Source organism: Haliotis cracherodii, unplaced genomic scaffold (genome assembly GCF_022045235.1).
Source record: "Haliotis cracherodii isolate W230 unplaced genomic scaffold, xgHalCrac1.p SCAF_15, whole genome shotgun sequence".
NCBI lineage: Eukaryota > Metazoa > Mollusca > Gastropoda > Lepetellida > Haliotidae > Haliotis > Haliotis cracherodii.
Genome location: NW_027266270.1, coordinates 36,291,761 through 36,355,813, shown reverse-complemented (window position 1 = coordinate 36,355,813; position 64,053 = coordinate 36,291,761). Strand labels below are relative to the sequence as shown.

General features: G+C 39.2%; 3 protein-coding genes across 8 annotated transcripts in view; 2 read left to right on the top strand and 1 right to left on the bottom strand.

The window, feature by feature from the left end:
- Nucleotides 1-8,524: 8,524 nt before the first annotated feature.
- Nucleotides 8,525-36,337, bottom strand: LOC139462571 (transcriptional activator protein Pur-alpha-like). 5 transcript variants are annotated; one of them, XM_071244401.1, is made up of 9 exons: nt 36,260-36,337; nt 25,533-25,639; nt 19,631-19,733; nt 19,019-19,033; nt 15,641-15,759; nt 14,967-15,096; nt 14,033-14,139; nt 12,658-12,699; nt 8,525-12,030 (listed from the first exon to the last, which is right to left on the bottom strand). In XM_071244401.1, the coding sequence occupies exons 1-9, from the start codon at nt 36,309-36,311 to the stop codon at nt 11,917-11,919; spliced, it is 789 nt and encodes a 262-aa protein (XP_071100502.1). In that variant the 5' UTR covers nt 36,312-36,337; the 3' UTR covers nt 8,525-11,916. The 5 variants fall into 5 exon arrangements, with proteins under 5 accessions (XP_071100502.1, XP_071100504.1, XP_071100506.1 ...); XM_071244403.1 differs by having other exon boundaries at nt 14,976-15,096; XM_071244405.1 differs by lacking the exon at nt 12,658-12,699.
- An 8,850-nt stretch (nt 36,338-45,187) lies between these two features.
- On the top strand, nt 45,188-47,881 carry LOC139461677 (uncharacterized). The gene is made up of 5 exons (XM_071243134.1): nt 45,188-45,198; nt 45,561-45,930; nt 46,510-46,841; nt 47,013-47,265; nt 47,570-47,881. Exons 1-5 carry the CDS (start codon nt 45,188-45,190, stop codon nt 47,879-47,881), a joined length of 1,278 nt encoding a protein of 425 aa, XP_071099235.1.
- A 12,155-nt stretch (nt 47,882-60,036) lies between these two features.
- Nucleotides 60,037-64,053, top strand: part of LOC139462108 (SPRY domain-containing protein 3-like) — a 13,074-nt gene continuing 9,057 nt past the window's right edge. Inside the window, exons 1-4 of one of the 2 annotated variants that reach the window (XM_071243611.1) lie at nt 60,037-60,100; nt 62,738-62,925; nt 63,252-63,367; nt 63,729-63,816. In XM_071243611.1, coding sequence (XP_071099712.1) covers nt 62,789-62,925; nt 63,252-63,367; nt 63,729-63,816 — 341 coding nt within the window. In that variant the 5' untranslated portion in view covers nt 60,037-60,100; nt 62,738-62,788. Of the gene's footprint in view, nt 60,129-62,737; nt 62,926-63,251; nt 63,368-63,728; nt 63,817-64,053 lie in introns of both variants that reach the window. The other variant, XM_071243613.1, reaches the window with a different exon arrangement.

Sequence of the window (64,053 nt, the reverse complement as noted above, 5' to 3'; positions counted from 1 at the left end):
TGTGCAGGGTTGCCACCCTTGTGGATGCCAGAAACCTATGATTGTGAGTTTGAATCCTGGTTCTAGATTTGGTTTCCAGGTTTGTCAGCACCATACCCGTGCTTGTGCGTTTCAACAAAGTGGTAAACGTCTAAAACCCGCATCGCTGTTTTCCTCCCACATTAAGCTGACATGCTGTTGTATGACTGAAACTCATCACTCACTCACTCTAACAAATGGCTCAATAGAGACTACCCTATCATATTGCTCCATAGAGACCATTCTATCCTATCATGTGGCTCCATAGAGACCATCCTATCATGTGGCTCCATAGAGACCATTCTATCCTCTCATGCATCTCCATGGAGACCATCCTATCATGTGACTCCATAGACACCATTCTATCATGTGGCTCCATAGAGACCATTCTATCCTCTCATGCATCTCCATAGAGACCATCCTATCATGTGGCTCCATAGAGACCATTCTATCATGTGGCTCCATAGAGACCATTCTATCCTCTCATGCATCTCCATAGAGACCATCCTATCATGAGGCTCCATAGAGACCATTCTATCCTCTCATGCATCTCCATAGAGACCATCCTGTCATGTGGCTCCATGGAGACCATCCTATCATGTGACTCCATAGAGACCTGACTCCATTGAGATATCTGAATTGATGTGAGGTTAAAAACGTGTTGACACCCCCTTGTATTTTCCTTGTAAACTTGCAATACCTGCATTATCACTTCCGGTATCTTGGACGTCACATTCAGCTCTGATGTCACTCAACATCTGAGTGTAAACAAATAGCATAGTTACCGGTAGTATTACTGTTAGTTAGTAGTATGTGGTGTAGTTAGTATCAGTATTAATATTAGCATTTAGTTTGTATCAGTACTAAAATTAGCATTTAGTTTGTATCAGTACTAAAATTAGCATTTAGTTAGTATCAGTATTAAGATTAGCATTTAGTTTGTATCAGTACTAAAATTAGCATTTAGTTTGTATCAGTACTAAAATTAGCATTTAGTTAGTATCAGTATTAAGATTAGCATTTAGTTAGTATCAGTATTAATATTAACATTTTGTAAGTAGTATGTGGTGCAGTTAGTATCAGTATTAATATTAGCATTTAGTTAGTAGTATGTAGTGTAGTTTGTATCAGTATTGATATTAGCATTTTGTTAAGGGTATGTGGTGCAGTTAGTATCAGTATTAATATTAACATTTTGTTAGTAGTATGTAGTGTAGTTTGTATCAGTATTAATATTAGCATTTTTTTTGTATCGGTATTGATATTAGCACTTGGCTAGTAGTATGTGTTATACTTTGTATCAGTTTTAATATTATCATTATATGTATATAAATATATATACATTTTGGAAGGGGGATACACGGGAAAGTCTTTCCATAATTACATGCAGCAATGATTTATTTACTGATGCATATTTGTATGGAAATGGTATGTAAGAAATCACACTCTTGGGATGGTTAGAACTGTCCATACATACAGCTGTAATTAAGTGTATGATGTACGTAGTATGCACATTTGGATTTGTATGTCAGGAGGGATGTTCTCATTGAGTGTTGTGTATAAAAACACACAACTTAGTTACTACTCAGTCATGTGGGCTTCATTCAGCGAAGCACACACCTCTTCTATATGATAATGGTTTATGACATCATTTCAACTTGAAATAGCACTCATACTCCAAAGATTTAGACACACCTTCTCATGTATCGACGTCACTTCCATAGATAATATGCATGTAATTCTGACATACTGGGAGTAAAAATATATTTGCATAATATTGACATAATGTTCTGACAACTGATAAGAGACTGTCAAGACCAGTATAACCAAAGATCACTCTCAGATTTTAGCTGTGATTTCATTGAGTTAACCTTTGATCTTCACACCCTTGTTGACCAAGAAGCAAGCATTAAGTTACCTGTCAAGGTCTGTTAGTGAGCTGGAGCTGCCGTCAGGTAGTACTGAAATGCTCAGACCAGGCATAGAGTGAGTGAGTATGGTTTTACGCCGCTTTTAGCAATATTCCAGCAATATTCCAGCAATATCACGGCGAGGGACACCAGAAATGGGCTTCACACATTGAACCCATGTCGGGAATCGAACCCGGGTTTTCCGTATGACAAGCGAACGCTTTAACCACTAGGCTACCCGACCGCCCCTGACCAGGCATAGACTTTCTGGTCCACGACTTTATGCAATGCTGGAATACAGTACTGCCTATGTCCCAGTGGACATGCAGCAACTGTCTGGTTTTTGGCTAGGAACTCAGGGAGAGTGTGCAAGGACACTGTTCTCAAATCATTAGAGTTTGGGAGGAGAAATCCATGGCATGTAGCTTGGATACTCCTGCCACCTTAGCCATAGCAAAGGGAAAAGCTTAATGCATCGGTTAGTGAGGTGCTTCTAACAATGAAGACAGCACAATAGATAGGTTCCATTTACGGAAGATATTTGGAGCTGCAATGTCTTCTATTGGAAAGACATAAGGCGATTTAGGACTGGGCAAGTACCTACCAAGAGCCCATCATGGTGGAATACTGACTCCAAGGCTGATCTATAGCCTTCAAAGGTATCATGCCAGAATTCCTTCTTCTGTCAGAGGTGTAGAAGATAATCAGTGACTATAGGAATCTCCACTTTATCTAATTCTTTAGCTTTACTCCACTGGCAAAACTCCCATCACCTTCAGGGCTCAGTTTAGCTATTTAAAACATGCACCAGTGCACTCTATTATTGAAAGATACAACCTAATATTTATGTCTTCATGCACCAACTGTATTTAAATTTTAAGTTAAATGTCAACACAACATCGATCTTTAATCACCGCTTAAGCATTATTTGCCATACTACATCAATGATCTTTGTGTGATCTTCAACAATCTCAGATTCTATTTATTTAGACTAGTTTATGAATCTGTTTCAACTTTGATAATTTATTAGATCAGAGTGCAACCTGTTTTTTTTCTGGCGAAACTAGCTTTTCATGTCAACATGCACCTGGTGTTGTCTGTTGACTGGTAATATGTGAGCGAGTTTGGTTTTACACCACTTTTAGCAATATTCCAGTAATATCACAGAGGGGACACCAGAAATGTTTGTTTGTTGTTTAACGCCGCACTCAGCAATATTCCAGCTATATGACAGCAGTCTGTAAATAATCGAGTCTGGACCAGACAATCCAGTGATTGATAACATGAGCATCGATCTACGAAATTGAGATACGATGACATGCATCAACCAAGTCAGCGAGCCTGACAACCCGATCCCGTTAGTCGCCTCTTACGACAAGCATAGTCACCTTTTACGGCAAGCATGGGTTGCTGAAGACCTATTCTACCCCGGATCTTCACGGGCCAGCACACACACACATTGTACTCAGTGTGACGAGCTTTAACCACAAGGCTACCCCACAGCCCTCACTGATGAATGAAGTAGCTGTGAATTCCAAGCCTTGAGGACCAGCACAATTCATGTGAAGGGCCTTGTCCTCCAGTGATGACACTCCCTGGATGGTTAGATCATCCCTATGTGCTGTGGTCGAGGTGTACAGGTGATGTACTGGGGCAGGAAACATGAAAGGAATACCTGGCATTACTTTGTGGTAGGAGAGCCTCCAATTCAGATCTAGGAGTCAGGATGCTGCAAGTTGTATAATCTCATCCAGATCGAGAACTCTTGAGGTGTTCATCCTGTTCTGCACAGAATAGCCTTCCTCTGTAGGAATGGTCCTGCATTGATGTAAGGATTCCAAGGCAGACCATCCCCTTTCAGTGAGTTTTGTTGGGCAGATATAATGCCTGTGTTATGTCTGTCACCTTGATGAACCTGTCCTGTGAAGGAGCCATGATGCTTCTGTGTAGATTAAATCTTCCTCCTACTTAAACAATGTCCTGGACTCGTTTAAATTCCAACTCGGTTGGATGTACCAACATTTCCAGGTGCAAGAGTAACTACCATAAAGATGGTATCCTGTTGGAGTTGCTGTTTGTCCTGGCTTGCTGACAGAAAATCATTTATGTAGCCTTATAATCTGACTAGACATTGAAACATCTGATGATGGGGTTGTTATCCTCGTGAATAGCCATGGTGTTATGGAGATGACGGAGATGGAAAAGGATCTTGTATCCTTATTTCACAGCCAGCAGTCCACGTTACCAACTTCCAATTGTCATCGTATGTAGAGAGACGTCCTCCTACTGGTCCCAGAGTTGGCGGTGCGAACATAATTGGACTGCGCTTTCATGACCCGACTTTCCTGTACTGTAGCTCCTTGGAGTTAGACTTCTTAGATCTAATGCTCAGACTTTTGAAATGAGAAGATCCTCCAATAATCCAACCGCTCAGTGAGTTGGTGAGTTGGTTTTAACACCGCTTTCAACAGTATTCCAGTTATATCATGGCATGTCGGTTTAATGTTGGAGGCGGGCGGTCGGGTAGCCTAGTGGTTAAAGCGTTCGCTCGTCACACCGAAGACACATGGGTACAATGTGTGAAGCCCATTTCTGGTGTTCCCGGCCGTGATATTACTGGATAATGCTAAAAGTGGCGTAAAACCATACTCACTCACTAATGTTGGAGGAAAGTCTCAGACGTTTACCACTTCGGTGAAACCTACGAGCATGGATATGGTGCTGGCAAACCTTGAAATATAATCGCGGCGAACCATGATTCGAACCCACAATCATAGGTTTCTGGTGTGCCCAGGGGACGCAACTCTGCACAGTGAATCGCGGCGCCTTTGACAACTGGGCCACCCGTGCCTCCCCCTCAGTAAAGTTAACGCACAGATCACATCTTGCATTGCACGTGATAAATGGCCACTTGAAAAACACAGTATGTGGATCCACGAACTTAAACACAAACTCTACTTGCGTGAATGATCTTGCAGGATGAGTCTTAACAAAACAACCTTGCGCTATGATCGTATGGGAGTTACGATCACCTTAGTGCTAAGGTAGCTTGGTACAACAGTACCCAGAAATTTAACTGTGAAAAAGCTTTAGACGTGATATCGGTGTAAAGATAAACTAAATTGGGACTTGGAAAAACGTTTTCCTTGTTGACCCAAGCTCACACAGAAAAGAAGTGACATATTCCAGCCCAGCGCTTGCGCAGTAGATCAGATTTGATACTGTTTCCCACACAACTACTCATTAGATAACTGGTAGTGATTTTTAATGAGTGCAAACAGCCACAGGCTATGATGTAATGGAGATATGGAATTATATGCTGCCTGGTTGTGTATTCGTTTAAAAGAAACAGCCTGTGAGCATGGACGTTCAAACTCTTAATTGTGAAATATATATACATCCTCTTCAGCTCATTGGTGTAATTAGGACACATGATTATTTAAACAGTTAATAAACTCTATATATTACTACTTTTGTTTGTTGTTTAATGCCGCACTCAACAATATTCCAGCTACCGTATTTTCTTGAGTACAGTATGCACTTTCTTCCAAAAAAAACAGCTGTATATGACGGTGGTCTGTAAATAATCGAGTTTGGACCAGACAATCCAGTGATTGACATCGTGAGCATCGATCTACGTAATTGGGATACAATGACATGCATCTACCAAGTCAGCGAGCCTGACCACCCAATTCCGTTAGTCGCCTCTTACGACAAGCATAGTCGCCTTTTAAGGCAAGCATGGGTTGCACCTAGGATCTATAATACTACTTATGCAACATTGAGATATTAGTTAGGAGATAAACATACTGTGTTGTCAATGTAGAGCTGGTTACCTGTAGATTTAACCATGCTAAATTTAATATTACAAATTCAATTAAGCGCGGTTAAATCTACAGGTAACCTAGCTCTACATTGAAAACACAGTATGTTTATCGCCATTCTAAAATGACTAAATAAAACGCAAAATCTTTGGTGTTAACAAATATACTGAGTGAAGCAGCATGGGTTGAGTCCAGTGTTTTGAGTGCGTTATCGATCTGATTTACGGAATCACCGAACAAAATATGGCGCTGTATATACTCAAGCAGTTTGTTTACACCGTCAAACTTCACTCGGGCAAATGACAGGCATCGAAAGCATATAAGCACGGTAACTTGGTAAGCTAACATGAGGTGGGCATCCCAAAAGAAAACCAAGCAAGCTTTGCAAGGTTTTCACTCTACATCGCACGTCACCATTATGACGTCATATCGCTCATTGTGACACAAAAGAAATGACGTATATAGAAAAGCACCAAAATTCCAAGCTCTCTCTTGACTCCAAAACGTAAAAACATTCCCTTTGTAGATTTCTATCGTGTTGTCCTGCACATAATGTTTTGCCACACATCCTTTGAATATTGTAGTAACCGCATCTCTGCATTTTGTAACCTGTAATTGTAGATATAATTATTTAAATCTGCCTATCGACAATGACGGAAAATAGTACTATTCTAGCTTCCGCAGTGATGTAGCCGTCAAACCAGCTGTTTCAATCAGAGAGGGTTTATTGTGATTCAATAGCCTCTGATTGGCCAATCAGAATCCAGAAAATTCCAAATTCATGGTAGAATTGCCATTAAAATATTAAAAATTTGAACTGAATGTCCCCACTGCCATAACCCTGAAGCTGTTATAAGAAGTTGTCATTTTAAAAAACAACAACATTTATATCAAGGAACAAACATTATTTTGAAGAGAACACATTTATTAAGTTACAACAAAAATGTATGCAACCAAATACCAGGAAAGTTCACTGTAAATTACACAGCTACCCTTGAGATTATGGGAAAACATGGCCATTCATAGGCCTGGATATTCACCATAATAATTTCTGATGATCACAAGAGTGGTTCGACAGCCAACATGATTGCCAGCTCACAAGATCGAACTTCCACCTTGTAAATGATCCTGTTGTGCAATGGTAAGTTGGTGTGTTGTTCCACCAGACACATGCCCTGTCATTGTTGAAGTCTTGATAATATCTTGACTTATTTGTAGAGGATATTTCATCAAGGGTCGACTCAGTCAGAAGACATCCTTTTCTGGTGTACTGTGAATTACATTGTAGTAACTTTCGGAACCTTTGGCAAGGAGTCTATTCTGAACTGTCTGTAGGAAACCCATTTCTCCAGACAAGTGCATCCATGTCTTCTCTTGTGGTCTTCTTCTTGTCTGGCCAGATTAGTAGTATCTTTGTAATGACACACAATGAATATTGTATTGTGTGCCACAGCCGTTTGGTGCTAACCCATGCTCCATTCCTGTAACCTGAGCATTAATCATGTTCATACTGAAATTAACAACTCTTGTTGCCATTAGTAAAGCACTTTGAATGAAGGCAAACTGTTTTAGTGGGGGTCCAAAAAAAGGTTATGATGAAAGTATTTGCTCATCTCACAGAAAACTGCACATTTTGTGTCCCTGCTATGGAGGGAATATTGCCAACTGTGATGAAAATTCAGCCATTAACTATGAGTTGTGTTCTCCCAAGAATTACAATATCACTCCATATCATTACACTTCCATTCCTCCAACACTGATGATGGTGGTAACAGACACATCGCTAAAACGTTCTGATGAAACCTAAACTAATCTGGGAACAATATATTGTCCCAGTCTTGTATCTGAACCTCAGATGCTGTCTACACTATTTTGTCTCAAAACAGGAATTGTCCAAGCTGTTATTGTGACAGTTTGGTATCGATTTTGAGATGCACCAGCCGAACATGGTCGTCTTGTTCACATGACATCTCCTGTGGAGAACTCGCCCGTGGCAAGTCACGAGTGTTGCCCTGCTGTAGAAGGAGGTTGTCACACCCGGTAGATTTTCAGCAAGCCATGGCATTGCGTACGCGTTACTTATGGTTACGCAAACATGTTTGTTTAGCTATCAGGTGCTCATAAAATCATTATGTGCTGTTCACATGTGTGAATATCATGCTCCCAACAAACATACAAGTTGTGTGCTGTGTAAATTGTGAATCACAACCTTTAAATGGATATAGGAATGGGTTCCGTTTGTCCGTCATTCACATGTTTTTTTTTCGTTTCCAGAGCAGCACTAAAAAAACGACATATCTCTTAAGTAAATTTGGCACACAGATAGGTCTAGTGTTAAACTGGTGCCTTTTGATAATTTGGGATTTTTCTTAAATTTATTTTTCGAGTTTTCATAGCTACATTGAACATGGCGGTAGAGCTCTTTCCCTTACACACAACAGGACATGTCATATTGGATGGGGACATGAGTATGTAAACACGCTTGTTAAATTACAGAGTAAATGAATTTTTATTGAACACTTTTCCAAATAATAAGGTAACAGCTGGTATCATGTGCAGGGCAGGTGCCTTGTGGACGAAATGCTTCTGGTATCACCTTAAGAGTATAACAATGCACATATTCCAGACACATTGAGGTGGGCTATAGAGTCCTGAGGATCTTGTTTAATTTGCTATTTTCAGTCTGCCATTTTCAGTCTTGTAATTCTTGTGACCTGAACTACCGTGTCCATTGGAATGGAGATTATCAGTCCACATATCACAAACAACTGATCATGTCAACAGTATAGATTTAATGGTTGCACAACAATTTGAGAACATCTTTTCCATGTTAAGTAAAAGTACTGTACATTTTAAACTGCAATTACAACCTTGAATACCTCTAAGAACCTACCTAAAAAAATAACTTCTTTGGGCTTCTTTGGACTCTCCCCTCAACAGAGAACATGGTGGTACAAGCTAATGTATGAAATAGCCGGCTATAGTATAACAAAGTTTTGCTTGTGTATTACAGCCTAGCTCAGGGGAAAGGCAATAGGTGATAACAGGCTAGCTCAACATGTTTGCCTCTTATAATGGACCAATGGCTAAAACACTGGTACATGCCTTTCTTTGGCGAACCAGTGAATTCCTTTTGGTGAAGAGTCATAATGTCAACTAACCAGTTCTCATCAGATCACAGTGCTTTTTTTGTTGCATAACCAGTTGTACCGAGTGGCAAATTTAGGTGAATGAAACAACTCTTTTGATCAACTGGTATGAAAAATTGACAGCCTTGTTCAGAAGAAAAACCAGTGCCCTTCAGCGCATCATTTACAGTGCTTTCAGCAAGTCATTTGTACATCAAACTACGAAAGGAAGCACACTGAAAACCAAGAAGATGTGGTATTGTGCAGGTTAGCCAACTGATGATGAATACTGGATAGTGTTGACATTCTGAGCGATATGAGGAAAATGGTGTATACTAGCTGTATCAGGGAGGAGATGGTAAACAAGTCCAGGCCAGCCGGCAGGCAGGCGATAAGTTTTAACACCTGGTAGCTACAAATCACAGCTTAGTAAGAGCATTAACAGTAGGTAAGGTATAACAATCTAAAGGTCACAGTGTTGGTAGTAACAACAAGAAGCCCAAAATATGTTTTTTGTTTTGAGGCATGCAACATAACGAGAACAATGATAAGAGTTTGAATGAATAATAATATCTATAGAAGTGCAATAATTAATACATCAACATAAATAAACTCTTCAATTCGAAGACTTGAAAGGCTCTAAGCAATAACAGAGAAACAATTTATTTCCCTGGTTTCATAAATACTGTGTATTATCAATACATTAATTTACAACTAGTGATAAACAAAACGTTAAAATAATAGTAGTAGTTAAAACATGAGGATATTGGGGACATTGTTTGATCCTGGCAGAATGAGCCTACAGGAAGCTACCATGATTGTGTGAGTGACGCAGAGGAGGGATGAGCAAGATAATCAGCAATGCTGGGAGAGGACTAGGCAACAACAGGGTGCCCTGCTCAAGCAGAAACAATCAACATCACTATGTGCCTGGCACCATGTTGTATCTAATAACGGTTTCAGGTTATATTTCAGCTGTCAACCGATTCAGCCAGTTGTCTTGCCCATCTAACCACTTGCCACTAGGTTGTCGGCCCTATGCATTGTCTAGGATGGGGTGGGTGGGTCAGGGGTAGGTGGGCGAGTGGACATGGGGATCGACACTCCCCAGGCAGGGGCTAAAAGAGGGGAGGATTGAGACCCACTTGTGATTTCTGTTTAATTTTCATTGCTTATTTTCATCAGTATCACAATTTCATAATCAATGGTTATTTACATGCATGTTCTCAATGATGTTATTATATTCTTTCTCCTTGAAGGCTTATGTTGATCTCATTTTTTTGGTATTTTTTAAGACTTTTTTCCACCGGACAAGTATATTGAGGGTGATCTCCCACATTAGACGTTCTGCTAGGCCAATCAGGTCGGCCTCAAGGACCTTGCTCGGGACATTTTCGTTGCCACCGCATTCAGAAAGCGAGCCAGAAACAAAACAGGAACATACATACATACCGTAGTCGAGAACAAGACCATACCAAAGTCCACAGGGTCAATCAACATAGTGGATGCTACCAGATACCATGTACACTGACAACAATAAATATTGCAACCAATTATCCACTAGCAAAACCATGTGAAAGAATATCAACACCTGAATGTAAAGTGCCAACCAATCTATATCCAGCCTACAATGGATGACTGAGCTCTGCAGCTGTGACAGGCGAGAAGGCAGGCAGGCAAGCAGGTGGATGGATGGACGGACGGATAGACAGATCCACATCTGCTGCCAGCATACAACCAAACAGAGCTACATCCAACAAGCACTGACTGATGCACTGGCAGCGGACATCAGTATCTGGCTGACCGGCCATCCATACCTCCCCTAGTCAACAAACTGACCAATGCTTGAGTTTACACTACTTAGCCACAGCTCCCATCAAAGCAATGGTTCAGTCAGTAAGAGGGAGTGTTTTGATAGCCTCTATCCAGCAAGCCAACCGCCACGTTCTAGCAACAAATCATCAAGTGTTTATAGCTTCCCATATATTAAGTCTCATTCTGTCTGTGTACAATAATTTACAAATCCCAATCCATCGTTCAACAACAACAAAGTAACAGGGTTGCTAAGAGCATAACAAGCATTAAACCTTGTCGTCCATAACCACACTATTTAAAACCAAGTATGACTACATAACTGTAGATACTCAAACAATGATGGGAAGATAACTCTCCTCTGAAGTCAGTCACCATTGACCAGTCCAAGTTGCAACGACCGGACAGATAGACAAAGCTGGTTGCCAGCCTGGTAGCGACAAAGGAAATGTGCTTAATAATCACCTTGAGTCCAACATGGATGATTTGGTATCAAACATAAAAAAACCACACCTGAAAACATGAGCATGTCAATGGGCAGTGTAGGCAAATGATGAATGATCTCGCTGCAAGCCTTTTTTGCCAACTAGGCACTCAATATGTTACAGCTTGGCTTGCCAAAAGTCAAACACAGTTAGTTGTTTCCGTGGGATGTCATTGTCATATGGCTTCTGAAAGCAAAGGTTGAACCTTCAGCGGTGGTTAGAAAGTAGCCATAGTCTTTGTGTTGCACTTGCTACCATCTTCAGATGAATGGCTGCCTGTCTTGGTGGTCAATAGACAGCCCATTGCCCTCAACTCTTCTTGGACTGTGATTCCACTGCCGTTTATGTTGATACTGCCGCCGACCTATCCATTTCTCTGTTGCTGCAGCTGCTGATGCTGTTGTTGCTGATGATGCTTCACATTACTTCTAGTGGACACCAAATTAGAGCCAATCTTGACAGCATAAAAAACTTTATGAATGCATTATCAACAAATAGTGTGCTGTGGACCCCTGTTAAACTGTTCATGTCGCAAGTCCTCCTGCTCTCAGTAGTAAGAAAGGTCCACAAACAAACGACATACATACACATGACGTGTGCCGGTGCTGGCTAGATCTCTAGCCTGTACAGTAGTCTCTTGGACACTGACAATGACGGCAGACATGACCAAGCACATTCCCTCTGTCACACTGGTTGGTTAGCTGTTGAAGAGTGTAGCCACTACAAGCGCCGTGTTGGCTTATTGGCTACCCTCCTTCTTCCCAGATTTGTCAACAAACTCAGACAGGGTGTCTCGAAACCTCGCCCAGGAGCGCTCTGGAATGGTGATGGCAGTGCGGAAATTGTTTCTCACCTGAAACAGACAAAGCATGATTGATGCATCATGGAAAGAGATTCTGTTAATGTGCAAATATATATATATATGTAGGATGAAAGGCTGCATGGTAGGTAAACACATCAACAAGTCCCTGAAATACTCACAAATGGGTGAACTAAAATCATTATGGACATTTCTGAAATCAAAAACACAAATGATTGCTTCAATTTACCTTGCAAACTGTGGCAATTTATCCCTTGCAAGTGATATGTGTCATAAAATGTGAATGTGTCGAGCAACATCAAACTTAAAACAGAGCATGTGTGCATGAGATGTGTGAAAGTGAACACCTTGATGAACAACATGTAGTATGTGTTCTGTAGGAAAGAGGTAGGTCCTGTGATCATGCAAAGCAGGGAAGGGTACTGGGTCTAGTAAGAGGTGGAAGGAACATGAGAGTTAGTCTGTGACTAACGTGTACTGCTATCTACTGAGGACACTCCAACGACATCGCTCCCTTCTGTTCCACTGGAGTATGTCATAGCCACAACTATTGAAACTGTCATAACACCAGAAACCTGTGTGTGCATGTCAGCTAAGATGCATGATGAGACAACTAGAGGTAATAGACAGAGAGAAACAACCCAAATATGGCCTGGTTACCTGAGGGCTTGACCTAGACATGTAATTCCGATCAGGGACAACCTGAAATGAGATTAACAGCTTTTAGCACTCGGTCACAGACTGCGTCTAACTGAGTCCGCATGTTAGCATCATTACCTAGGCTATGTAAGTTACCCATTGGCATGACATTAGTTGGGACTATTGGCTATTAGGGGTTTCGTATCATAGCTGACATGTATACACCGGCTGTGTAGTGGTGCTACTATCAGCTTGTGTTCAGCACATGTAGAGCTAACTGGACCATGTGGACAAAGCAAACATATGACCGAGCTTATGTTAGGAGCAATACAGCAGAATTTTGGAAACAAAAACAACTAAATGAGATGGACTTTCATGCATCTAATAATACTGGCACTGTACACAAAGGCCCAACAATGATGATGAAGACAGCCATCAAATGGTGATGATATGATAAGACTTGTGATGATGCATGATGATACTCAGATAGCATGACTCAATGCAGAGTGACCACAAGGAAATTATACACAGGCATTATAAACACACATGTAATGAATGAACAACCATAACTGTAATCGTTTATCTTCAAGCTGATAATTTAGATATTACTGATCTCAAAAGGTAAGAATATTACTTCATCACGCCTGAGCAACCTTATTTTTGGTCTTTAAGATTTATTGGTCAATATCCATGAGGCAAGAACTACCAGTAAAACCATAAGTGGCAGAACTGACAAATGTAAATCATAAAATGTTTAATTAAGATAAAAAAAAATAAATCAAAGTTTTTATTTGCCAAACATTTGTTTATAACACACATACAGTCTTGAGTAATATTTAATATGACAACACTACTATTAAAAATAGAAGGGGGGGGGGAGAGGGTAGAAATGAGCATACTTTATGAGAAAATAAACATCTTATTTTTTATTTTTATAATTTTACTTTTGCCTAGTCTATGGTACCCTCATCTGCAAAACAAACAACTGGCCTTCAAGAAGACAAAAAAGAAAAGAAGAAATTCCCATAAAAATTGGCCTAAAGAACTGAATTCACACATACAGATCACTGCATTACAATAATGATCACAGGAAGCATCTGGACATCAACATGATCTTCCTTGTTTCACTTTGTCATTTCTGCTGTTATTTTTTTCTTAAAATCTGACTAGTCCTGTTTTTTTAGATAACACACTGGCAATGACCAAATCCTTCAATTCATAGAGTTCCAGTTCACTGCCATGACACTGTACAAACAATCAAACATCCAGACTCAGTATCAGGCCTGCATTACGGCCATACATATTCTAGCAGACCCCATCGTGAACATGCCAGCCAGCCAGCCAGCCAGCATGTTCGCTTGTCAGAATGAGGTAGGGATCTGGGGACGTTTCTTACCTCTGATACACGCATGTACACTCCTCGTCGGTTGGAGCCAACATCAAAATAGAACATTTTGTTTTCTACTCGCATAGACCGAGACTCTGGCAGCTCACTCTGAGGTTCTGAAAAGGAAAACCACTTTGATTTGACAAACACTGTGGGACAAATGTAGAAAACTATCCTTATATGAAACTGTTTTTTCAAGTAACCCTGGTAATGACTATGGGCAATGTTGACCTAGAGTGCACCATGGAGACAGAATATTCAGTTGTTTCTAAGCAGATATAAGTTGCTATTATTCATTTGTTTATGGTGCCCAAGAACCATGACTATCTAACAGCATTTGTTAGCACTAAAAACATAAGCACACCAGCAATATGCTTAGGAATTGTTCCCTGCACATACTGAATTTCCTTCAAAGGAAAAAAACATCTTATTAGGGTATAACTTCCACTATTTACAGATTATTCGTATATTCCTAAAAATGTCAATGACAAGTAGTGATTCATTACTGAACATAAACCTGAAATATTATATTCATGCTTTATTTGACACCAGTTAGTAACATAAGTCAAAGCCATAGCCTCTTGTACCATTAACCATTGATTTGAGTAACACCAGCATGTAAAAAAAAATAAGAAACAAATAGGACTATTTTTGTAAATAAAAAGCTGTATAACGGATAACTGATCAATACAGAAACTAAAGAATTGAACATCACATCTTACCATTTTTATAATACTTACTACTTTTACAGAAATAGAAATGTATTACACAAATAGATAAATCTATCAGGATACAATACAAAGTAATTCAAAACTTTAGTTACTCATATCAACATTAGTAAGTGTCATCCAAGGCAACAAAATGAACTGTAAGAAGTTAGTGAGGTTACTGGTGGAGCTGTTGTGAGTAGGGAGGTACCTGTGTCACAGGAATGATCTCTTACCCTCCTCACCTTGATCGTCAGTACCGTACTCATCCAGGAGCTCAGTGAGTGCATCACGGAACTCAATCATGCCCTGGGCAGGGATCGCTATTTGCGACCGTGGACCTCCACGAGGAATTGTTTGTGAAACCTACAAGGCAGATGAGATAGAATTGTGAAGCATTCAGAGGAAATACATGTATGTACGCACCATAGGTAATTGTCAATCTATAACTTGTTAGTGAACATTACCGCATTTCTTTCTTATCAAAAACCAAATTAAACTAACGTTGCAACAGTTTGCCAAGTGTACAGAGGCATGAAGCAGACAGTCCAGTAGTGTTTAAGCAACACAAGAAGTTTTCCAGATTTTACAGATTCCTAATGTGCATACAAACTGCACTCACTAAATTAACTGTACACAGTAATGTTTGTTTCTTTGTTGTTTAATGCCGCACTCAACAATATTACATCTATATGACAGCAATCTGGAAATAATATTAGTCTGACAATCCCGTGATTGAAATCATGAGCATCGATCCACACAACTGGGATAAAAGGACATGCATCAACCAAGTCAGCGAGCCTGACTACCCAATCCCAATGGTCGCCTCTTACAGCAAGCATGGGTTGGTGAAGACTTATTCTAACCTGGATCTTCATGGTCTGAACATTAGTGTACATTTCCTGCTCACCCTGAGGAATCGGCCTCGTTGATTCTCCTTGAGGTCAAGGTAGTATCTCTTGTTGTCCTTGACAATCATCTCACTCTTGAGCTTGCCATCTTCAGGCGGGTTCTCTGTGTTTGAAGGGCCTGAAACATATATGCACCTCCAAATTAAAACACAGATACATCACAGATAGGACCTTCTTGTCAGAAAAAAACGTCTGATGAAAGAGTCGGATGCTTCTAAATACCTCAATCCTCACCTCAATTCAGGAGGATTCTCAATACCAATATTTTCATTTCTAATTAATTGTTACATGTAACAAGAATGTGAAACATGAAACTTACTTATCAATATGCAAACAGAGATAGGGTCTATCGCATGCTATTTGAGCTATCTTTCTTCAGGACCTGATTTAATACCTTCTTTAATTATTTCCTATAATTGTTATTGCATGACAACATTAATTAACTTAAATGCCTGATTAGCCGTTGTCAAACATTAGTTTCTATTGATATTATATTATCCACTATTTGTGCTCATGTGCCAATCTTCCTTTTCACTAGAAGAAAACAGCCTATTAACTAGCCTTAGTTAAAACAGATCGAGTCATGACACACATATTGTTCATTCTCCAATGGCAAATTATACAATCATAAAAAGACTTTTGCAGATAAAAAAGAAAAGTACCACAGCCCATAAAGTGTGTAAAAACAGATTTGACACTAAAAGCATTTACCAGTCACTATGAGATTACACGCTTTGTTCATGTCTGATCAGTATGACTCAAACATTTGTCAAATAGTTTGCTCAACATTCATAATTCACTTTCTACATGAACATTTTGAATATATGTGGAAGAAGACTCTAAGCATTCTTTGCTATATACTAAACAGCTTCTTCAGATAGCTAAGTCAATATCTACAAAGGAATGTGCAATAGGTCCACAACCACAATGTACATCATCTACAAAGATGAAGGATTATGTATTTGTGTATATCAACATGCACAGACACCCAACAAAATTCTAGTATAATCCACCACTGCTTGCACTGTCAAGAGATGCTTGGGTAGGTAGGTGTGAGAGGCAACAGTGGAAGAGGAGGAGCAGTATCTAGACAAGCATGCTTGGTGGGTGGTGTCTGGTCACAATACTGTCATGTCACCAGTGTCTTCAGCACGGGGTCAGACTGTATCTAACTCCACATCACTCCCCAGGTTACAACTACACGGGACTCCTGTTACATTCAGGTTCAAAGGACCGGAGGGAAATCTCCGATAACCTTAAGGGTCTTTGGCTACAATATTAATCAAAGGAACTTATATAATATTCAGTCTGTGCCAAAAACTTTCAGTCTACCAGTCCGAACATTTCGGCAGACTTTAGTGTTATCATATTGACTATTAGCAGTTGAGCTCACCAGATCTAACCAGAATTGTAATAGATTCGGACTTTGGATTAATTGCCGACTAAATTTTTAATCTTATCATGCTATAATCATGACTTTCCCTCAAAAACTGGATATGAATATATGAGAAGTTACTGTACAGAAGATTCTGAGAACTAACTGTATTAAAAGTTTGAGATAACAAGAGTCACTTGTGGTTGTACAACAAAGGGCACTGCAGTTCTTGATTTTTATTGTTTGGATTACAGTTTTAAATTGGGCAGAAACATGAAAGCAATTCAAGACTAAATGGTCTAAATGTAAACTGCAAATTTTGATTATGTAATTTGTGCTCATCGTTTAAATACAAAATCCATTTTTCAAGGTTCCACGTGCAGAAGTCTTGGAACCTGAGTTTGAGATGTGAAAAGGCTATCAAGTTAGTAATAGTTGTATTGTAGCATTTCAACACAAACCATTAAAGGATCTATTTGACCGTGCTGTAACGCAAGTGTACACCTGGACATGTGCCAATACTGGACCAGCAATGGTAACCTGGATCTAGAGAAAACAATGTATGAGACAGGGATCCCTTTAAGAAGGTTGGACATAAAATGCAGTCTCTGAGTTCTCGCTATCGCTAACCACAGATCTAAGGTCATCCTATTAGGCATCACGCCAGAACGACCTTTCATACGACCAATCAGAGCGTCACTTACCAGATTGGGAAAGTGACATTTGGAATGTGTTTTCGAATTATGCAACCGCAAAATGGTTAACACAGAGTATTCCAAAAACAGTTACGGGCTGTACAACTGACTGTTAAAATAGTTGTCTATCTCTCGCTTAAATGAGATAAACATTTGAAATGGAAGAGACTTTCCATAGCCTTAGGGAAGCGCTGCCATCTGTTAAGACATTCTAGATTTTTCAACTGTACAGTTTCCAAATTTTGAATTGATTTTATTTCAAGTGTAGTCTGAAATGGAAGTTGTTAGTTTGAAATCTGCGCTCAAGAAAGCTGCTTTCTAATTGGTCAGCTTCTTGTTAGTCAAAGTTCGCAAAAGGATGTTTTGACGTGACCAGTAATAGGAAGTCCTGAGATCTTTGTTTAGCAGTAGTGAGAACTAATGTCTGATTTTAATGAGATCGAGACATAAAGGGAATTTCTGTTAATAGATAACTATTTTGTTACAAAACACATTAATGATTTATTGCTCAAGAATGTTTTTCTTCTTATCCACATTCATATCAAATATGAATATCTCATATGCCATACATCATTCCTATGTCCAATAGAAAGAAATTCATAGAATAATTCAAGATGAAAATGCGAAAGATTACTTCAAATATGCAAATCATTACATGAAATAACATATTTGTAAAACTTAGATGACAGCAATGTTAGTAACAAGCATGACATCTATAAAAAAATTAAAAAAAGTAAAATGTATTAATCTAAAGATTTTTCATTTTGTTTCAGTCACAGTAAGGTTTTTTTTTCTACTTCAGAAAAGTTAATATTTTTATTTGGATTCAAATACAGCAAGCATCAAGCCATGTTATTACAGGACGAGCACAGATGCTAGCATACATTGTTTTCCCAGTGGCTGAGCCGTGCAAGACAATGCAAGATGAGCCTGCAACTACAATGTTAGTAAGGAGGTGGTGGAAGGAGTGAACACAACATAGTTCTTCCATGTTTGTTACGACACTGCCTCTGGTTGCTCTGCATTTGAACTGATAACAAATACACACACTCAGAGAAGTCTACAGCTCAACAGAGCTAGCCAAACTCAAAACATTACATAGTCGCAATTCGGTTTCAGGTGCAAACATTCTCAGGTAGAACACAAAGGTGAGTGTGGGACAATTTTCCCCAATTTTGAAAGTAAAACCAAGCTGCATACAGCCAGTAGCGAGTAGCAAGGACGGAGTGGATGGAGTTAACGGTGACCACGTTGTAGTGAAGATAACATATGGTAGAGAGATATCATAGCAATTTGGTAGTACTTACTCTCATCATTCGCATCTGGAACAAACATGAAAGATTGATTGTACTCAGACAGCCAGGACAGTAACACAAGGTAACCAAGACGACCACAACAAGCAATGCATGTCGGTCGTCCTTACACATAGCACTGGGCATTCTGTTGAGATGTGCGGTCACACCGTTAGATCAATAGTCCACTTTTCTTAAACAAGCCAGAGAATGTATACACATGCAAATTTGGCAACTTTGGAAAGCAGCCTGTAACCTCAACCTTCCAGATTGTCAACAGATATGTAAATCTGAGCTCATATTTATGGTTAGCTCTAATTGCAATCTGAAAGTAACAGAAATGCACTGCAAAGTAATTTTTTTTTTATCTGTTTAGGGAACTAAACCAGAAACAAATAATTTAAGTCTGGCATAGAATATAGCTTACCTAGGTGATTCCGTTTTTCACCAGTCAATCCACAACAAAAAAAACAAATGTTTATTCCTTACCTACACATTCCACGTGAGAAGAAGGTTCAAACAACATTTCTATTTAAACATTTGGCCCACAACTTTAAAAAATTGAAAAAAAATTGTACTTCTTTCATGTAGGATGATGTTTTGTGTCCTGTACGGTCTGCAACCCACCTAATGATGCATAATGTTCTGTGAACTCCGTGAGATAGTCGCGGAACTCTGCAGCTGAGGACATTGCCAGTAGCAGACGACTCTTCTTGCCACCAGCACCAACCTTAAAAAGAAACACTCATCATCATGATCATCATCTCTGGAAGTTGTTAAAGAAAGCATAATGCCGCACACAACAGATGAACTTGCCTGTGCCAGCCATTGTTACTGATGTGACTTAACAATGCTGGTCCAGGAGCAACTAATGTGAATACACAATGCTGGTCCAAGAGCAACTAATGTGAATACACAATGCTGGTCCAGGTGCAACTAATGTGAATACATAATGCTGGTCCAGGAGCAACTAATGTGAATACACAATGCTGGTCCAGGAGCAACTAATGTGAATACACAATGCTGGTCCAGGAGCAACTAATGTGAATACACAATGCTGGTCCAGGTGCAACTAATGTGAATACACAATGCTGGTCCAGGAGCAACTAATGTGAATACACAATATGACTGCACATATGAAGCACATGAAGTGCCTAAATGAGTGCAGTAAACACTTAGTGCTATGCAGTATTTCGTACTTTGTAATGAACATTTTAACACAACACAAACTAATTGGAGTGATATTTCATGTTAACTTGCTTGTTATTTCTTTTTTTATACCATTAAAGTCGGTGGTATTAAAAAATACAGTCAAGTCCCGTTATTCCGACATTGTTGGTTGCATATGATTATATCGGATTTACGAGTATGTCGGATAAACGAAATTAGGTCGAATCAACGTTCTCGATCGAAAATCGGACAACGACACAATAGATAACGATTCAAACACGTTGTAATAAAAAAAAGAGGAAAGAGGAAATATTAATATTGTTATGTTATATTGTTAGCGGAATATGTTTTATAACCATGCAACCTCTAAAGTTTAACACAAAACTTTACAAACTGTATGACTGATTCCAAATTCATTTTAAAGCATAGTCTGGAATGAAAGTCAGCCCCCTAAGTTCGTTTTTTTGCCAGGGTGCCTGGTGGCTCCTGAGGTAAAATATCTGGGAGCCAAACCTACATCTTTAGGAGCCAAGGGTATTTTTCAAGGAACCAAATATTTACAACAAAAAACAGCAAAAGCAAGTTTTTCTCCAGACTTTTAATATCATGTTGAACTCAAGATTCAGTATCTTGGTCTTAAATTGCTGCAAAAGACAGCTGAAACAATATTGTTCAGATTAAGGGACTAATCTCACTGTACAACACAACACGTAATACCATTACGTTACCAAAACTCACTTAAATTTCCAATAATGCAACAAATGACAACTGAAACTGGTTAACTTTCTCAAACACTGACTGTCCATCAGAAGTGTACATCTTTCTAAACGCAACTGTACATCTAGCTCAATCACTATCCAGCACAACACTGGTCATTACAATCACTTGACTGGTTCAAATCACTCAGATATGTCAACAATTCCAGGATGTTGCTGTATCGGTCCTGTTTGATCATTCTTGACCATATGTGCAATACAAGGCATAGCTATAACATGAGGTACATCATGTTTCAGTTTAGCTGCCACACCCCCTTTCTTCCCATCATAACTGGAGCCCCATCTGAAGTAAAATCCACTTACCTATTTCTGTTTTATTTTCATTGTTTACGTAATTGGAAAATCCTTTGAAAAAGAATTATAAATATTTTCTGTCATCACCCATTTCCCGATAACAGCGGCTGTCCGCTCAGTAACATGAAGAAATACCCCCGTTTTCGAGGCTTCGTATGAATAACACGTTCGTCGAAGAATGGCATATGACACATCGCTGGAAAGCTTATTCCTTCATCTACACGTTCGATTAAAATTGGTTTCTGATGACGCTTTCTTGACGAAATCTGCTACAAGTTTCGTGATTGGTCAATTTTGAACATGTGACATAAGGCAGCCAATCAAATTACAGCTGTGATACCAAGCTCGTGTTAGATAAATTTCAGAAGTTGGCTTCAGATTTTTGTTAAATCGTGTTATTCTGAACGTTTTAAGCAGGAAATCACGATATATATAAAAAATATGGAACTTCATGAATGTATTGTGTTAGGTTACGAGCTGTGACAAAGATTTTTCATGCATATATTTTTACATTAAACATCGTGTCAGAGCCGAAAATTCAAGGCGACGAAAGCCGAGATGTCATTTGACTTACATTACACTCGATCGCACGAAAAGATGGAAATAATAACTTAGATGTAAGTTTAATTGCTTTTAGATATATTTTTGTTGATTTTATTTATTACTTTCTATAATATATTTAAAGTTTTGTTTAAAACGTCTTTATTTTGCTCCTTGACATGTTCGATGTGGACCCGTTGTCGAAATGTGTGTCCGAGAATTTTATTTTCAATAACATCTCGGGAAATAGTGAATAATTTTTTAATTTATCGATAAAAAGTGATAAATTGAAATGGAATACGTATTTCAGACATTGTGAAATGTGATAGATTTAATAATATATGATGATATTACAGGTAGGTCCATAAAAATATATACTATTTTGACGTGACTACGGCTTGGCCGGTTAACCGGCCTACGGTGTCTGGGGACTCGATGCTCCTTGGCCGGAAAACCGGCCTACGGAGTTAATCAATTGCTGACGAAATTGATATTTATGATTAAAATATGCCTTATATGGCAAAGGTAGATTATTAATTCTTATTTTCCATTATTTGGCCATCGAGGCACGAAAATCATGATTTAGCCGTGCCATTTTCATTTTAGGCGTGCGATGGCACGCAAAATACGGTTAATTTTGAGCCCTGTATACGATCGCGAACATGTACGAAAAACATGGCTCTACGTAAATTTCCAAAAAAGTCGTCAACTGGGTTTAAGATAAGGTAGCCATGTGGCTACTGGTAGATCAATTTAGGGCGCCAATCATAAAATAAGGTCGCATTGGCGACTAAAATGGTCGCCACTTAGAGGGCTTGGAAGTCGCCAATTTCAAACTAGTGCCGCATTGTTTAAGAAAGCTGCTGTCTTAGGGGCTGTGTTCTCGCAGGCTGATGACCACGGAGTACCCAGATCACTGTGTCCGATAGTGATTTCAGCAATTTGTTGCAAATTAGATGTGTCGGAGTGCAAGACTGTCGGATTAACGGGTCTAAATAGCACTGATTTAATTGGTTCCGATCATTAGTGTCAGATTTGTTTATGAGAAAAGTCATTTTAATTTTAATTTCATTTTGCTATTTTGGATCCGTAAACAAACAAACAAAACAATTATCGCCTTAAGGAAAACCAATGTCCCCAATAATGTCGTACCATCAGTTTTTTTAATTCAGAAGTAGAAAAAGAGCAATAATAAAATCATTGTCAATCTGGTGCCTTACAATTCTCTTTGTTGGAATGAGATTTGTTTTTTCTTTTAGGTAACAAAAAAAACCTCAATATTCACTGTACATGTTAAAAACTCCATAAAAATATTTACTGCCATCACACAACAGTGAAAATCGATTCTATTTTGAAGTTTGCCCATTATTATGCCAATGTTGCTTATTCAGTTATTGATCTGCATATTGATTTTGATCAATGGAGCCATGATAGATCAATAACAGATTCAAATCATTTAATTTCTCATCCAGAAATTATCCAATGTAGGGGTGACTTTAAGGCTATTTCCATTATTGCAATAGTACTTTGACAGTAGTAAACCAACTGCTAGGCTTGATAATCACTGTGAAAGAATGAATAAAGTATTGCCACAATGTAAAAGTCAGACCTTTTCCATGGTTTTGCTCCTCAAACCAAAGGGAAGTACATGTAACTCTAATCTGAAGTCATGATGCTTGCTATGAACACACAGCAGGTTTGAAATTTGACTAAGCACTGAGCTTTCTGACACATTGTTCATGTATTACTTGTAACTAACTGCGACATTAATAGTATTGAAACCAACAATTGTTATGCATACTATCTACAATACTATTGGTGTTAATAAATTCCTATTGACATAGTTGCAATCACATTGCAAACAACTGCAATAAATGGATAGTTCGATACATCGTTACAGTCCTTATACAATCAGTTGCTGCAGTGTTCCAGCACCTTCTGAGCGTATGTACATTAGATATCGTTCCCTGATGAAATCTGGCTTTTGTAAAACATTCCAAATTTGACATAGAGAAGACAATACCATTGTAATCAATGTAACCCATCCTTGCATAACCAATCCCCATCTCCGCTCCCACTATCACGACACTCAATGATACTTCAACTGTGTTTCTGGTGGCATTTCTATCTGCCAGTGATGTGAGACGGTAGCAAACGAAAATACCTCTCCTGGATAAAATGTACCAATCCAATGTTCGCTAATAAACGATCAAAGACAATCTACAACACCTGTTTTCGAACAGCCATATTGATAGTGATTTGTCACAAGAGGTGTGATGTACTCATCAAAGCTGCGGACTTGACAGTGCACACATCCGACTTGCAAACATTCATGTTACATAAACAGAAATCAGACTTCGTTTCGCTCTTGCTTACAAAGTATCTAGAACCACTGATGCCTACTGACTGCTTAGAAAGTTCACCTGACATGATGTCCTAAGGTGTCCATACGACCTAGAGGTATTGTATAAGAGTAAAAGACCTGATTTTAATGAGATTGTAGTCTGGCCCCAACATACACATCTCTAAAAATGCCAGAAGAATACATAAGGTTAGTTCTTGACAAAGAAGACAAATCGTCCATTTCCCCTGTCATCCTTGTACACAATGTATGCTCTCAATATTATTCCAATTAATAAACTTAAATTCCTGTGACAGAAAAGGGCAAAACTCCAAACCAAAACTTGCCAAGTTTCAAGTAATGGAAAGTTTTCGATAAACAGCAAAACTTCACCATGTTCACCTAAATTCGTTTGAATTTTTTTCATTACATTCCTGAATAGGAAAATGCACCAGTTCAGCACTTGTCTGATGTGTATACCAAGTTTCATAAAGAATTATTGAACAGTTAATGTTCTATAAAACACAGCTCTTGATCTGATTAACGTCCCGTTCCTAACTGCTGAGGATGCCAATGACAGAACATGCAGAACAAAATAAATCTACATTCAAAGCCTGAGACTAAATGGCAACCTGTGAAACAAAATCTAGAAGACTAATACAAATGACTTCCATGTAATTATAATTAGTATTTGGGATGTTAAGACATAGAACCATAATATAAAAAAATTCATATCTTACACTGAAAGAATCAATCTTTGTACCCTGTGACATTACACTCAAGAATGTCATAATATGACAACCAAAGGCCAGACTAATTTACTTATTACATTTTCATCTCTGCCTGCCTCACTACCAAACCCCACCTTACAGTTTATTGTCAAGTGTAAACAGTAGAAGAAAATGGCTATTCAGAGTATTCCCTTCTTGCTTCACTTGAAATACAGTCATGTTTCATCTTTTATCACATCAGAGGACAGTTACATAGTTAGGTGTCTTGAACATATGAAACTGGAAGTTTAACCCCCAAAATAAAAACACAATTTGAAATATTGGATGAACATCTGAAAATATATTAGGCTCGATCAAGGGTCATGTGAATAGTGCATGTCATGCACAACACAATATCACACGTGAAATATTGTTATCTCTGAGACTAATCTTTAGTCCATGAAGAAAATTCTTAGCAGCCATTTTTGATAGGGCTTTGTGACGACAATATCATTAAAGATTTACACGAACATGTAATAACATTACAAAAAACTAAATCTACTACCGAGTCTCACTGTCATCCCTTTTGAAAACTGGGAACTTTGTTAGTTAAGACCAGACACCTTCACAAATCTTCCAAAACCATTAAGCATACATTGAAACCTAAGTACATAGGCTAGAGAACAGTAATAACTTACCTCAGCCACTTTGATAAAGCGACCTCGTCTGTTCTGTTTAACATCCAGGTAAAATCTCTTTGACTGGATGTGTAAAGTTCTTGTGGCAAGTTCCTGCTCACCAGATCCTGAAATTGTATGGAAATATATTCAGACCTGGGTAAAATAAAAGACTTACAGAATCTTTATAGGACACCATGAGCATCCATTTTATAGTATTAATGCTTTCTAATCTATCTGTAATGCATTAATTTCACATGTGATGGAATGTATTGTGATAATGCCATCCTCTTAATGCCATGAACTATCACCTTGCTCTCAGCAGTTTTTGGTAATAGACAGTTTACTTGAAGTGAATTTTAACACAGTGCCTCCTCTAGCTCAGAACTTGGTTAATGGTTTGACCCACAATGGCATAAATGTGGCAGAGCAGCAAAGTACAAATGAAAAGAAGAATCTTTTTTCTTCCGGTCAAGACTCATAACAAATCTCAGTAAGAAATATATAACCTTCTAAGTAATTGACATGGGAAGGGAAGGATAGGAACTCTTTTGATTTGTTTATCATACAAATACTTCATGAAATAATTGTTTTTGTACGCTTTTATCTTATTTTGCCCAAAACAAGATCATACTACAAAAATGACCTCATAGATTAATAAAAATGATATTTTGTTGAGTAATTACTTTAAAACTACAGCCTAACAATGGCGGTCTTGTGTTAAGATGTTCATGTAGCAATATGCTCACAACCAGCAACAAGCAACCAGCTATCTTTGCTGAACAGACAACAAAAAATGGAACTTACTGTAATACATAATGATCATATTTCAGCTACCCACATAAAATAGCCCACAAACATGCAAGTGGGACAAGGTTCAGCCAATTTGATGATGCAGCTACAGGGCTTGATTAAACCATATAAATCAAACACCAGTGCAACATATCACTGAAAAGCGCAACCTAATTCAAAGCTTCCGATAACTTTTTGAGCAATTGAGTTTTTACTCTGAGGTTTCTATTTTAATTGGGTTATTACTTTTTTTTATTGGGTAACCAATATTTTTTCACCCATCTATTCATCACTATAGGGTTTTTCCCAGAATTAGTGAATATTTTAAGGTTTAAAAACGGTGAAATAATGTTTTAGATGTATATAACTGTTCTAAATATATATAGGCTTGACTCGGAAAGAAAATTAGCTCGTAATAGTGTTTCGCAAATTAGCTCCTTTGTACGCATGCTAAGAAAAGCATCATTGGGTATTTACGGGAGCTGTTTTTATACATTTGAGTTTTTCATTTAATGCATGGGTTTATGTACGCAAGTTAATTGAAAGTAATTGGGTTTTGAATATTGGGGGGGGGGGGTATTTTACGCAAATACACTGCTTGTCTGTAGCTCTGCTAATGTTTATATCTACTTGCACTAGTGAGTGAGTGAGTGAGTATGGTTTTACGCCGCAATATTCCAGCAACATCACGACGGGGGGACACCAGAAATGGACTTCACACATTGTACCCATGTCGGGCATCATACCCGGGTCTTCAGCGTGGCGAGCTAACACTTTAACCGCTAGGCTACCCGACCGCCCTCTACTTGCACTAAATGCAGGTAAAGAATTAATCGAATTTTGTGTCTGACTAACACTTATATTTCCACACCATTAGTGAACACTCTCGATACCTCTGCATCACTAACCCCTGTGATATTTATGATTACTCCTGCTTTCTTGGGCTTGATTTCATTAAACTGTGGCTACTGCAAGACAATATTCCTATGATGGTTTACAACAATACCTTATTAATTAATATAAAATCATGACACAGTCATCAGACATCTGAGATTTAATTTATTTAGACTAGTCTTTGCAATTGTCATGTCTATTTTTCAAGTTTAATAAGTTTATTGGACCAGGGTGCAACCTGGATTGGTCTGGTGCAACTAGATTTTCATGTCAACATGCTCTTGGTTCGGTTCATGTTAAATCAAGTTCATTAAATAGAGCCCTAAGCTAACAACAACTATTTTACAGCAATAGTAGTAATGTTAGCCAAAACAATTAAGTCTTAACATCAAATAACTATTGATGTTGTTCATATGACAACAAAAGAAGAACTCCTGCTGAAATCTAATGAATGCGGACCACTGACTAAACCTATTCCTAAATGTTCAAAACTTTCCCACTGGAAATAATATCACAAACTTTACCAAGTCAGATGACAGCTAAAAGACTGATGACAGCAAACTGGCATACTCGCCTGCTGGCCCTATCAGTTTCAGGCTTTGGGATGTCCCAAGCTCTAAATCTAAGCCAAATGACCTTGACCTTCAATCTTGGCCATGAGCTGCCAGAAAAATTCACAATAAAAGCACACGTGATGTTATATTAAGTAACTGCCGCATACTGATTATACAGTATGAATTAGATTTATTGTCCACAAATCTTTCAAGGTGTCAATGACCTTGACACAAGGCAATTGAAGAAAGAGTTCGATTATTATTTATCATTGATAAATGTTTTGTATTATCATAAATTAAAGTCAAGTATTACATTTTTTGGACAATTGAGTTTTCTAAAGAAGATAGTTTATGGATGTCAGGGCTCGATTTAGATACAGGCAAACCTCATGTCAAATTTGGGGGACCTGGAAAAAAGTATGAGTTACCCAGGGTACGAGACATCAGAGGAATTTGATGCTTAATTTGGGACTCCCAAGTGAGTTCGGACAACTGGGAATTTGACACATCCAAGTTCAACACGAGGTTTCGATTGAATATAAAACATGCAAAGTGCAACCTATTTTGAAAAATGCAACCTAATAATATTTATGTCTACATGCACCAAGGGCATGTCAAAATAATTCAAAGCTTGTGTCTGACTAACCCTTACTTGTCTACACACAAGATCAAACTTTAAATACACTCATTACCTCAAAAGTATGTTTTAATTATTGATGAAACCCAAAGAAATACACTTACAGGGATAGATATTGGCACGAGCCCACACCAGCTTTGTTAATGTTGAAGGTATCCTAAGAACTAGTAGAATTTCAAACATTTTGGGAGGCTATTGCTATATATTAATAATATTATCAATTTTCAGGTTAGTATATTTTCTTGGTTAATTTCAATCCCTGAGATGCCAACCCTAATTCACTTAATTGTGCTTTGGAGTAATCAGTGAAAAAGAGTAATATTAACAATACCATGTTGCAGGTTTTCACTTCGACATTCTCATTCTCGTGTGTTTGGGTTCAATTAGCGATAAACCTCGCAACCCGCAGGCAGTCATAGTGTGAGTAATCTAATTACTGTACTACCCAAATACATATGCTCTTGTCAAATCTGACTTCATATATACACTGTGGAGTATTATCATCACATCTACGGTAATCAAAGTATAGACTCTCACGTCTTGTCATTTCGTTTCACATGCATTCTTAATATTGAATGCAGACATATTAGTTATTGGCTGTTTTGTATTCGCCTTTACCCTGAACAAGAGCCTGAAACATGAAAGTTAAGCTGCCTTGAGTATATTGTACATGTTCAGTGAGGCTCCCGACCCGGGTTATCTAAACCGCTGGATCCCCTCCATGGGTGACATGGAACAACCAGGAGGTCTTAAAAAGTAACTCTCCCATACATAAAAGTTAAGCGGTACTCATCCAAAATGCTATACTGAAGAAAGTACACCTTTTTCCTGATACAAGAATGAGTGTGATATCACTTGTGGTTACAAATTAAATCAATTATCCCCCAAAAATACTTGCAAATAGAACAAGATTTTGGGTGTGGGAAGCAAATAGGTCATTTGATACTCAGAAAAAGGGTGGGTGCGAATAATCTAAACCTGAAATGCAGAAAAAAAATAACTTGTCCTTCAAAATATTTGCGAATTCACTATCTTGTATGCCCACAATTATCTTTAAGTACTGCCTGGCACACGTTGAATGAGGCCTAGCATTGTCATGTTGAAAGATGACGTTCTCATGGGTTTTCGCCCATATTACACTTCCATCGCCAAATCAGTCAACCTCCTGTATGTAGTCGGCAGCAAATTCTTCATGGTGAAATTGGCACATCCCAGCTTTCATATCAGCTCAATGCAGAGAAAATATAGCAGGCCATACCCAGCATGCTTGACACCACTAATGTTGCATTGGGCAATGTTACGTCAAATCAACACCTCTAGATTAAAGCTGTTTGGTGCCTACATGTTGAAGTGCTGATATTGTCAAGGATACTGTTGTAAAGGTTGTTGTGCACATTTAATCACCCCTGTAATAATGCATTTAATGTTAAAACAAATCCCCAGCAACCTATGCTGGTCATAAGAGGTGACCAAATGGATCGGGTGTCATACTCGGTGACTTTGTTGATGGCTTGTCATCATACTCTAAGAGCATGGATCATTGTTTACAATATCAACCACTGGATTGTCTATGTACAGAATTGATTACTTACAGACTGACATATCATACAGCTGAAATATTGAGCAGTGTGGCATTGGAACACACAAACAAAACAACTTAATTGCAATGATATAGCATTATTTTGAGATCCTGGGCAGCCATTGTTACACAAGGTCATTCTGAGTTGAGTCTATCATGTGGCCAATGTTTAGGCACCAATTCAAAAGTTTGATGTTGGATAAAAATCATATTCCTTAAGTTTAGGGGTGGCTTTAAGGCCCTGCAAGTTTTCCATCAAACAAAATCAACTTGCCTGCATGTTTGCACTTGTATTAGTCCGAACTAATGCCAATTCATACTGCATGTCCACAGAGATACCATGCCACAGTTTAACATTAATATCCCACTCGAACACAGTATACTGCCTATTAGCGGACCAGCCCTTATTTTAGCTCCTTAATGCCGAGCGCCAGACAGGGAAACAACAAGTACCATCTTTTAACGTCTTTTGGTATGACTCGGACGGTGATCACACCCTGGAACTTCCAATCTCTGGGTGGACGCTATGCCACGGATGCAGTGAGTGACAAAAGAAGCGACTAAACTCGGAAATTCAACATTTTCAGAATAAAGTTGGGGGGGGGGGGGGGGGGGGGGTAAACGTCTCAAAATTAAGGAATCAAGTTTTTTTATCAAACCGTTGAACTGGTGCCTTAGAGATGGTGCCCTGGGATACATTGAATAGCCAACCAATCTCATTATGATCAGGTCTTAGTACTCGCCACCGCTTAACAAAGATCTGACGACTTTCCCCCTAGGTCTTCTGTTTTAAATGTTTCTCCACAGAAGTGAGAGCTAGACTGAATGGTACAGCTCATAACTGTCATTTGGAATACCCTGTGGTAACATATTTCAAAGAAGCATGATTAGAAAACATATCTTTACAGTCACAATCCCAATCTGGAAAGCGATGCTCCAATTGGTCAGATGAAAAGGTCACTTTCATGTAGAGACACATACATCAATGGAGGGGTTCTCATTTGGTATTGCTTTTCTGTGTTGTTACGATTGGATGCATTTGGTTGTTTCTACTTTTTGACATTATTATCATATTCATGCTTCACAATTTGTTTCGGTGCTACTTTTATGTTTGTTTTTACTGTATTAATGCAAGGTTACAACTTTTGTGACAACAAGTACTACATAAAATAGTGATACAAACCTGAACATGCTGAACATTTTCTAGTAAAATAAGTTTTGTGCCTCACATACAAGGAATTGTGGAATAGTGAAATCTGTTGTTGTGGACATTTTACGTTGTCAATGAAGTATATCCACAAAATGTTAAGTCAATTGAGCAAATTGTTTCGGTGTGATAAGTAAGTAAATAAGCAGGGGACTGGGACCTTTGAAAAATGGACAAACTTAAGTAATGTACAGTGATCAATTACTTGCAGATAAAGGGCAAACACCAAACACCATCCATGAAGATATGAGTATGACACTAGGGAAGGATGCCTCTTTCCTTGCCATCTTAAAATTGTGGGCAGCAGCGTGGCAGGGAAAGCCTTAAAGACCCATCCTGGAAATCCTGCATGAATATGATATGGTGATGACTGACCAGCAAATGACTGAGGTAGATCAGTAGGCATTTCCAAGAAGGGAATACACTCTATTATCACAGAAACTTTGGCAATGAAGAAAGGATCAGCCTATTTGGTTCCAAAGTTTCTGAAATCTGATCGAAAATGCACCAGGCTCAATTTGTCTAGTGATAATCTAATTCTGTTTGAAGCTGATTCCGACAGATTCTTGCAATGATTTGTGACCTTAGTGTTGATGAAACTTCACCTTTTCCAGGCACATGAGTCCAATCAACAACTATGGCAGCATTTGACATCACCATTCTCAAAATAAGACAAAGACTGGAAAGGTTATGGCCTCCATATTCTATGATGCCAAAGGTTGTCATGTTCCAAAAGGCCAGACAATGAAAGGAACATATAATGCTGCACTTTTGAGGCAATTACAGAATGTAATTAAGACCACAAGCGATGGGAAACTGAGAACAAAACCTAGGAAAAGTAACAGTGCACAAATCAGACATGGTCATGGCAACAATCCATGTTTGGGTCTTTGAAGTCCTTCAGGACTCACCTTCTCCTAGTCTGGCTCCATCAGACTTCCATCTTTTCCCAAATATTACCGAAAAGAAAGATCTTGTGGAAATCCTTTCTGACTTGAACATCATAGCAGCTGTGGAAAACATTCTGGACAGCCAAGAGAAGGACCTCTGTGAAATTGGGATAAAACCCTCTAACAACATCGGCGAAAGTATCAATTTGGAAGGGGACTATGTAGAAAAATACCTTATTTTAATGCCTTTAGGTCAAGTCTTTCTTTGAACTTATCAAATCCACCCCTGTAGTTGTGGTTACCATACTCTCTCACCCTTTCATTATTTAATATGAGTTTTTATGTCACTAACGGGGGCTGTTTTAAAAGTCTGCCAATGTGTAAAATCATGCCCCATGCACAATTCATGCATAATTCTAGAAAATGACGCATTGACAAACTATGCGCAGTAGTTTTCTTACCTACGCCACCAAGTATACCTTCACTGACAAAATCACAAATTAATTTCATCACCATGACCAATGAATTGCCGATTGCCACCATTTTGTTTACACTACAGTATTCATTCATAAAAATTCTGTTTTTAATACCTCTTGACACGTTCGAATTACGTATATTTCCAAAGGGCTTACAAATGTGACAAAGCGATGGAAGCCATGGAAGAACCAGCATGTTATTCAAAAGATAGTTGGGTGATACCATATTTTCTTGAGTGCAAGTGCTCATTTGAGGATAATTGCTATTTCGTGTACTGTTCGTAGTCAAAAACTACATTGTATCGCTCAGGTGAACAAACTTGAAAAAAAACCTGGTCAATTTGAGATAAAATATCACTATACATAATTCTAAATCAATCTCATTAGAATCAGATCTAAGTTCTCGCTGCCGCTAAGAAAAGATCTGAGGACATCCAAATAAGGGTCACGTCAGAACGACCTTTCGCGAACTTTGACCGACCTCTGAAACGACTAACAAGAAGTCGACATCAGCCAATTAGAAAGCAGCTTTCTCGAGCTTTACAGCACTCATTTCAACCTGGTAGCTTCCATTTCATACTAAGCTTAAAAAATATCTTGACAGAGTTTTTGATTAAAACTTTGAAAACTGAACAAACATTCCAGAATGTCTAATATATGGTTGCGATTGTATGGCAATGCTTCCCACATACTGTGCAACGCCTCCTCCCTTTAAATGTTTATCCCATGGAAGCGAGAGGTAGACGATAATTTTGATGGTCAGTCGTACGGGCCGTAACTGTCGTTCGGAATACCCTGTGTTAACGTTTTCGAGGTTGCATGATTAGAAAACACATTCCGACTGTCACTTTCATGATCTGGTAAGCAATGCTTTGATTGGTCGGATGAAAGGTTGTTCTGACATGACCCATAATGGGATCTTTGTTGCACCTTTTACGACACAAGTCACTGTTCAGACTTTCTATGGTCTTGCTATTTCGATCACGAAAACATGTTGACATATCACTGACTGATTCCATCGAACTTACCGTCTATCTCTCGCTTCCATGGGATAAACATTTAAAGGGAAGAGGCGTATCAACATATCAACAAAATCCATACTGTGTTAAGCTTGCATATGACATTTAACAACTCAATGTATGACATTTTGTATATATGTTTCTATTCCTTGACATCTTAGGTTTCAAGATATATCAATAGCAGTAATCTGATCATGGCTACTCAGGGTTTCCCCTTACGCAGAATTCTTGCGTATATGACTCTCAATTAAGGAAAAATACGTCCAGAAATAAATGACTGCGTCCTGACTGATGAAATTTCAAAATATCTATGTTGTTTACCAGCTTTGGAATGAAAATATTACAATTACTCACCTGAACTTAATTCATAAACATTATCTGAAGACAATATATGCAAACATCTTAAAATTTACGTCTAGTTTTTCATTAATCATACAATAAAACATTTGACTCACAAAAAATATTTTTGACACCCAAAAATTCATAGGCTTGGTCATTGTGACTCTCAGATATTGGAGTCTAGGGGGAACCCTGGCTACTGCAAGTAACGGTGAGTTGCTGCAATCTGCCAATGAGTTCACACACAAATTCGCCTAAATTAATATAAATACTGAAAGATAACTTGTATACAATTAATATCACAAATAAGTACAGATATATACAATTAAACACTTTTTTATTACCAGATGCAAGCGTAACATAGTATGGATTTTGTTAGTATGCTATTTCCGATGACATAAAAATGTATGTTTGAAAGAAAATTGATTAAATTTATGTGAGCCATTATGTTTCGTTTGTTAGTTGGCACAGCGATATTTGTTGATGAAAAGACATGTTATGCTTTGAAGTTCAAGATTTAGATCATAAAGCATACAATGTTTTTTCAGCTGCAATGATCAGAGAGTGAAATTTATGGCCCATACTTCCAAGAAAGATTACTTCCCAATTATTAACAGAATAACAGTGCATTTTTACATCTTCCACTGGCAATAATACAAATATTATTTCTTAAATCTACATACCTATCTCTTCCTTAATCACTTACCTCTAAGTATATATACTTTTGTACATTGAAAGTGAACTTTGAATGAGGATTTCCAGATCGAAAACAAAATCGGGTTATTGGTATTGGTAAGTGCCTTCTCGTTTTCCGAAACCTGTACCAGGGCCCAATTTTGATGAGACCTATTCTAACACAGAATACATATTTGGGTGAGAATGGTACTGGACCTGATGAAAAACAGGAGTAATATTTCCGTAACATTCAACACCAAGTGACAAAAAATACACTTTGTTGTCTCCAGTCTACTGCAGATATTCCAAAGAAACTCATTGTATGGAATAAACAATTGAAATTTCCACTTCTCAAAAACAGGATTTATGCAGAATTAACCAGGCTCAGAGCCTGTTGAGATTTCAGGTCAGAATTCTGGATAGATCCCTTGTGCTTGTGACAACTACACTGGGGAGCAGGTGGTCAGGCTCTATGACTTGTCTCATAACATGTCATTGTACTTTGATACTGTGGAGTTAAACATTGTTGACAAAATACTTTTAATACAAAGGTATTTACTAGCCCTGTACTGAAAGAAAGAGAATAGATGGAAGTCGAATCTCCTGCACTCACACAGTGCTCAATATAGGAAAAGATCTATTGCACATAAAGAATTTATATGCTAAAAACCTCCTAACATCTTATTTGTTACCAACACAAAGAATGCAAAGAACTGACCCAATATTGAAGATTTTCTTACTAATTAAGTCATAAAAGTTGAGGCTGTTTTTATCAACATTAAACAAGTCCACAACAACTGCAATCTTTCACAAATGTTACAAACAGTGGTTACATACAATATACCAAACTACCGAAGTGTCATCTAATCGAGATACAAGTGCTAAACAGATATTTCATGCTACTGACAGTTAATGCTACTGTCTAAAAACTACTTCCTCTACAACCACCTGTTCCCTCCAGTTTCTAGTGATATCATGGTTATAGGAAACAGACGGACTTTCTATTTCCTTATTCTACAAAAACGACTTTCTACGTACAATTTATCTAAAGCCGCATTGGTACCAAAGTTAACACTGTTGCATGTGGATCATTTATCTGTGGGGAATCACCATTTAGAGCTACCAAAACAAACCTGACCTAGAAAAATTTGACAGCTTGCACTTCCGATGAGAAGGCAACCACAGTTGTCAGTTCAACTACGAATGTAATCAGTACGAAAATAATAACCTCCTTATGAAAAGTATTTGCTTTGGTGGGTTGTTCGCTTAATTCATCGATGTCATATAGAAAGCAACAAGTGATAATTAGGTTTCCGCAGACAACTTATATTCAGGAACTGATGCCGTGCTCGCCATGTTGAATTTCAGCTGACCATAGAAAATATCAATACAAGGCTTCTGCGATCGCTTATTTTCGCCTTGATCCGTAAATTAGGAAGCTGAGGACTGGGGCACAACCATATGAATGACTACTGTACCCTAAGAAACCTCTCACTCGAGCAGGTAAACGTAAAATGACAGCATTTTCTCAAGGAAACGCTGACCCGACCAGTGGACAGAAGAAAACATGGACCCTGTCAAACCGAAACGCAGTCATTGACAGCGCATACTGTTGAGCAAAATGTAATGCCATTAACATATCGTATCAACGCTTATATTTTAAAAGAAATTCATATAAAATTGTACCTTGAGCTTGCGACTGTTGCTGCTCGTCACCACTCAGCTCCCGATCCGACATGGTGCAACCCTTCCTGAGCAAGCCTCCTTCTAACACTTCATGAATAATTCATGAGGTCATACACGTATCTCGTGCGCTGTCAAACGAGTTTGAGATTTTTGTTTCAAAGGCGTATTTTCACCCTTGCAAACTTATGGATGTGACAGGGGAAATAATATTTTTCAATGCAAAATTAATTTAGTTAACCCTTTCCAATCGGAGAGCTCTATTTTCTCTCCATACCTTGTTCAGGTGGTTATCTAGTTCGAGGTCGGTGTTTAGGTACTCGGAGAATTATTCTGATTGGCCGCGCGCTTTGACCCGTTACGTCACAGAGGTCACAGTTTGTTTTCAAAATAGGGCATCCACGAGGTATTTTGACAAGTCGAACCTAATGAGGTATGTTCATGTAAGATCTTTAAAATTATGTGTGATAATCAAGCAATAATAGTAACATACATGTGTGCGCACTGACTCATATCAACATTCTCGACAAATCTGTATTTTCTACTCTAAGACAGCTATAATAATGTGGCACTAAATAGTTACATACTTCTATTCTCATCTAAATTAGGTATGATAATTAACTAACGTAGTAATATCTTCATATTGGCGTACAGACAATGCGATGCTGTCTATTAATACTTTAAATGCTTTGGGTTTTCTTCTATGGTTTTATATAGGTCTACATATTGATAAATTACTCCGGTCGGCTATCTTTTCTGACATTCAATCATACACAAGGTGAAAAACAAGGAAATCATCTTTAAAAGATACATATGGTGATTTCTCAAACGTTATTTTAATGCACTGGTAATGAGTAAAACACTTATAATTATGAAAGATTGACATGCCCCAGGAACATTACTATTTATTCGATTTGCGCACGCAACTTATAAATAAATGCGAATTGGTCTTGCATATTAGTTTATATACGCAGTTCATTGGGTGCCAGAGTTTGTTTTATGGAGAAAGAAACTGACTACATCCCTTAGCTGAATTACAAAGCAAAATGTCCTTGTGATCCTGAAATGTGAACCAGGAATGATGCGAGTCAAACTAGTTAAAAACAAATTGTCAACTCATTTCCTATTCCGACATAACTCTCATGGCGTTATTTGGCAATATCATTAATTCCCAAGACAACAAAATTAATATAGAAATTCAATTAGAAGAGTAGATGTAAACAATCATTCTTTTCAAATGGTAATTTATTGTTGGACTGAGGATCTTTGACAATGCGTATATTGTTATCTTTTCGTATGGGTGGATCATAGGTTTTCGGACATCATACGTTCTCGGACGGCTATGTTTTTCGCGATTATTCGCACTATAACAAAGGCTGTGGCGTCACACAGACATTGTAAATACCCAGATGATGGCTTGTTTATTAGATAAAGTTGTCTTTTATAAGTGAGTGAGATCTTTTACAGTTGTTCTTGTGATTCGCGAGAAAACTACGAATGGTTTTAAGCGTCCGAAAAAAACATAACACGGGGATATGTATATGGATATATATGTTGCCATGAGGCCAATAGTACAATGACATTTTGTTGTAGGAAAATACGCCGTGGAGCACTACTTGTATATTGTATCTGTCTAGATGTACGCATTTGAGTTTTATTAAGACTAATATATATCAGCACTTGTGTTAGGGTCAAGGCCAGTAGAATAACCAGTTTCAATCGAAACCAGGCTAGTCACAAGAGCATGTCATTTACAAAGCGTTTACAACAGAGAGCATTTAGCGCAGCCTGTAGCATGTCAGGCTTCTGTTCGAAGGTCGCGGGTTCAAGTCCCAGCCGAATGTATAGATCATGAATATAATTTGCTCGTCTAAAGTTATAGTTGTTGTAGATGTATATATATACTGAAGTTGATTTCCACTGCTGCTCCAAACATGACAAGCACTTCGGGAGGTTTGACAAAATATATATTACATTTGCGGAGGGTAATATATTGTTGTTCGTCTGATCATGCATTAAGTTTAATCCATCTGGACTCCCAGTGTTATTATGGAGTGATAATCTTATAGGGATATATGTAGCAGCACAACAGGACAAAATCAAAACCAACATGTTGTTCGGATTAGGGGGAGATTAGGGAAGATTATATAATTTGTAGCAAAACAATAAGTTTCACATTTGTTCATTCCAGAGAAAGAAGATATTTTGGGAAATCTGAAATTATCCTTTTCTCAGTAACAATAAGGCCCATGGAGATTTAAGAGGATATGTATAGGGACGTACTGTGAAATGAATGTCTCAATAAAATGGAAATTTTAAAAAAGGTGTCGATTATGTTAACATGCATCATCTGCTCTATCAGAAACTGTTCTATAGGTCCCTGTCTAGATAGAACATTTTTACCATAGAATCTTTGTTACCACAATATTTAAATAATTGCAACATCATCTTCCAAGTTGTATTATTCATTCTAAAGTATTTATATCAACAACCGAAAGTTCAATTTCCCTGACGCATATAGATTTGTTTGTTTGTTGTTTAATGCCGCACTCAGAAATATTCCAGCTAAATGACGGCGGCCTGTAAATAATAAGATAGAATAAGATAACACTTTATTATCCCAAAAGGAAATTTGGGTTACATCTTCACAAGGTCTCAGCTTATTGATAAACACATATACAAATAAATAACAACTCCACAAACGTAATTAGCACTAAATCTGGTACTAGCGAATAAATGCTCAACAATTATTGATCACAAAACGTATTATAAAACCTGGTAGTATATAGCTGGTTTGAATGTATTCCGGGGCCTGTGTGTTCTCAACATCGGCAATCGTATAGTTGGCGACCAGAAGGAAAAAGTTGATACTCCAAATGTAAAACATGCCAGATATAACTCACTCTTTTAATTGCTTTTTTAACTATTTGCTGCTCATAATTACTGACGATGTGCTGAATAGAGATGCCATACATACATATTGTAAAAAAAATATTCTGTTGCGAACATTTAGATTTCCTTACCAATCAGTGCAGTTAAAAGTCAGAATACTTCAAATAAATGTTTTATAATACATGGACATGATGGTAGAATCAGCTTGAAAATGTCTTAGACAAAGAAGAAAATACAACCTCAGTTTGTTGACCCTTTATATCATATACTGTATTTGCATCCCATGTGAGTTTTTAAGATATTTATACTTGTCTCCAACTTCTATTACCTCATTATCAATAACAATTGGATCAAAATATGAGCTATCTTTCCAAACATCTGTTACTATTTCTTTCGTTTTCCTGGCATTTAAAAACAGATAATTATCCTTACACCAGGACAAAAAATTGAAATTTCATTTCTGTACTCTCGTTCTGAATCTTTGATAAGACCTGCAAGTGCACATTTTTACAGTAAATCAAGGCTAGATTCCTCTATTGTGGAAAATATTATTCATTGTACCTGCTCCCAAAAGCAAAACAAACCCAACAGTACACAATGACTGTCGCCATGTGGCGTCAACTTCAATATCTATGAAGTCAAGAGATTGTTATTTTTTTAAAGTTATGCGCATTCTCGCCCATTTTGTTTATTTTGAACACCAAGGATTGTATTTGCTGTTTTCTTAATAACTATGTCCTGGGGTCAGACCACCCGATCCCGTTAGTCGCCTGTTGCGACACGCATGGGTTGCCTGAGGACTAAGACCTATTCTGACCCGGATCTAAACGGGTCGACGCATATCAGAATGCATATATACTATCGATACACATTTATTATATTAATTTTACACACAAAAAATAATGCTTAAATGACGAAATGCGCTAAAAGTTTAAATACACAAACCTGGATATCATCCCCATTTTTGGTATTTAGTAACGTTTTCTAAGTATTTTTCGTCACCTCGCTTAAGTAACATGGTGTTTGGGTGGGTTGCTTGCAACGACTTGAAACAAATGCTTCTGTAAGTAAATGTCGTTTTTAGTGTCTAATGAAAAATATGTTTTGTTCAAATGTGTGGCTGGCGGATTTCACTGATAAGGTTGCCGCGCGCCATAACGGAACTTCTATATATTTCGAGTAATATTTTTTTTTTTTTTGATGAACATTCGATGATTATGAATTTATGTTGTTTGGGGGTTTAATCATGTTAAACCATACAAATGCAAGCGGGATATGTTTTCTGCTTATTTGGAGCTTCATTGTCCTATTTTATATAATAGTCACGCTATCGCTTGCTGCTATATTAATATCATGAAATTAACCTGGCGGATAGGTGTCCGGTATTCTGTAGGTGTACCTTATAGTTAACGATGACGTCACTAGGAGGCTGCTAGAGTACGCACTCTAGGGGTTCAGTAGATATGGGTAACTAGGGGCAACTGAAGTATGACGTAAAACGGTTATGTGCATGCTGACATTGGTCAACCAAGGTTTGCGTGTTAACATTAATTAAGAAATAAACGACGAATGGGAGTTGTTTATCGTACAATAAAACAATACAGGGAGAATAAACCATGAGGGGCGTTGCCCCGAGTGGTTTATTCTCCCTGCAGTGTTTTATTGTACGATAAACAACGACCGCGAGTCGTCTCTTCCTTATATGAGATATCAACATTATGTACAGCCTCTTTAAGGATGTTGATAAAATGCGCAAGCTTTAAAATATTTACCTTAATTTTAATAATGATGACTCCCTGAATAGAATCCGACCTCGTCAATGTCGGACAAGTCTATTTTATGAATAGGTGGGTTAGGTCTTGTACGCATTTTCTGACAATCCTCACGTCGATTATCTGTAGCTTTTTTCCTGGTACCAATTGTCATATCGCTCCTACTTTTGAATGCGATTTGATTTTCGATTGCCACTTCGGTTATCTGCGTATCCCAGCTACATCTATGACGACCAACTCACTAGACACTTCACCCTAAAAATAAGGTCCACCAATATATACATATTCGAATCACCAGAAATGACGTCATGATTGAATTTTTTTGTATCGTGAAATAAACCACGAGTCGTTCTTTGCGATTTATCGTGTAGCTATCTTATATCACAGATTATAACAGCGAGTGTGTACGTGTGTGTCTGAACCGTTCCCGATCAAGTCATAGTATGTATATTACCCACACCTTGTAAGGATGCTGCAGAGAAGTAGGGAGTAGTCCCTGTAGCCGTGCAACATGCCGTCAACAATGTGTTCTGGCGTCATCTTTATTGTGACGCCCAAATCAATGTGTCAACAATGCTGTATGTTTTGATAGAGATTATTTATACGACATACTGGTATGTGTCATACTGATGTTACGAAACTAGGGTAATACACATTTCTTACCCGGGTTTCGTACAATCAGTATGACACGCATGTCGGCGTAATAATTTCTTTATTACCAGTTCTACCGTGAATTTGGAATTTACTCGATTCTGATTGGTCAATCAGAGGCTATTAAATTAAATAACCCCCATCTGATTGCTATGCCGTCGTTTCTAGTGTGACGACATTCCGACCTTACATCACAATAAGATGCGAATGACGTCAACAATGTCGTCCGGATGACGGAAACAATCCACTGGTGCGCTGTGAAATGATATTTGCACTTGTGCACAAACGAATTCAATGAACTCGGTTATTTCTAACCCTACGGGTAATAATTTCAACAACGGCCCTGACATAACGTCAACAATGCTTTTGATGCGCGTGAGGTATTATACATGTGCTTCGTATGCTTGTTTATCATATAATGGATAATGTTATCGATCTGACAAACCAATCTGATAAAGTGGATGTCACGATCCGATGCGATGCCTTCGTGCTCGGAAAACTATTGTATATCATTCGAGACAAGTTTAATTTGAGGTTTATTTTGTCATGGGACTGCGTCTGTAAACAAACGTCGCTTCAAAAATATTTGGCACTATATGATAAACCGGTCGGTTTACTCATTGTAGTCATACGCGATTCCTACAGTGAAAGACCTCCTCCGTGGTATAGTGGATAGAGCGTCTGTTTGGTGAGCAGATGATGGGTGGTTCGATCCCAGGCCGCGTCATACCAACATACCTTAAACGATGTTTTAGGCCGCAAACAGCAATATTCCAGCTTTGGACGGCGGTCTGTAAATAGTCGAGTCCGCATCCGACAATACAGTGATTAATATCGTGAGCATCGGTCCACGCAATTGGGATACGATGACATGCATCAACCAAGTCAGCGAGCCTGACCACCCGATCTCGTTAGTCGCCTCTTACGACAAGCATAGTCGCCTATATATATTAAACCCCATTTCACCCCCAACAGTGAAATGAAATACCTCTGAAACTTCAATCGTTTTTAAAATGACATTTTATTTATACTAGATTAAAATAGGCAGAGGGACCGCATAATTCCAATTTAAGTCCTAATGTATGGTATTTACGATATATACGAACATACTCTCACCAATAATGTTTACCATCTCAACACTCACCGGTGTGATATGAAACCCTTTCGTCATTCTTGAATTTTGTTTTAAAAACCAATCCGTTTCTAATCTCTCATAAACAGTGCCTTATAAACAGTTTTCCTGAATAAGGCGTATGAATAGATTACGTCAGGCCATTTATTCGACAATCGGGTAATGACAACAGTCAATATCGTTCTAACTGAAACCTGTTTTTTTAGACAGTGGGGTAACTACCTATTTAAGAAATAAACAACGAATGGGAGTTGTTTATCGTTATAAGGTTACGAAATTTTGTCGCGGAGCTATCTTATATAAAATATTATGTATTCTTATAAATTAGAAGAACCATTTTCCACATGTTGTTCAAATACTTTAAAAGGGTAATGCTATCAAGTATGCATTTATTATCATGTGTTGTCGCGGTGGTCGTCTAAAACATCACAAGCGCCAATAACCAATTACAGACTTTTCAAATCCCAGATTCGCTCTGATTATGTTTATTGAGCACCAGCCATAGAATTAAGTACAATGCCAAAACTTGTCAATGTGTGATTAAGGAATCGATAAGGGAGAAATCACTTAAAATCTCAAAAGGGATAAATCCCAATGCGTAATATCCTCGATTGTCCAGTATTCTAATTATCATATAACTATAATCATGATAATCTACCGTATCGTGACCTAAAAGCCAATCAGTTGACAATATCTACACTTACAAATTCAATGACACTCATTGTATTTAATAACCCTACTGTCACCGACAATTCCTTTAACTGGGCTTGATATAAAGACAACCCTCACCACCCCTTCCCAACCCAACCCGACCCTAGGGCAGGTATAGGCTGTGATCTGTGACGGTTTACGAAACAATCATACCACAGCTGGAAGTTGTAAAGCCGTACGCTAAGTTAGCAGGGGTAATCTGGAGATCAGAACCCACCGAAACAACAGCTCCAGTATAAACCATAGCACCATGTACACAACAAGTCATAACCCATACGACTTGAAGAAAACTCGACAGGTGTTCGCTGATAGTTGAACTCGTTAAGTCGCTTTGCATGCGTTGGATCTTCAGTCGTGGTGTTACTGTATGTGTGGCGATATCAGTGAGTACGTTGTCTTCTTCGTACATATATACATCACACTACACTGTCGATCGATAATGGTGACTTCAGTCACAATTCAGTAGGCATGTAACATGCACTCTTCACGGACGTCTGATATGACATATGCTGTTGACGGGTCTCTTAAATATCATGAATATAGTATATACTGTAGATGTGTCGTGCGGTTGTGCTGAGGGCTACGTTTATGCATGACGGTGGCTGACATCTGCAGGGAACTACTGCACTTGCATAGAACTGACATATTTCTGTATTTGTTTAGTAGTGAATGAATATTTTTTTATGCCGCCTTTAGCAATATTCCAGATATGGGCTTCACAAACTGTACCCATGTGGGTGGGTAATCTTGACGAGCGGACGCTTTAACCACTAGGCTACCCCCCCCCCCCCCCCCCCCCCACACACACACACTAACACACTAACACACCACCCACCCCACCCCCACCCCCTATGATTATGATAATGAGGGGAAATAACACGTATCCTTTTTAGAGACGAAAAACATGGTTATTATATTACGAGCATGTGTGTCATACTGATTTTACGAAACGTCTGTCAAGATTTTTAATTTTCCGGGCGAGATCGAGGGTAATACAAGGATTCTATGATACACATGCGAGTGTAATAATTTCTTTAATACCCATTATTTCTGAATCATTCTGAGCTCCCCTTTAGAAAAATTCACTGTTAACGACCGCCGTCTTAGAAAACCACAATTGTCGAATGACGTCAGCAATCTTCAGTTATGACGTCGTTTCTAGTGTGACGTCACTTCCGACCTTACGTCACAATATACGAACGATGCCAACAATATACGGATGACGTAAACTATACACTGGTGATATTTGCACTAGTTCACATATGATTTTTATGAAGTCGGTTATTTCAAGCCGTATGGGTAATAACTCCTGTTATGACGTTCTCCAGATATGGAGAGTTTTTATAACCCGAGCAGACGTATTCAGACCTCATAACTCTCTTAATAGAAAATCTCTCTGTTGTGGTAGCCTAGTATTTGAATATTTTCGGACTATGCTCACGCCATAAGACAGAGATGTAAGAACTCGGCTAGAGACAATGTCCTGCAGTAGACGTGTTTCCCCAAACCAAAAGTTACGTTTTAAAATCGGAAGTGCTTGATTGAAAATTATTCTAAGTAAGCTACATAGAAGACTTTCTCTGTTATAACAGTTTGCATGTATATTCGAAAATATGGCTTCATGGCCTATCCATGAAGACAGTCATACGGGTATGTCTTGGATGAATTCCGGTAGTAACTGTGGGGAGTATTTCTTCCTCAGCTGGGAGTGAGAAATAGATGAAGAATAACGTGGCAGGGCCGAGTGTGTAGTATGTTAGATCATGCGTGCAGATGTATGACAGGTACGTCATTGACAGTTCAGTTATGATAAATTTAAGTTATCTCGACTACCACTGGGGCACTAGTGGTAAACTGATGATCCGTGAAGATCCTGGTTAGAATTGGTCTTTAGCAACAGCGACTATATGCTTGTCGTAAGAGGCGACTAACGGGATCGGGTAGTCAGTCTCGCTGACTTGGTTGATGCAAGTCATCGTATCCAAGTTGCGTAGCTCGATACTCATGATGTCAATCACTGGATTGTCCGGTCCAGATTCGATTATTTACAGACCGACGTTTTATAGCAGGAATATTGCTGATGGCGTCGTTAAACAACAAACAAATAAATGAAAGCCTGACCCCAACATCCTCTCCCTGCCCTCAGGTTTAACCTTGCACAAGCAGCAGTGGCATCCTCCAACAGCGGCAACGGGATGCACCAGTATATCAATGGCTCCACAGTCACGTGCAAGTACTCAGCGGAATTCCGTGGTTTGGTCTATAAGGTCAACCCGCATGACTTGTCGTGCGTGTACAAGCGCATGTTCGAGATGTGCGCCACGAACGGACTGCGCGACCTTGAGGTAAATGAGTGGCTTTACAAAATGGCGACGGATTTTGGAGTGCCAGAGCGGATATGTGCGTCACCGGTGGAAACGGAGAAGCGTCATGTGGCGTCAAGATTATCATTGATGCAGAGCAACTCAGTGGGCGTTCCCAGCTTGTATCCTGCCGAGGCCAACAAAGAAACGAAAGTAGGTAATTGTCCACAGAAACAGAAATACACAATGAATGCTCTGACAGGATTTTTTTGTTTGTTGTTTAACGCCGCACTCAGCAATATTCCAGCTATATGACGGCGGTCTGTAAATAATCGAGTGATTGATATCATGACGTCGATCCACGCAATTTCTGACATGAGTTCAGGTATTTTACTGATGATTTTAACGCACGTTTCCCAGATCAGAACCCCCACTACAGGACGTCGCCATACTTCCGTTTTGGGGTTCAGTCACTCATTAAACTATTTTTGTTTCTCCTATTCAGACTCTCCCGTTTTGTTTTGTTTTTATAGTTTTGTGAGATATAGTCAGAGGTCCATGCTCATAATCTGATTTGCTGCAGGAGTAACTGGTTACCCAGCAACATATTTGCATTTTCTTGCCCGTTATTATAATACCACGATAAGACGTGAGGTCACAAACAGATGCTGAATCAAACATTCAAGGACTGTCAATTTGCCCGAACAGTGACTCCAATTAACGCAGGGTTCTTAACGTCAGCAATTGTGAGTTGAGTTATATAACTATGCTCGTGTGTGTGTTTGTTTCCAGCATATCCAGGGATGGCAGACCTGTCAACAAACTCATTCCTCCTCCTCGTTGCCCGAGCACCGCTCATTGGTGGCGAACCTCTCCAAAAAGGAGAAACATCGCAGCCAATCGGCACTGGGAAAACTCGAATGCGGCGCGAAAGATGAACGCCTCCGGCCCGTTCGTTCTAAAAGCGTGCAGTGTAGGAAAGCCACGTCGTCCGAGGTGATCAGCAATAAACCAGAAACCCCCCCAAACCCGAACACCCACACCTTCACCCTTGGAACCACGCCACAGATCTGCTACCGGTTCCGTCACCATGACGACCTTGACTGCTACATGGAACAATATAGGTCTGCATGATGTATGTACTCATGTCTTTCTTTCATCAAGCGACATCACAAGACTTTCTTTGCTAAAGATTGGAATTGGAATAATAGATGCTCTAGTGTGCAACTGTTTAAATGAGATCACACCGCCGTATTATATGATGGCCTAAATAGTTTATGTTTCATCACTTGTAGGGACCAGTACACATACAAGCGCTTGGCTCTATTAAGACCCAACATGAACGAGATGCGTCCATACCAGATTACCCTCCCTGCACCCCCTCTCCTTCGGTGTTTTGACATGTTTGGGTGTATCCAGCAACCCCCGGGCTGCGGGCCCCGGATGAGCGTCAGTCGCCTTTCGGCCGTCGGTAGCACCCCTACAGGCCGGACCACGCCCCAAAAGCAGCCAAGGAAGAAGATGATCAAGGCGTCGATAGAAATAAAGGTCTGGCGTTTCTTTCTTTGTTCCTGATTAACTCCAGTGTTCTTGTTTCATAGATTTTCTCATGATATTACTGACATAAGAATGATGTTTTAAAAAAGATCCTGAGTCTCGATCCACAAGGTGACATTCGCAGCAGCTAAAATATCAAAGTTGAATGAGTCGGTGTCTGGTTTTTTTCACCTGTATTTACAGCATATTTTTCGTCAACAACATGTTGTTTGTCTGGTATGACTTTAAATAAATGCGTCTGTTTGTTCTTTTATATGTGAATGCATGGTGACACGCTCTGTTTCTCCGACTTTAGCCTCCCGAAAGCCGCCCCGAAAGACAGACGTCCAACTTGCTGGCAGCCGAAAACGGCATCCTCAAGATGGAGTTCCAGGGGCAACCACTGCCTCATGTTCTGCCGCCTACAAGAACACAAACACTGACCAGCCGCCGAATGTCTTCCACTAGTGTGTACAGCGACCCCTGTCTGCCGTCTGCCTCTGTCAACATCAAAATCCCCATCGTCTGCCGCACCAGGCCCACCATCCCCAGCAACGCCCACGGCACAATCTACGCCTCTTCCATGGAGACCCCGACATACGTTGTCTCTTACCACAAGAAAAAATGATGTTTGTGTAATGCCTCGGTGCATCTGTGTTCTCACAGGAAGACCCTTTGACACGAGGCTGTATAAGGGGTCCGCTGTGGCTGGTCCATGGGCTTTGGCTGTCGCTATGTGAGGTTGCCGTGCAGAAATGTGAACTGACAAATACTGCATGGCCACTTGTTTGAGCCATTGCCTATGGAAAATACGCGATCAGTTATCAACAAGGTGTTAAACCCGCGAGGCATTATCAACCCACTTGATCTCTTAAAACCCTCGAATTAACGGTTAGATCTGATTCCCTATGCACGTGAGAAATGAACGTGCGACTTTGCTATAGCTGGTCCAGCATGTGTCATCATTCCAAGGTGATGTTTTACGGGATACTGCGGTAGCCATGACGGCGTTCAATATTCCAGCAGGAACCATGACGTGTATGATACTTCCTCCTGACGTACCGCTGTACGTTAATGTATTCTTGCAGTACTGCAGTTTCCCTGTAACAACACGGACCTTGAAGAAGAAACTGTATCTCGCTGTATTGAAGACGAACTGTTGACGAACTTTCGTTTTGTCGTAAACACTTGAACGGTGTGATTTTACGTGCGCTTCCAGCTAATGCCCCTGTGACTACCTTGACAAGGGTTATATTTTTGCAGTGTTATATCAATGTGCATTTTGGCACATTTCCAAAAGGCAATCGTAGCTCTGTGAGTCTCCCCTACGAACAACAGATGCATGCACAAGTCACGGTGTGGTGTTTATAACTACATTAGGCCACGTCAGTAATCTAGGGGAACTTTGGTTTGAACGGTAGTGTAGTTCATCATCAGGTTCCATCAAGATATGGTGGCCGTAAAGGGCGACTTTATGAATCAGCTGATTAGACTAGATGACTGTTGATGGTGTCACTGTACCCCGACGGCGCTCATGATATCAATCTCGTTCTGAATTCCCAATGTTTGTCGGAAGCCCCAGATCATCCAAAGGGTGACTGGAAGCTGCATGAGAAGGAAATGGTCCTTGGTGGAGTGACCACATAATCAGACCACGTGCAATCGTACTCTATCCACGAGGGTCGGGGCTGAGGCTGTACCGGGCCCAACAACAACGTTTTAATAGCGCTTTTCCTTCGACTGAAAACCTCCGTCCAGTTCGCTCTGTAATCTGACCAGACCCAGTCCAGCGATTTAAACGACGGTCAGCTGAGGCTATAATCCCAGCATAAGAAGAATGGTTTCGGCCAGCGGAGAGAGCAATCCCAGTACACACACAGCGGCGTACGTAATCCCCTTCATCCCTTGATAATCAGTTTTTCCTTGCCGTTTCCGGATGTCCTGCGTTGTATTGTGCGTCATACAGAGTTTGATAGAACGCTATGACCTCAGGCTTACCTTCAGGGCAAATGCTTCAAAATAGACCCTCGATTGAATTGTGAAGGCTTCCTAACTAGGCCCCGTTTCACAAAGCGTGCGTGAACCTACAAAAGTCTGTGAGTTACGACAGTCGTACCACTGAGACCCTTTGTGCACGGAACAGCCAAGCTGGAACATTTAAGTGAGTGAGTGAGCTGGGTTAACGCCCATTTTAATAGTATTCCAGTCAATCGCGGTGTGTCAGCTTAATGTGGGAGGAAAGCCCGAAAGGATGCAGGTCTCAGACGTTTACCACTACGGTGAAACCAACAAGCACGGGTATGGTGCTGACAAACCTAGAAACATAATCGGGGCGAACCGGGATTCGAATCCACAATCATAGGTTTCTGGTGTGCCCAAGGGACGCAACTCTGCACAGCGAGTCTCGGCGCCTTAGACGACTGGGCCACCCGTGCCCACGGATCATTCAAGAAAACGCGAAGACATTTGTTTAGTTTCAAAGACGTCTTACCACCCAGAAGATATACTGTGCAAGTAGCTCACCTCATCACGGGCCAGATTCAATTATCTACAGCTCGTCAGACAGCTGTAATCTTGCGCGTTAAACAAAATTCAAAATATTGACTAAACATTGACTTACGACAGAATCCCGAGCACGTTTATAAATACAGTGAGTGAGTGTGTTTGGGTTTTTAACGCCGCTTTTAACAGTATTCCAGTTATATCGCATCGTGTCAGCTGAATGTGGGAGGAAAGGAAGCGGTGCAGGTCTCAGACGTTTACGTTTACAGGTTTCTGGCGTGCCCAAGGGTCGCAACTCTGCACAGCGAATCGGGGAGCCTTAGACGGCCGTGCACGCCATTATATATACAGGAGCCACGAGGTGCCTCAGTTCGGCGCACTAGGCAATGTCTAGTATTTAGATGAAAGACCGACCACTCGGCTGGGATTATGATGCTAAAACAGTCAGGGCTGGTCGCTGGTCACGTAATTTCGGACACTGGTTTGTCTGGTCCAGACTGGCTATCGCCATGTAGAGGTGATATTAATCGCTAATAAGTTGTAATTGCATTCAGTCGCTGTCTGTAAGCATTGTATTACTCTATCATTATACACAGGCTGAATGTCGATTTTATTTCTCATATTTCGTTGAATGTGATTTTGAAAGTGTCATATCGCTGCACCCGGAATAATAAATAGTTCATGGTCGTTCATGGCTTTAGTTTGATGATGTTTCTGGAAATGATCGTCGTAAGCGTTATTATATAAACTAGAGGCACAGAGGTGCACAAACCCACCTCTTTCTTTTTATAAGCATACTAAACATGATTGTATAGGTGGATCCGGATCCAACAGTGGTATTCTAACATGGGATCTCAGATTTCACCGCTCATTTTCCAGAAAGATGTACCCTTGTACAAGTATGTAAAGTGTATATGGGGTATGACGTCAACACTGGCAAGCATGCGGACATACACATACACACAACTCGTATATATTACTCAAAAGGGTAGAATGAGAGTAAGTTTGGTTTAACGCCGCTTTGAACGTTCACGGTATCTCACGAGCATGGGCATGGTGCTGACAAACCTTGAAAGGGCGAACCGGGATTTGAACCCACGATCTATGGTTTCTGGCGTGCCCAAGGTACACAACTCTGCACAGTGAATTGCGGCGCTTTAGACGACTGAGCCATGCAACGAAAAGGGTAATAGAATAATGTGATGTTTGCATTTAGTGGCTGCTGATAATTGACTTGTAGTGTTGAGCTGATGGAGTACGTCCGTGGTGAATAAAGAATAATATGAACATTGGTTATTAATATGTTGAAGGGTTCACGCCATTCTTTAGAGTGTATACATGTGCAATTTCCGCTTATAGTCGGACATCATTGATCACCCTGAGTGATACAAATAGACACACACACTGGTGTGGTGTGAAGCCCTTTAAAATGACGAATGACTGTCTCAGCGCGCTGAAGTAGCTGACTAGCGTGGAGACGAATAGCGACGTAAAACATGGGAAGTCTTGGGACTGTTAATGTGTCATGGAGAAGTTGGGGAGGGGGGGGGGGGGGGGGATAAGGGTGCGACCGGAATAGGGAGGAGGTTGTTCTTAAATATAAGATAGCTACGTGATAAAGAACAATGAAACATGATGAGTGGTATGTAAAAACATACCAACATCCCAACATTGTTCAATCATGACGTCATCTCTTGAGATTCGAACAGACACTGGCAACTTGGTGACGTCGTAAATTGGGCGACGTTATATTTGAGAGGGAAGTGTCTAATGGATGGTTCCCATAGCTGTCGCTGGGCATGGCCGCACGCTCGCATCTAAACGTGAGAGGGATATGACGACCGGTTTTGGGAGAAAAGCTGTAGATAATCGGCGTGAATTGTGAGAATATCCGGGGAATACCAAACGTAGACCCCGCTCGCGGACTTGGTTGATGCAGGTCATCGTATCCACGTTGCGTAGATCGATGCTCATGATGTCAATCTCTAGATTGTCTGGTCCAGTCTCGATTATTTACAGACAGAGGTCATATAGCTGGAATATTGCCGAGTGTGGCGTTAAACAAACAAACAAAACTTGCCCATTGCTAATCGCCCATCAGCGCCAATTAAGTGTTGGCTTCCCTTTTCTACCCTTGTTGTTCTGACAGGTACGTATATATGTTCTCTGCTTGACATCCATATCTTCTCGACCTTTAGTGCGTTTGTTTGCAAACAAGGGGAAAGTCCGGTCACGTGATAAGCCTACACCCGCGGTGTGGTCACTGGAGCAGAATAAGGTGAGGCGAGGTGAGACCGTGCTTCCTCACCTAGTCCATATGGAGAATCGAACCTAGACTTCTCTGTGGCAAGCCGGCGATCTTCCCACTAGGCCACCACGAGGAGAGCAGAGACCGTGCTTCCTCACCTAGTCCATATGGAGAATCGAACCTAGACTTCTCTGTGACAAGCCATCTTCCCACTAGGCAACCATGCTCTGGTTCTGCTGGTGTGGCCTAAGCCGCCACTGCTGCCATGATGGCGAAGGTGTTGTAAAATCGATCGCTGTGGCACGAGGAGTCTCATTACACAACTGTTATGCAACGCCCAGCGAAGCCAGGTGCCAGGTGTGTGCGAGTGTGAGTCTCTATCAATAGGAACATCGTCACTTCTATAGTTAGCCGCCGAGTGGCTTACTGGAGGATGTGATATCTATGCATGTAGAATTGGTTCATGCATCGCGGCTCTGCAATGTTAGAAATAAGTATGGCTGATCCCATATTATCTTCTTTTGTGGTTACTATTGACTATAATTAAAGACGAATTGTCTTTATTAAAATCGTTTTCATAAATGAAGAAAAATGACGATGTTCCCTTTGAACGGACATATTCAACATCCTTTGTTCCATCGACGTGGTAAAGTGTCACTCGCTGTATAAGTATAGACTGTTTCCCAGTCTCCACAACACAGAATACGCTTCACCCACCGAAAACTAGTCAAACTCGTGACTTGGCATAATGCGCATCGGCTATCACCGCATGGTTAATCCCACAATGCTGTCACCAGCATAGCGAAAACAAGACGCAGGGTTTATATCGTAGCTCCCACGAATAAATCACTGGCTCACCATAGCCTTTGCAGTTGAGGGAACGAGACTTTGCAGGCTACATATATCATGTTTGACTGAATGACGTATACAGATCATGTTTCTACCCTGGGAAATAATTAGTGAATAACAAACGAGCTACGAGGCATTACGGATTATGTCTCTTTAGTGAATGAATGGTGTTAATCCCGAGCCTTTGGCGGGACTTACGATATTCATTGGGGATACATAATCCGTAATTCCAAGTTCGAGTAGGTAATTCGTCACTCATTGATCACTCAAGAGGAAAGGAAGAAAAAAACGCACAAAATGTCAACCTTAAACAAACATGTCAATTTGTGACGTATTAACAATGGGTGACGCCCTATCGTTTGTTTATAAACCATGAAGCGCAATGACGTCATATGGCTTCAACTGACCAATCACTACCGAGAATCGCTAAATTCCACACGTGCAAATATCGGAAAGTTATTACACACGACCATCCGGGCTCTCCTACCCAGAGTTCCTTGTGGCAAGCCTGGAGCCTCTGCCATGCACAGACCAGCGAAATGTCATCGTCATCTCTTACATTCTTTTCAACAAGTTATACATGTTTTTCATCTCTTTCATGTTTTTGAAAGTCTACACAGTCTAAACATATTTCAATAATGTTGACACGCTACTGGGCGAGAGGTGTATAAGCAACACAATTTGACGTTCACACGTTTTCACGAGACTAGTCTTCAAATAACCCAAACACTGACGGACTACTTCCCCTGGGAATTCCCTAGCACGAATACATACAAAAGCGTTGTTTGTGATCGTTTAGACCTTCATTCTTGAACTCCGCATTTTAGCAAACATTGAAAAAATCCCGAGACTTTGACTGCATGATCGTTTACGACTATCCTGGATACGACCCATCATAGTGAACAGAGAAAGCAATGAACATGCACACTTTGTCAAGAAATAAGCCAAAATGGATAGTTTGTTGGTGCAAGTACTTTGTTTTGTAGAAGACACCCAAAGGTCAATTTTTGTGTTATTAATGAAATCGAGTAAATTGTTTGCTGGTGCTCAGTAAATAAAAAGTTTGTTGGATGCATCTGGAAAAAAACATTTAAAAAAACGCCCCCACTTTACAAATCAAATGGATGTTCCTCTACGAGTATGAAATGTCCAAGATTCAATGAGTGTTCTGGAAAAGAATACATTCAGTTACTGAAGATGACAGCAGTTTCTAACCCACTCGATTATCCAGTGTATTAAATCTTCATTCTATTATGGTAAATACCTTATGATACTCTCACCAAAATAACACATTTCATTGGGAGACTAGCTTACTGGCCAGATTGACACTGAGCTGGTATTCCGAGTACCGATCTCCAACCCAGACTAGAGTCGGAGGGAAACACCACATAGCCTGCACACAGAAACAATGACTGGATCAGGAGGTACTGTATACAAGGAAGATGGTAGAACGTCTTGACAGGTGCAGTGCGCCATGCTCCTGACCACCTTGCAGCTGGTGTGCACAGTTCCGTTAGTCAGCCAGCACGGCGCGTGGCGCGTGGCGCGTGGCCGTGTTGTGTACTGATAACTCGGTGATATGACTTGCTAGGTCTGCATCACATAAAACCAGAGACCATCAGCATATGCCCTCTGATAACACTGAAAAAAATAAAAGTTGGCAGTACTGAAAACATAATCAATCTGCATCAGTTACATCATGATGGCCGACCATTATGTTTTCTCTACAACCTGGTGGTATAAATGATTTAAAAGGTTTTGCCTGTTTATAATTACTAACAAACGTTTGAATTGCACCGTTGCATCGTGACACATGTTTCAGGCACTTATATGTTAGTCTCGTGTGTATATGGGACAATTTTGAGAATTATTTTAAAACGGAGTAGTTTACATTTATTCTAAAAAAGTAACATCAAGATCGGTTACCACTTATCTAACATCTTCCATTTTTCAACCTCAGGTATATATATATATATATATATATATATATATATATATATATGTGTGTGTGTGTGTGTGTGTGTGTGTGTGTGTGTGTGTGTGTGTGTGTGTGTGTGTGTAAAAATCTGTCTGCGTATGTGATTTTTTAAATGATTAGTCTGTTCACAAAAAATGCCCAAAATGAATAGCTTGCTTCTTGTTGGCAGTGGTGAAGATATGAATTGTTTGTAATGTGGGACATACCCAAATGTCAAAACTTGTGTGTTAATAGTAAAAATGAATAGATTGTTTGATGGTGCTCCGTAAATAAATAGTTTGTAGGCAATCTACGTTCTGGCATATTTAATAGTTTTAACCCATATTTTATTACACTCATATATTGAAGTATATACAAAGGAATGCGTCTGCATTCGCTATCACTTTATCATTTCTTTGTTTCACACCAAGTAATCTTCTGCAGGCATATAGATGTACCCCAAATCTCAGAACCATATAAAAGCATTGGGGAAATGCAGCGTACATTGTTCTTAATATTTTTGTATGGGCAGGACAACAGTATGCTAAAATACTTTCATAATTCCTGGCAGTACTTTCTCTCCTTGAATGGATGCAGTGCTATAGTACGGTGATTCCATGGTACGTTAGGCGTGATAAAAGCTGCATAATGATTTGCTTTGTTTCTTACAAAATCCATGAGAATTAAATAAATACCATCATTTGTTTTCAATACTGAATCAAATGTTCCACAAAAATCAACAAAGATGCACACAAATTACACTATACGAGAGAAGCCATGCTGGCGTTATCTTAAATATGATGGAATGAGTTGTAGCATCTTCATATAACATTATTGATTAGGCCATCATCTACACTGTTTCGGCAGGTGGGATCAGAGAGATGTCATCGTTAGATCGAGGGTAGGGGGAGAGAATATATGTGTTGGTGTTTGAGGTTGTTACATCAATGGCATAGCAGGACTATACTATACAGGAGAATACACCCTTCATACTCCGCCACGAACAAGACAGGCTGCACATGGATATCTGATAGGGAGACTAAATACCTTGTACCCAGTTTCGAAGCAAAAAACCGCACGCTTTTCCCGAGTCAATGAAAGTCAGTGACATAGCACAAGTTAACCTCAGCTCAATCCAACAGATGTTTTCTATCAATTTTGAATTTGTTTAAATTCCTTTACAATGTCATTTTAAAACATGTCGGCAAGATAAATTCGTTGTAGCAGTACCAGTCGTGATACTGCTACAGCTATTGGGTATACATAACACACATACAACGTGTTTGGGCAATAATTTAAATATATATACAATCATGACTACAGACAGTGATCAATATTTAAACTCTGATATGGTTTCCATGACGAAAGCCCTAATCATATTGGATGTCGAGCAAAAACGCATTAATGACACTTGTTTATGACAGGGATGTTCATGAGTGAAAGCTTCAGCTCCCAGGGGGGTAAAAACCCGTGTTGGTGTAGACGTTTACAGTCTCATGGGCATCTCCTCCTACCGGATACCCATTCAGTGATTTGTGAACAGAGGCATATTTCGAACAGCGTATCTCGCCTACCGAGACATGTAACCTGTGTTCAATCAGTGTGTGGGCAGGGCCGAATCTTCCGCGAAGCATTGTCACCCTTCCACCTACTCCCTAAAGCCAACGTTGCTTAACTTCGCCTTCTTTGGGCCCTGTGTGCAGTAATTACTGACCGGAAATTGATACAGTTCTATCTATATCACAGAAATGTTTATGGTAAATATTCCCGGGAAGGAACGAAAATATATGGAGATGTTTGATAGCTGCCAATTAAATTATCTGTGACGTTGGCGTTCTGAGCGGCATGAAGACATCCCGATGACGTGTGCTGATAGAACACAACGCTGATTGCTTAATTTAAAGGGGCACTGATCTAACGCAATTCCCCGGGACTGTTTGTTGTCTTTGTTATTGTTTTTTCCCAGTAAGTACCCGGATGTATAGCAAAAATCTAGACTAGTTCGCGACCTCTGCTGCGCCTTTCGTAAGCGCATTGGTCACTTTTATGGATACCAGTAGTAATAAGGGCGTATGGTCACATTGATCAACAAAATGAAATACAGTTTTCGAGATAATAAGGAAATGTAGGTATCTTTGGGGGTAGCATCGGTAATGGTGACGAAGTTTTGATAAGTCACTTGCTTGGTAATTTTGCGATTTTCGTTTACACTATTTTTACTTGCAACACGAAGTAAATATTTCACCTAAGCATTGCTTTTTTATAGTGTGCATATTTTTTTACTGTCAAAATGTGTAACATATTTATTAAACGTCTAAATATTTTACAAAGTGACTGAAAAACATTTCGTTGAAAAGTACATTTCTATGCTGTTTGGCTTCTAATCCTACATAATAATCTGTTGTGATGTTTGTAGGCCCTTTTGATCGTCTTAATCAATCTGGACAGATTTCTTAGTCAAAATGGCTGAAATATTTACACATTTTAAAAATTTCCTGCGAGAATCACATTTTACAAATTGACGGTAATATATACACGCTTACAAAGGAAAAGACCGGTGAAAACAACGTCTATCGCGCATTGAACCAAGGCGTATAGAAACAAGTACGAATCAGTTCAAATGAAGGAAAACAAAATGCAAATACCATAATTACAACCCACCAAATTTATGTGTATAAATTTTAGGCAGCTTCCTTGTTCGAGGAATGTATCCGTGAATATCCACACAAAGGAACAATATTCCACTCGTCTGCAGCTGTACAAAGAAACTTATTCGATGCCACGTGTCTCTGTAACAATCAAATATTTTAAAAGATATATATCGTTTCGGGATATTATAACCCGTGTTCGTTTCTCAGCTGATCACTTGGATTGTTTCAGGTGTTTCACATAGGTGTCAAGTCTCAAGGGTTGGGTGAGAAAGCCCACGTGACAACTATTTTTTTTATAACGACCACGGTTCCGTTGAGTGATAGATAACAATAATCAATCAATCAACGTATTATCAGTTAACCCAAAGTATGTTGTTTTTACATCGGCACTTCACGCCATGATATGAGTGTATTCCCTTTGTTTTAGTAAACCTAGACATGTAAACACTCACTTTTGACATATCCACTGTGCAAGATAACAGTGATTGATCAATCAACGTATTTTCTATTAATCCTTTGATGACCAGGAACGATCCCTTGATTTACAAAAAAAGTAAATAAACTGATCATTCATCTCTTGCTTGGCTGCCACGTGCATATTACATAACACACATTTCACCTCACTACAAACCTGGATTTAGATTGAATAATTACCCCAGACAAAAATAAATGCCAAATGGGAACCATTGTCAGGTAATCTAAGTGGTGTTACCACTAATTGTACATGTAATAATTTCATTAACTGAGCATCAAGGGAATGACGACAAATACACAAGTGTAGGGTTAGACGAGAAAACGTGGATGACAACAAGGGAGTAGTAATCGTATTATCGACGCAATCCAAAACCCGAAAATGCTTTCACTGCATGGATACTGTTTTTAGTATTAAACTATAACCATCTGGGGTATTTCCAAATTACGACATCCGATGAGCTCCGCCGTTCTTTTTGTCTCTTTGTTTAGGCTGAAGAAATTAATGAACATGCGCCCTTTTTGCCGAAATCTTTATAGATCACAGTTAACCAATCAGTGTTTATGCAAAAATGCGTAAAACAAATATTGCCTCCAGCCTCCAAGTTCATTTAGCTGTCCTTGCAGACGGTAGCCCAGTCTCTGGTCATGCTCAGTTGCGTTGCTCATCATCCGGGTACTCACGGGGGAAAAAACAATAACAAAGGTAGCAACCAGTCCGGGGAATTGCGTTAGATCAGTGCCCCTTTAATGATTTCTAATGGTTTCACGCAATTAAAGGGTCACGCGATGCACTAATTTACCTCTCACTTACGTCATATCCGCTATTTCCGTTTCCTGTTTTAAGCCTTAAACATTTACATGTGACAGTTTCATAACTGTCTCTAAAGTAGCATACGTAATCAAATGAAATGAAAATACGAAAAACATCAACTGAAAACAAACGAATCGGTATAAATCTGAAACTATGTATAATTTAGTTCCATCTTCGGTTACATAAATGAAATGATAGATGGGTGTAGCCTGCTGGGCTACTTTCTGGATCACATATGACACATCCAACGTCTGTCGTTTTGCTTCATATATTTTAAAAAGGGTGTGAAAGGGGTTCTTTGTTTTTCTTGATTTTTTTTATTTTGTTTTTTGTTGTTGTTCTTTTGTTTTTCTTTTTTTTTCTTTGTTTGTTTGATGTTTTTTGTTGTTCTTTTGTCGTTGTTTACTATTGTTGTCTTCTTCTTCTTTTCTTTTTTTTTTTGTGTGTGTGTGTGTGGGGGGGGGGGGGGGGGGGGGGATTAGTCCTCCCAAATTGTTTGGTTACCCTCACAAAAAATCACAAACTGGCATGTAAAACAATATTAATTTGGCCAAAACATGTTTTCATGGTAGTAATTGTGCATACAAAAAGTCATCAGATGCACACCCTCTACATACATACACACAGCCAGAGCGGCCCTCCTCCGGCAACTGCAGCTAACGCCCGGATCTCTCTATCACCAACAAAGCGGTCTCGCGCTACGACGTTCGTAACTCCAATTTGTTGTAGATTTATTCAGAGACCGGAATAATCATCGGTGCCGAACCTATACAATAAAACATACACCATATACCGGGGCTGTGCTCAGATCGATTTGTGGAATGGTCTCAGGCAGGAATTTAAAAAAAACCCATCACATCCGTTATTTGCAGTTTCAGGCAGTATAGGAATTAACCGATCACACACGTTTATAAAACACAATTGTAAGGAATTGTAGGGACGACCGTTTAACCCCTTTTCTTTCCAGAACTAAAACGTAAGATGCAGTAACGAATGTCGAGCATTCACTTCGTAAACAGAATGTGTAATAGCATCTATTAGCTCCAACAATTTCGAACACCTGTCGCGATACTTACTAAACTGCATGGTATCCCACAATCGATGGAGGAAGAACTATCTAAACCGAGATCTATGTACCGAGAAACCGAAATGATTCATGACATGGAGAGATAAACTAATCTGGTTAATCGAGGCCACTGCCGGAAGACATGATGCTGGATAGTCGAGGTTATCTAAATATAGCCCTTATCACTTTCCGGGTTGCAACACAACTGGTTAGCTCCCTTGGGTACTTCCGGTGGCAAAACAAACAGACAAAGTTCGAGAAGATAATGTGAAAATATACATCATTTCAGGTAATCCGTGTTTCTGCAGTTCTACATGGTATGTTTTTGGTTATCGATGTTTGACGTTTTTGGCTACTGATTGCTAATCACAGCTGTCTTAACTCATTGTGAAGCTTTGAACGACTGACAGAACTGCCCCTTCATCATTGTCAATCATGCGTTGGCCGCATGTTTTGTTGGGTCATTAGGTTATTGTTTATAACAAGCTCAGCAGACATACTCACCGTGCTAGGAAAGTTCATGCTTACTTGTTTTTCAAGTTGGGAGTTCAAATATCTCTGTAACGAAAAATTAATTAAATTGTAACACTTCTTTGCTACATAAAATTAAATAGCTTTTGTCCTGAACATGATCAAATCATTCAGATGTCAATATATTTCACTTGACATGCTTGGACTGTTTTAGCGTTTTTGTACGTTATATATTGCATTTTTTTATTGGCAATTTAGGAAGATAAAAAAAATCTTTTGTGGGCCAAGTGTGAGGAAGTTGTGACTGACAGTTGTCATCAATGGAACTTGAAAGTTGAAGTTGGAAGAATGTCAGCTAGCAATGAAAACTATTTCTTCTATCAATATCTAATTTGGGATAAACCAAATGAATCAAGCAAAGTACTGGTCAGTGGCTATATACCCTGTATCCTGAATAGAAAATAATGTATTTGGTTCAATGAAAATTGTAATGTTTTCTGTAGTTTTTGGTTCCAATTTTACAAACAGCTTTTGTTATCTGATGTCAAAATATTATGTTTGTCATTTGTACACATGTGCCTATGCCGAAACTATATTTGAAAGTAACAGTTTTCCTGCAAACATGGCAATTCCTTTGGGGTGAAACTTTTAATTTTGTCCTCGAATCAGAATGACCATGTTGACAGATGAAACAAAATCATTTCAAAAACTTCATATTCACACATCGCCAAACATCAGTAATATATTCTACATAAAATCTGTCAAGTTAGCAGATACTTTGACGTTATAAGACCAGTAATAGACTGGAGGGGTGTGACCTTGGTGATTAGTGAGATGACAGTATGTGACTCTGTCCAGAACTTGTGATTACTGGTAAACTAAGGGATTGCCAGATAGAAAAATCTACTGGTCATGGATGTTCTATGGGGAAACCTCCAGATTGTGACAAAACACTTTATTAAATTATTGTATTTACAACCCAAACCATCAACAATGGAAATTGAAAACGCTTTTTCGTGGGGTAGGAATGGTCTTCACAAAATCAAAATGGTATAAAAATAATTACCAAAAGTGATTTTATGTATGATTCATCAATAAAATCTTTTTGTATATAATCGCCTCATTTAGTGTAAGGTTGCCACATACCGTATTCGAAGTAATAAGCGCCCCGCTCTAATAAGTGCCCACGGCGATATTTGCTAATATATTGACTAGTGAACAATCCCAATTAGCACCCCTTCGGATTGATCAATGTACACAAGACTTATTTATTTGCGTATAATACACACTCGTGTCTTATATGCACCCTTAATTATAAGCAATTAAATTCTGGAAAAAATATATATGTCGTATATAAACATTTCAGGCTGTCAGCATAAACCACGAAATTTATCTTTCAATCCTGTTGTTCTTCACCAAAATAATATTCTAATAAGAGCCCCCTATTTCTAATTTTGAGAGCGCCCTGGGCGCTTTTTACGTCGAATACGGTATATTATATATTACTTTGAGTACACTTCAAAACTCAGGCATGTCAGGTGTTTCCTTTTACTACCCTAAAAACTGCCTGGCCTCTATTACTTTGGCATCTGAGCTTGAAAAGAAATCACACTCATGTTTGTTACTCTGGGAATACCTCGGCAAAAAGTAAAATCTTGTCTTGTGAATTAATGCACCTTTTTCAGTATTTGATAGCTATATATATATTAATCTGGGAATATCTCATTTAGTATCAGATTGCTGTTTATATTACTATGGGAATAACTTGATCAAGAAACAAGATCATTTGAATATACACCTCATTTACTATTAGATCACAATAAATATTACACAGGGTATACTTCTTATTTTGAAGGAGAATCCCATATACATATATTACTCTGGAATGCCCTGATGCAGGAATAAAAAACATTTTAACCTAACCTAATTTGGCAATAGATCTCTCTGTATATTACTCTGGGAATATGAAATAGTGTTGATATATATTATATGCCTCATTTAATAATTATCTCTATACCTCGAAACACTGTGTCAGCTTTTCGTTTACTATCAAGTCCTGTTATTTCTGACATAAGGTCCCCAAAATCAAACCATATTCCGAGACTATTGACACAACTTCATTTTCTATTTGTCAATAAGTCCTCAATATTTAGGCAGAAAATGTTTGGATATGATATGGATGGAATGAAAATGAAGGACGGGTAATTTGAGAAGCATGGGATGGTATCCAGGGTCTAGTGTAGGTTGACCAAAATGCGAGCCCTGGAGATATGGAGGAAGCTGTGTTTGTTGACAGTTTAAATTGGTACATATCCAGGTGAGCTGCAGTACCTTGGCACTATTTTTATTTACAATATCATATGAAATTTTGCATCTGTAAAACCCTGAAATAGTGATAAAACAACTGCAACTTGTATTTGATGTTCTGTTTGTGACATGTACTACTTGGTGTTAGGGGCCGACGTCACAGTGAGATTGCGCTGACCTTTGAGCTCACTCTTCCACGATGGAAGCGTTCCTGAGGAATCAGATCCTCAATGTGTGTCGTGTGCGGCACCATCAACGCCTTCGCGATGCTCATCTACCAGACATACGAAGACAGCCTCGATATGATCGCCTTGGAGTGGAGGGGGAGATAATAAGGTCAGCGAGAAACTTTCTTATATGTGCAGCTTCATCTGATCATTTATACCCATGAAAGTGGACAGTAGCTTTTGGGTTCTCAGTGTTATCATGGTTATGACTTTGTTTATGGTTAGCGGGGTCTATGAATTGTATAATATTTCAATGTGCCACTCTTGGCAGACATATTGGAAATGCCATACTGGTCCCATGTCCTTGCGACATCATTCACACAAGGAAAGTTTGTGTTTACCACCCTAAGCCATGTAAACATCCCAAGATGGTTGACTTGTTCACGAGACGTGTCATCAGGGTTATTAAGCTGACTGTGTGCCTACTCATTTCAGTTTCATGCCCAATGACGGCAACAAAGTGGGTTTGTACATCGCAGCCTGTCCCATCTCACCTGAGGACAACTACTTCGAGATAGAAATCATTGACACAGGCTTGTTTGGAAATATAGGTATGACCGATCATGCTGATGGATAATTGCTACATTATTATTATTATTATTATTATTATTATTATTATTATTATTATTCTGCTAGTTGACCCTCATGAATTATTCTATAGACAGTATTGCCTTGAACTGTATGTTAAAAAGATATGAAATAATGAAATCTGGATTAAAATCTTTTAATTATTCTTTGTGGCTTTACACATGTTACAATTAGTCTCTAATTAGAAAATCTGGAAATGCTGACATATGGCCCATGTTAGGGTGAACTGAATAGCTGTGTTGATAGATTACATCATGTGCAGGTCAGTTCTACCTGTAGTTGACTGTGTTCACCTGATGCTGGATGCTACTTGATATTGTTTAGGTGTGGGTCTGGTGCCGTGTCGCTACACGCTGGATGCTCAGCCCGGCTGGAAGCCATTCTCCGTGGGCTATCATGCTGATGACGGCAAGTGAGTAGCAGCTGTGCATTGCCTTTACCCATAAAATAATCTGGTTACCTGATTAGCTATTGATAGAAACCCAGGAAGACTGCTGGCGGGTCTGCATGGCCAGTTCCATTATGATCATGAGTGAGTGAGTGAGTTGGGTTTAATGCCACTTTTAACAGTATTCCATATCATGAGTATGACGTTATGATGTTACCCACTAGAGCTAGCTGAACAACACTGGCAGATAGATCTTGTATT

Excerpts from the sequence above, each read along its gene's own strand:
- LOC139462571 (XM_071244401.1), bottom strand. The coding sequence starts at position 36,311 with ATGTCGGATCGGGAGCTGAGTGGTGACGAGCAGCAACAGTCGCAAGCT. Across the intron at positions 19,734-25,532 it reads GCTTTATCAAAGTGGCTGAG|GTTGGTGCTGGTGGCAAGAA; the intron begins GTAAGTTATTAC and ends TTTCTTTTTAAG. Across the intron at positions 14,140-14,966 it reads TGACGATCAAGGTGAGGAGG|AACCTCAGAGTGAGCTGCCA; the intron begins GTAAGAGATCAT and ends TTTCCTTTTCAG.
- LOC139461677 (XM_071243134.1), top strand. Across the intron at positions 45,931-46,509 it reads AGGCCAACAAAGAAACGAAA|CATATCCAGGGATGGCAGAC; the intron begins GTAGGTAATTGT and ends GTTTGTTTCCAG. Across the intron at positions 47,266-47,569 it reads AGGCGTCGATAGAAATAAAG|CCTCCCGAAAGCCGCCCCGA; the intron begins GTCTGGCGTTTC and ends CTCCGACTTTAG.